The sequence below is a fragment of the Oncorhynchus kisutch genome, linkage group LG28, assembly GCF_002021735.2.
Source record: "Oncorhynchus kisutch isolate 150728-3 linkage group LG28, Okis_V2, whole genome shotgun sequence".
In the NCBI taxonomy this organism is placed as follows: domain Eukaryota; kingdom Metazoa; phylum Chordata; class Actinopteri; order Salmoniformes; family Salmonidae; genus Oncorhynchus; species Oncorhynchus kisutch.
In genome coordinates, this window is record NC_034201.2 from 51,898,884 (window position 1) to 51,970,972 (window position 72,089).

The window sequence follows — 72,089 nt, forward strand, 5'->3', positions numbered from 1 at the left end:
GTCATAATATAATAGAGACAGTAGATCTAGCTGGTCTGTCATAATATAATAGAGACAGTAGATCTAGCTGGTCTGTCATAATATAATAGAGACAGTAGATCTAGCTGGTCTGTCATAATATAATAGAGACAGTAGATCTAGCTGGTCTGTCATAATATAATAGAGACAGTAGATCTAGCTGGTCTGTCATAATATAATAGAGACAGTAGATCTAGCTGGTCTGTCATAATATAATAGAGACAGTAGATCTAGCTGGTCTGTCATAATATAATAGAGACAGTAGATCTAGCTGGTCTGTCATAATATAATAGAGACAGTAGATCTAGCTGGTCTGTCATAATATAATAGAGACAGTAGATCTAGCTGGTCTGTCATAATATAATAGAGACAGTAGATCTAGCTGGTCTGTCATAATATAATAGAGACAGTAGATCTAGCTGGTCTGTCATAATATAATAGAGACAGTAGATCTAGCTGGTCTGTCATAATATAATAGAGACAGTAGATCTAGCTGGTCTGTCATAATATAATAGAGACAGTAGATCTAGCTGGTCTGTCATAATATAATAGAGACAGTAGATCTAGCTGGTCTGTCATAATATAATAGAGACAGTAGATCTAGCTGGTCTGTCATAATATAATAGAGACAGTAGATCTAGCTGGTCTGTCATAATATAATAGAGACAGTAGATCTAGCTGGTCTGTCATAATATAATAGAGACAGTAGATCTAGCTGGTCTGTCATAATATAATAGAGACAGTAGATCTAGCTGGTCTGTCATAATATAATAGAGACAGTAGATCTAGCTGGTCTGTCATAATATAATAGAGACAGTAGATCTAGCTGGTCTGTCATAATATAATAGAGACAGTAGATCTAGCTGGTCTGTCATAATATAATAGAGACAGTAGATCTAGCTGGTCTGTCATAATATAATAGAGACAGTAGATCTAGCTGGTCTGTCATAATATAATAGAGACAGTAGATCTAGCTGGTCTGTCATAATATAATAGAGACAGTAGATCTAGCTGGTCTGTCATAATATAATAGAGACAGTAGATCTAGCTGGTCTGTCATAATATAATAGAGACAGTAGATCTAGCTGGTCTGTCATAATATAATAGAGACAGTAGATCTAGCTGGTCTGTCATAATATAATAGAGACAGTAGATCTAGCTGGTCTGTCATAATATAATAGAGACAGTAGATCTAGCTGGTCTGTCATAATATAATAGAGACAGTAGATCTAGCTGGTCTGTCATAATATAATAGAGACAGTAGATCTAGCTGGTCTGTCATAATATAATAGAGACAGTAGATCTAGCTGGTCTGTCATAATATAATAGAGACAGTAGATCTAGCTGGTCTGTCATAATATAATAGAGACAGTAGATCTAGCTGGTCTGTCATAATATAATAGAGACAGTAGATCTAGCTGGTCTGTCATAATATAATAGAGACAGTAGATCTAGCTGGTCTGTCATAATATAATAGAGACAGTAGATCTAGCTGGTCTGTCATAATATAATAGAGACAGTAGATCTAGCTGGTCTGTCATAATATAATAGAGACAGTAGATCTAGCTGGTCTGTCATAATATAATAGAGACAGTAGATCTAGCTGGTCTGTCATAATATAATAGAGACAGTAGATCTAGCTGGTCTGTCATAATATAATAGAGACAGTAGATCTAGCTGGTCTGTCATAATATAATAGAGACAGTAGATCTAGCTGGTCTGTCATAATATAATAGAGACAGTAGATCTAGCTGGTCTGTCATAATATAATAGAGACAGTAGATCTAGCTGGTCTGTCATAATATAATAGAGACAGTAGATCTAGCTGGTCTGTCATAATATAATAGAGACAGTAGATCTAGCTGGTCTGTCATAATATAATAGAGACAGTAGATCTAGCTGGTCTGTCATAATATAATAGAGACAGTAGATCTAGCTGGTCTGTCATAATATAATAGAGACAGTAGATCTAGCTGGTCTGTCATAATATAATAGAGACAGTAGATCTAGCTGGTCTGTCATAATATAATAGAGACAGTAGATCTAGCTGGTCTGTCATAATATAATAGAGACAGTAGATCTAGCTGGTCTGTCATAATATAATAGAGACAGTAGATCTAGCTGGTCTGTCATAATATAATAGAGACAGTAGATCTAGCTGGTCTGTCATAATATAATAGAGACAGTAGATCTAGCTGGTCTGTCATAATATAATAGAGACAGTAGATCTAGCTGGTCTGTCATAATATAATAGAGACAGTAGATCTAGCTGGTCTGTCATAATATAATAGAGACAGTAGATCTAGCTGGTCTGTCATAATATAATAGAGACAGTAGATCTAGCTGGTCTGTCATAATATAATAGAGACAGTAGATCTAGCTGGTCTGTCATAATATAATAGAGACAGTAGATCTAGCTGGTCTGTCATAATATAATAGAGACAGTAGATCTAGCTGGTCTGTCATAATATAATAGAGACAGTAGATCTAGCTGGTCTGTCATAATATAATAGAGACAGTAGATCTAGCTGGTCTGTCATAATATAATAGAGACAGTAGATCTAGCTGGTCTGTCATAATATAATAGAGACAGTAGATCTAGCTGGTCTGTCATAATATAATAGAGACAGTAGATCTAGCTGGTCTGTCATAATATAATAGAGACAGTAGATCTAGCTGGTCTGTCATATTATAATAGAGACAGTAGATCTAGCTGGTCTGTCATAATATAATAGAGACAGTAGATCTAGCTGGTCTGTCATAATATAATAGAGACAGTAGATCTAGCTGGTCTGTCATAATATAATAGAGACAGTAGATCTAGCTGGTCTGTCATAATATAATAGAGACAGTAGATCTAGCTGGTCTGTCATAATATAATAGAGACAGTAGATCTAGCTGGTCTGTCATAATATAATAGAGACAGTAGATCTAGCTGGTCTGTCATAATATAATAGAGACAGTAGATCTAGCTGGTCTGTCATAATATAATAGAGACAGTAGATCTAGCTGGTCTGTCATAATATAATAGAGACAGTAGATCTAGCTGGTCTGTCATAATATAATAGAGACAGTAGATCTAGCTGGTCTGTCATAATATAATAGAGACAGTAGATCTAGCTGGTCTGTCATAATATAATAGAGACAGTAGATCTAGCTGGTCTGTCACTTTATAATAGAGACAGTAGATCTAGCTGGTCTGTCATAATATAATAGAGACAGTAGATCTAGCTGGTCTGTCATAATATAATAGAGACAGTAGATCTAGCTGGTCTGTCATAATATAATAGAGACAGTAGATCTAGCTGGTCTGTCATAATATAATAGAGACAGTAGATCTAGCTGGTCTGTCATAATATAATAGAGACAGTAGATCTAGCTGGTCTGTCATAATATAATAGAGACAGTAGATCTAGCTGGTCTGTCATAATATAATAGAGATCGAGCTGGTCATCATATTATAATAGAGACAGTAGATGTAGCTGGTCTGTCAAATGATAATAGAGACAGTAGATCTAGCTGGTCTGTGCATAATATAATAGAGACAGCAGATTTAGCTCGTCATCATATTATAATAGAGACAGTAGATTTAGGCTGGTCTGTCATAATATAATAGAGACAGTAGATCTACCTGGCCTGTCATAATACAAGAGAGACAGTAGATCTAGCTGGTCTGTCACTTTATAATAGAGACAGTAGATCTACCTTGTGTGTCATATTATAATAGAGACAGTAGATATAGCTGGTCTTTCATAATATAATAGAGACAGTAGATATAGCTGGTCTGGTCATAATACAAAAAAGTCAGTAGATCTAGCTCGTCTGTCATATTATAATAGAGACAGTAGATCTCGCTGGTCAATCATAATATTCATAATATAATAGAGACTGTAGATCTAGCTGGTCTGTCATAATATAATAGAGAGAGCAGAATCTAGCTGGTCTGTCATAATATAATAGAGACAGTAGATCTTGCTGGTATGTCATAATATAATAGAGACAGCAGATCTAACTGGTCTGCCATAATATTATAGAGACAGCAGATTTAGCTTGTCTGTCATAATATAATAGAGACAGCCGATCAAGCTGGTCTGTCATAATATAATAGAGACAGTAGATCTAGCTGGTCTGTCATAATATAATAGAGACAGTAGATCAAGCTGGTCTTTCATAATACAAAAGAGACAGTAGATTTAGCTGGTCTGTCATCATATATAGAGACAGCAGATCTAGCTGGTCTGTCAAATTATAATAGAGACAGTAGATCTAGCTGGTCTGTCATAATATAATAGAGAGAGCAGATCTAGCTGGTCTATCATCATATAATACAGACAGTAGATCTACCTGGTATGTCATATTGTAATAGAGACAGTAGATCTAGCTGGTCTGTCATAATACAATAGAGACAGAAGATCTACCTGGTATGTCATATTATAATTGAAATAGTAGATCGAGCTGGTCTGTCATGATATCATAGCGACTGTAGATCTAGCTGGTCTGTCATAATATATTAGAGACAGCAGATCTAGCTGGTCTGTCATATTATAATATATACAGTAGATCTAGCTGGTCTGTCATAATATAAAAGCGACAGTAGATCTAGCTTGTTACGAATCCCTTTTGGCCCGACAGTCTAGGGGGGATGGTAATGAGACCCGTAACATAACTCATGCAAATTATAATTGTGACAAAGTAAAAGTGTGAACGAAATAACCAGGACAACTGAAATCTACCGTCAAACTCAAAGTTTATTTATAAACACACGGTAATGGGGGGAGCAGGAAAAGGGGCTGAGCTGGACCCAAGGAAAGAAACAATAAATATACAAAAACACCCCTAAGCTAGACTAGCCTACTTTAACAACAGCTAACTAACTAACCAAAAATACAGTGGGTGGTCCGCCCAGTTCTAACTAGTGTATTTAACAAAGTTCACCTACGGGTAGTGTATGCCCATGGGCGACTTGTCTTTTTTTCCCCCTTTTCCAACCAGCAACAAACAAACACCATAACCAAAACAATACTCACAGGTGATGACAAAGTGCTATGGAGGTGCTCAAACAAAAGAGAGGTTTAAGACAAAGAGAGAGTGAAACACAGAGATCTACATACATGGCATTTACAGAGAGATTGAGCTAGCTCTAGAGCAAACAAATGATGGGGTTTTTAAACCATGGGGAAGGAACTGTGATAGGGTAGGAAATAGGAGGAGGTGTGTCTTCTGATTGATGATTGATTGTTGACTGATTGGGGAGTGATGATTTCACCTGTGAGGGGAGAAGGAGAAAAAAGAAACACACACACACACACAGGATACACACACACACACAGGATAACTGTATCCGTAACATAGCTGGTCTGTCATAATATATTACAGACAGCAGATCTAGCTGGTCTGTCATATTATAATACATACAGTAGATATAGCTGGTCTGTCATAATACAAAAAAGACAGTAGATCTAGCTGGTCTGTCATATTATAATAGAGACAGTAGATGTAGCTGTTCTGTCAAAATACAATAGAGACAGTAGATCTAGCTGGTCTGTCATATTATTATAGAGACAGTAGATCTAGCTGGTCTGTCAAATTATAATAGAGACAGTAGATGTAGCTGGTCTGTCATAATCTATTAGAGAAAGCAGATCTAGCTGGTCTGTCATAATATAATGGAGACAGTAGATCTAGCTGGTCTTTCATAATACAAAAGAGACAGTAGATCTAGCTGGTCTGTCATAATATAATGGAGACAGTAGATCTAGCTGGTCTTTCATAATACAAAAGAGACAGTAGATCTAGCTGGTCTGTCATAATATAATGGAGACAGTAGATCTAGCTGGTCTTTCATAATACAAAAGAGACAGTAGATCTAGCTGGTCTTTCATAATACAAAAGAGACAGTAGATCAAGCTGGTCTGTCATAATATATTAGAGACAGTAGATCTAGCTGGTCTGTCAAATTATAATAGAAACAGTAGATCTAGCTAGTCTGTCAAATTATAATAGAAACAGTAGATTGCGCTGGTCTGTCAAATTATAATAGAGACAGTAGATCTAGCTGGTATGTCATATTATAATTGAGACAGTAGATCTAGCTGGTCTGTCAAATTATAATAGAAACAGTAGATTGAGCTGGTCTCTCATAATATAATAGAGACAGTAGATATACCTGGTATGTCATATTATAATAGAAACAGTAGATTGAGCTGGTCTGTCATAATATAATAAAGACAGTAGATCTACTTAGTATGTCATATTATAATAGAAACAGTAGGTCGAGCTGGTCTGTCATAATATATTAGAGACAGTAGATCTAGCTGGTCTGTCATGATATAATAGAGACAGCAGTTCTAACTGGTATGTCAGAATATAATAGAGAGAGCAGATCTAGCTGGTCTGTCATCATATAATACAGACAGTAGATCTACCTGGTATGTCATATTGTAATAGAGACAGTAGATCTAGCTGGTCTGTCATAATACAATAGAGACAGAAGATCTACCTGGTATGTCATATTATAAATGAAACAGTAGATCGAGCTAGTCTGTCATGATATCATAGCGACAGTAGATCTATCTGGTCTGTCATAATATAATAGAGAGAGCAGATCTAGCTGGTCTGTCATAATATAATAGAGACAGTGGATATAGCTGGTCTTTCATAATATAATAGAGACAGTAGATCAAATCAAATCAAATCAAATGTATTTATATAGCCCTTCGTACATCAGCTGATATCTCAAAGTGCTGTACAGAAACCCAGCCTAAAACCCCAAACAGCAAGCAATGCAGGTGTAGAAGCACGGTGGCTAGGAAAAACTCCCTAGAAAGGCCAAAACCTAGGAAGAAACCTAGAGAGGAACCAGGCTATGTGGGGTGGCCAGTCCTCTTCTGGCTGTGCCGGGTGGAGATTATAACAGAACATGGCCAAGATGTTCAAATGTTCATAAATGACCAGCATGGTCGAATAATAATAAGGCAGAACAGTTGAAACTGGAGCAGCAGCACAGTCAGGTGGAAGTTGAAACTGGAGCAGCAGCATGGCCAGGTGGACTGGGGACAGCAAGGAGTCATCATGTCAGGTAGTCCTGGGGCATGGTCCTAGGGCTCAGGTCAGTTGAAACTGGAACAGCAGCATGGCTAGGTGGACTGGGGACAGCAAGGAGTCATCATGTCAGGTAGTCCTGGGGCATGGTCCTAGGGCTCAGGTCCTCCGAGAGAGAGAAAGAAAGAGAGAAGGAGAGAATTAGAGAACGCACACTTAGATTCACACAGGACACCGAATAGGACAGGAGAAGTACTCCAGATATAACAAACTGACCCCAGCCCCCCGACACATAAACTACTGCAGCATAAATACTGGAGGCTGAGACAGGAGGGGTCAGGAGACACTGTGGCCCCATCTGAGGATTTGATTTGATTTGATTTTATTTGATCTACCTGGTCTGTCATAATATACTAGAGACAGCAGATCTAGCTAGTCTGTCATAATATAATAGAGACAGTAGATCTACCTGGTATGTCATGTTATAATAGAAACAGTAGATCGAGCTGGTCTGTCATAATATAATAGAGACAGTAGATCTAGCTGGTCTGTCATGATATAATAGAGGGAGCAGATCTAACTGGTCTGTCATAATATAATAGAGACAGTAGATCGAGCTGGTCTTCATATTATAATAGAGACAGTAGATGTAGCTGGTCTGTCAAATTATAATAGAGACAGTAGATCTAGCTGGTCTGTCATAATATAATAGAGACAGCAGATTTAGCTGGTCTTTCAAAATATAATAGAGACAGCAGATCTAGCTGGTCTGTCATTATATAATAGAGACAGTAGATCTACCTTGTGTGTCATATTATAATAGAAACAGTAGATTGAGCTGGTCTGTCATAATATAATAGAGACAGTAGATCTAGCTGGTATGTCATAATATAATAGAGATAGCAGATCTAACTAGTCTGTCATAATATAATAGAGTCAGTAGATATAGCTGGTCTGTCATAATACAAAAAAGACAGTAGATCTAGCTGGTCTGTCATATTATAATAGAGACAGTAGATCTAGCTGGTCAATCATAATATTCATAATGTAATAGAGACTGTAGATCTAGCTGGTCTGTCATAATATATTAGAGACAGCAGATGTAGCTGGTCTGTCATAATATAATAGAGACAGTAGATCTAGCTGGTCTGTCATAATATAATAGAGACTGTAGATCTTGCTGGTATGTCATAATATAATAGAGACAGCATATCTAACTGGTCTGCCATAATATAATAGAGACAGCCGATCAAGCTGGTCTGTCATAATATAATAGAGACAGTAAATCTAGCTGGTCTGTCATAATATAATAGAGACAGTAGATCTACCTGGTCTGTCATAATATACTAGAGACAGCAGATCTAGCTAGTCTGTCACAATATAATAGAGACAGTAGATCTACCTGGTATGTCATATTATAATAGAAACTGTAGATCAAGCTGGTCTGTCATAATATAATAGAGACAGCAGATCTAACTGGTCTGTCATAATATAATAGATACAGTAGATCTACCTTATATGTCATATTATAATAGAAACAGTAGATCAAGCTGGTCTATCATAATACATAATATAATAGAGACAGTAGATCTAGCTTGTCTGTCATAATACAATAGAGGCAGTAAATCTAGCTGGTCTGTCATAATATAATAGAGACAGTAGATCTACCTGGTCTGTCATAATATACTAGAGACAGCAGATCTAGCTTGTCTTTCATGATATAATAGAGACAGTATATCTAGCTGGTCTATCATAATATAATAGAGACAGCAGATCTAGCTTGTGTATCATAATAAAATAGAGACTGTAGATCTAGCTGGTCTGGCATAATATAATAGAGACAGTAGATTTAGCTTTGTAACGGCGTTCTTCGTTTGTAGAAAGAGAGTCGGACCGAAATGCAGCGTGGTGGTTAATCATGATCTTTAATGAAGAAAAACGGAACGATACATGAAATAACTGATAAATACAAAACAACAAACGGAACGTGAAACCTAATTACAGCCTATCTGGTGAAACTACACAGAGACAGGAACAATCACCCACGAAATACAAAGTGAAACTCAGGCTACCTAAATACGGTTCCCAATCCGAGACAACAAGAATCACCTGACTCTGATCGAGAACCGCCTCAGGCAGCCAAGCCTAACTAGACACACCCCTAATCATCAGCAATCCCAAATCCTATAAAACCCCAATACGAAACACAACACATAAACCCATGTCACACCCTGGCCTGACCAAAATATATAACGAAAACACAAAACACTATGACCAAGGCGTGACAGAACCCCCCCCCCCCCTAAGGTGCGGACTCCCGGACGCACCTCAAAACCATAGGGAGGGTCCGGGTGGGCGTCTGTCCATGGTGGCGGCTCCGGCTCGGGACGTGGACCCCACTCCATAAATGTCATAGTTCCTCCCCTTCGCGTCCTGGGATAATCCCCCCTCGCCGCCGACCATGGCCTAATAGTCCTCACCCAGAACCCCACAGAACTGAGGAGCAGCTCGTGACTGAGGGGCATCTCGGGACTGAGGGGCAGCTCGGGACTGAGGGGCCGCTCGGGACTGAGGGGCAGCTCGGGACTGAGGGACAGCCCGGAACTGAGGGGCAGCCCGGAACTGAGGGGAAGCCCAGTACTGAGAGGAAGCCCAGTACTGAGAGGAAGCCCAGTACTGAGAGGAAGCCCAGTACTGAGAGGAAGCTCAGGTAGGTAGTAGGCTCCGGTAGATCCTGGCTGGCTGGCGGATCTGGAAGATTCAGGTTGACTAGCAGATCTGGAAGGTTCTGGTTGACTAGCAGATCTGGAAGATTCTGGTTGACTAGCAGATGTGGAAGATTCTGGTTGACAGGCTGATCTGGAAGAATCTGGTTGACTGGCAGATCTAGAAGATCATGGCTGACTGGCGGATCTAGCTGCTCTATGCAGACTGACAGCTCTGACTGCTCCATGCAGGCTGACAGCTCCTTGCAGACTGGCAGTTCTTCGCAGACTGGCAGCTCTGGCTGCTTCATGCAGACTGACACCTCTGACTGCTCCATGCAGGCTGACAGCACCCTGCAGACTGGCAGCTCTTTGCAGACTGACAGCTCCTTGCAGACTGACAGCTCCCTGCAGACTGGCATCTCCGGCTGCTTCATGCAGACTGACAGCTCTGACTGCTCCATGCAGGCTGACAGCACCCTGCAGACTGGCAGCTCCTTGCAGACTGATAGCTCCCTGCAGACTGGCAGCTCCTTGCAGACTGACAGCTCTGACTGCTCCATGCAGGCTGACAGCTCCTTGCAGACTGACAGCTCCTTGCAGACTGGCAGCTCTTTGCAGACTGACAGCTCTGGCTGCTTCATGCAGACTGACAGCTCTGACTGCTCCATGCAGGCTGACAGCACCCTGCAGACTGGCTGCTCAGGCTGCTTCATGCAGGCAGGAGGCTCCGTCAGCGCTGTAGAGGAGGAAGGCTCTGGAAGCGCTGAACAGGCGGGAGACTCCAACAGCGCAGGAGGGAAGGAAGGCTCTGATAGCGCTGAACAGACAGGAGACTCCGGTAGCGCAGGAGAGGAGAAAGGCTCCGACAGCGCTGGAGAGGCGGGAGACTCTGACAGCGCAGGAGAGGCGAGGCGCACTGTAGGCCTGATGCGTGGTGCTGGCACTGGTGATACTGGAGCGAGGACACGCACAGGAAGCCTGGTGCGGGGAGCTGCTACCGGAGGACTGGTGTGTGGAGGTGGCACTGGATAGACCGGACCGTGCAGGCGTACTGGAGCTCTTGAGCACCGAGCCTGCCCAACCTTGCTTGGCTCGATGCCCACTCTAGCCCGGCTAATACGAAAAGCTGGTATGTACCGTACCGGGCTATGCACCCGTACTGGAGACACCGTGCGCTCACTAGCATAACACGGTGCCTGCCCGGTCTCTTTAGCCCCCCGGTAAGCACAGGGGGTTTGCGCAGGTCTCCTACCTGGCATAGCCATACTCCCTGTAAGCCCCCCCCCAATACATTTTTGGGGCCGACTCTCAGGCTTCCATCCGCGTCGCCGTGCTGCCTCTTCATACCAGCGCCTCCCCGCTTTAGCCGCCTCTAGTTCTTCCTTGGGACGGCGATATTCTCCAGGCTGAGCCCAGGGTCCTTTTCCATCCAGTTCCTCTTCCCATGTCCAATTCTCCAAGTGATGCAGCCTCTCCCACTGCAACTGCTCTTCACGATTAACAGGGAGAGTTGGCTCAGGTCTGACACCTGACTCATCCACTCTCCCTCTGAGCCCCCCCCCCCCAATACATTTCTGGGGCTGCTTTTCGGGCTTCCTTGCCAACCGTGTTCCCTCGTATCGTCGGCTCTTATCTCCGGCTGCTTCTGCTCTCCTGAGTGCCTCCACCTGTTCCCATGGGAGGCGATCTCTTCCAGCCAGTATCTCCTCCCAAGTGTAACAACCATTGCCATCCAACACGTCATCCCATGTCCATTCCTCCTTTCGCTTTTCCTGCGTCGCTGCCTGTTACCACGCCGCTCGGTCCGTGTGTTGTGGGTGATTCTGTAACGGCGTTCTTCGTTTGTAGAAAGAGAGTCGGATCGAAATGCAGCGTGGTGGTTAATCATGATCTTTAATGAAGAAAAACGGAACGATACATGAAATAACTGATAAATACAAAACAACAAATGGAACGTGAAACCTAATTACAGCCTATCTGGTGAAACTACACAGAGACAGGAACAATCACCCACGAAATACAAAGTGAAACTCAGGCTACCTAAATACGGTTCCCAATCCGAGACAACAAGAATCACCTGACTCTGATCGAGAACCGCCTCAGGCAGCCAAGCCTAACTAGACACACCCCTAATCATCAGCAATCCCAAATCCTATAAAACCCCAATACGAAACACAACACATAAACCCATGTCACACCCTGGCCTGACCAAAATATATAACGAAAACACAAAACACTATGACCAAGGCATGACAAGCTGGTCTTTCATAATATAATAGAGACAGTAGATCTAGCTTGTCTGTCATAATATAATAGAGACAGCAGAACTAGCTGGTCTGTCAAAATATAATAGAGACAGTAGATCTACCTGGTATATCATATTATAATAGAAACAGTAGATCTATCTCTTCTATCATAATATAATAGAGACAGTAGATCTAGCTGGTCTGTCATCATATAATAGGGACAGTAGTTCTAGCTGGTCTGTCATAATATAATAGAGACAGTAGATCTAGCTGGTCTGTCATGATATAACAGAGACAGTAGATCTAGCTGGTCTGTCATAATACAATAGAGACAGTAGATCTAGCTGGTCTGTCATAATATAATAGAGACAGTAGATCTAGCTGGTCTGTCATAATACAATAGAGACAGTAGATCTAGCTGGTCTATCATATTATAATTGAGACCATAGATCTAGCTGGTCTGTCATAATAAAATATGTTCAGTAGATGTTGCTGTTGTGTCAAAATGTAGTAGAGACATTAAATCTAGCTGGTCAGTCATAGGATAATAGAGAAAGTAGATCTAGCCTGGTCTGTCGTAATATAATAAAGACAGTAGATGTAGCTGGTATGGTATAATATATTAGATTCTGTAGATCTAGAAGGTCTGTCATTACATAAAAAAGAGACTGTAGATGGCTAGGGTCAGTTTGTTATATCTGGAGTACTTCTCCTGTCTTATCCAGTGTCCTGTGTGAATTTAAGTATGCTCTCTCTAATTATTGTGTTTCTCTCTCTCGGAGGACCTGAGCCCTTGGACCATGCCTCAGGACTACCTGGCATGATGACTCCTTGCTGTCCCCAGTCCACCTGGCCGTGCTGCTGCTCCAGATTCAACTGTTCTGCCTGCGGCTATGGAACCCTGACGTGTTCACCGGACGTGCTACCTGTCCCAGACCTGCTGTTTTCAACTCTCTAGAGACAGCAGGAGCGGTAGAGATACTCTGAATGATTGTCTATGAAAAGCCAACTGAGGTGCTGACCTGTTGCACCCTCGACAACCACTGTGATTTTTATTATTTTTTGACCCTGCTAGTCATCTATGAACAATTGAACATCTTGGCCATGTTCTGTTATTATCTCCACCCAGCACAGCCAGAAGAGGACTGGTCACCCTTCATAGCCTGGTTCCTCTCTAGGTTTCTTCCTAGGTTCTGGCCTTTCTATGGAGTTTTGTGTGAATCTGTGTGAATCTAAGTGTGCGTTCTCTAATTCTCTCCTTCTCTCTTTCTTTCTCTCTCTCGGAGGACCTGAGCCCTAGGACCATGCCCCAGGACTACCTGACATGATGACTCCTTGCTGTCCCCAGTCCACCTGGCCATGCTGCTGTTCCAGTTTCAACTGACCTGAGCCCTAGGACCATGCCCCAGGACTACCTGACATGATGACTCCTTGCTGTCCCCAGTCCACCTGGCCATGCTGCTGCTCCAGTTTCAACTTCCACCTGACTGTGCTGCTGCTCCAGTTTCAACTGTTCTGCCTTATTATTATTCGACCATGCTGGTCATTTATGAACATTTGAACATCTTGGCCATGTTCTGTTATAATCTCCACCCAGCACAGCCAGAAGAGGACTGGTCACCCTTCATAGCCTGGTTCCTCTCTAGGTTTCTTCCTAGGTTCTGGCCTTTCTATGGAGTTTTTCCTAGCCACCGTGCTTCTACACCTGCATTGCTTGCTGTTTGGGGTTTTAGGCTGGGTTTCTGTACAGCACTCTGTGACATATGCTGATGTAAGTTTTATAAATAAATTTGATTGATTGATGGTTATTGATTACTGCTTTGTTTGGGGTTAGAGCTTGAAAAAAAAGAATTTTACTGTAACTGTGCATGTGACAAACTACAACTCGAAACGAATTACTTTTATTTAACCAGGTATTTCACCTTTTACATGTTGGTGTCATTGAAATGAGAAATTTTATAAAAACATTCAATAAAAAAAAAATCTCTCTCGATAAAACAGTTCATTTCAAATAAATGACATGACAGGCTAAAAACACAACAGCTCTTGTTTCAGAGCTAATGACAAAGGTACTGTTTAATGAACCTAACACAGTGCATTGCCTATAGCCTTTTATCCATCACCTGTGGCGAAAGAGGATGTTGTTCACAGAGGAGGACTTCAGTGTGTATTTGTATTGGACCATCTCTCCTCCAAAATTAATCCACACCCATTGAATGCCTGCTCGAAGGGAGCACTGGAAGCTAGAATGCTGAGGACGTGGCAGGTAAGGTTCATGAGCACAGGGAACTGACATTGTTGTGCCTGCCACCACAACAGAACACGCCGGGTCTGCTTGTTAGAATTGGGTCGAGTTTGACTGCACCATAATCTTAAATGTCGTTTGCCAGTGGTTTTGACTCAGGAGTAATGATATCTGCTTCATCATCCCAGTCTGAGAACTCAATATGTGACTATTGGTCTCTTTGGCTGTGAGGGTCCTGGCTCTTCCTTATTGGGGGGACCTACGACTCCGGCTCCACCCTAAAAGGCCCAAAATCATAATGAGCTCTTTGGTTACCTGCATAATGTTCTCACGTGCAGTTTCCTCCAGCATCTTCAGCAGACCCAACTTGGGGGTCCAAAACATTGCTTTAATTTCTGTAGGCTAAGGTTGGTTCGATCAAATTAAATGTTTAAATGAGAAGAAAACATTGAATAAGTTATTATTCATTTTTCATCTCAATTAGATCAATCTGGTTGAATAAAGGTGAGATACCTGGTTAAATTACAGAGTAATGAACAATGAACTGGTGAGAGGAGAGGAATGAATGAATGAACTGGGGAGAGGAGAGGAAAGAACAATGAACTGGGGAGAGGAGAGGAATGAATGAACAATGAACTGGGGAGAGGAATGAATGAACAATGAACTGGGGAGAAGAGAGGAATGAATGAACAATGAACTGGGGAGAAGAGAGGAATGAATGAACAATGAACTGGGGAGAAGAGAGGAATGAATTAACAATGAACTTGGGAGAAGAGAGGAATGAATGACCTGGGGAGAAGAGAGGAATGAATGAACATTGAACTGGGGAGAAGAGAGGAATGAATGAACATTGAACTGGGGAGAGGAGAGGAATGAATGAATGAACTGCGGAGAGGAGAGGAGAGGAGAGGAGAGGAGAGGAGAGGAGAGGAGAGGAGAGGAGAGGAGAGGAGAGGAGAGGAGAGGAGAGGAGAGGAGAGGAGAGGAGAGGAGAGGAGAGGAGAGGAGAGGAGAGGAGAAAACAATGAACTGGGGAGAGGAGAGGAATGAATGAACTGGGGAGAGGAGAGGAATGAATGAACTGGGGAGAGGAGAGGAATGAATGAACTGGGGAGAGGAGAGGAGAGGAATGAATGAACTGGGGAGAGGAGAGGAGAGGAATGAATGAACTGGGGAGAGGAGAGGAATGAATGAACTGGGGAGAGGAGAGGAATGAATGAACTGGGGAGAGGAGAGGAGAGTAATGAAGGAACTGGGGAGAGGAGAGGAGAGGAATGAATGAACTGGGGAGAGGAGAGGAGAGGAATGAATGAACTGGGGAGAGGAGAGGAATGAATGAACTGGGGAGAGGAGAGGAGAGTAATGAAGGAACTGGGGAGAGGAGAGGAGAGGAGAGGAGACGAGACGAGACGAGACGAGAGGAGAGGAGAGGAGAGGAGAGGAGAGGAGAGGAGAGGAGAGGAGAGGAGAGGAGAGGAGAGGAGAGGAGAGGAGAGGAGAGGAGAGGAGAGGAGAGGAGAGGAGAGGAGAGGAGAGGAATGAACAAGACGTTGAGATTGCAAAACTTTTGTGTGAACAATGTAACAAAGGTGATATTATACCTAGAATATAATGACAATAACATAATGTGACAAAGGTGATTTTATACCTGAATGACAATACAGTAGAAAGACATTCATTTTAAATTACATTCACTCATTCAACAAGGCGTGTGAATATGTCAACTCATGTGTAAACGTGTGATCACGTGAGTAAAAAAGGTATCTCTATTAACAGTCCTTTGACTTGGTGAGACGTATCAGTAGCTACATTAGTTTACATTTTGTCACCATATCACACCCCCCCCCCCCCCACACACACACACACACAGACAGAGAGATTGTCATAACCAACCCCAACCAAACCCTAATGTCTGCAGACAGTCAATCAACTACAGAGGACAGACGACAAGCTCGATATTATAATAACGAGAACACTAGCTGAATATTTTTTTTTATATATATTTATAAAAAATGATAATATGAAAGCACAAGAAATAGTATAGTAGCGTAGTTTCCGGTAACAGAACTAACTGCATGAACACTAACCCATCCTGACATCCAACAGACAAATGGATTAAAATTAGTTAGGGTTACCCTCCCAACCGTAACCATCCCAATATCACAGACAATAAGACCCTCCCAATATCACAGATAATAAGACCCCCCCCTCAATATCACAGATAATAAGACCCTCCCAATATCACCGATAATAAGACCCTCCCGATATCATATTTAATAAGACCCTCCCAATATCACAGATAATAAGACCTACTCAATATAACATATAATAAGACCCTCCCAATATTACATATAATAAGACCCACCCAACCGTAAACACCCCAATGTCATAGACAATAAGACCCTCCCAATATCATAGATAATAAGATCCTCCCAATATAACAGATAACACCCTCCCAACCGTAACCATCCCAATATCACAGATAATAAGACCCTCCCAATATCACAGATAATAACATCCTCTCAATATCACAGATAATAAGACCCTCCCAATATCACAGATAATAAGACCCTCCCAATATCACAGATAATAAGACCCTCCCAATATCACAGATAATAAGACCCTCCCAATATCACAGATAATAAGACCCTCCCAATATCACAGATAATAACATCCTCTCAATATCACATATAATAAGACCCTTCCAATATCAGAGATAATAAGACCCCCACCAACTGTAAACATCCTAATATCACAGATAATAAGACCCTCCCGACCGTAAACATCCCTATATCACAGATAATAAGACCCTCCCGACCGTAAACATCCCAATATCACAGCTAATAAGACCCTCCCAACCGTAAACATCCCAATATCACAGATAATAAGACACTCCCAATCTAACAAGAACCTCCCAATTTCATAGATAATAAGACCCTCCCAATATAAAATATAATAAGACCCTCCCAATATCACAGATAACAAGACCCTCCCAACCATAAACAATCCATTATCACAGATATCACAGACCCCCCCCAATATCACAGATAATAAGACCCTCCCAATATAAAATATAATAAGACCCTCCCAATATCACAGATAACAAGACCCTCCCAACCATAAACAATCTAATATCACAGATATCACAGACCCCCCCCAATATCACAGATAATAAGACCCTCCCAATATAAAATATAATAAGACCCTCCCAATAACACAGATAATAAGACCCTCCCAATAACACAGATAGTAAAACCCTCCCAATAGCATGGATAATAAGACCCTCCAAATACCACCGATAATAAGACCCCCCCCCCCCAATATCACAGATAATAAGACCCTCCCAATATCATATATAATAAAACTCGTCCAATATCACAGTAAAATAAGACCCTCTCAATATAATTTATAATATGACACCCCAACATCATAGATAATAAGACCCCTCCGATATCACATAATACATTTTTTACAAATAAATAATAAGACCCTCCAAATATGACAGATAATAAGACTATCCCAATATCACAGATAATAAGACCCTGCCAATATCACATATGATAAGACCCTCCCAATATCACATATGATAAGACCCTCCCAATATCACAGATAATAAGACCCTGCCAATATCACATATGATAAGACCCTCCCAATATCACGGATAATAAGACCCTGCCAATATCACATATGATAAGACCCTCTCAATATCACGGATAATAAGACCCTGCCAATATCACGGATAATAAGACCCTCCCAATATCACGGATAATAAGACCCTGCCAATATCACGGATAATAAGACCCTGCCAATATCACAGATAATAAAACACTCCCAAAACTACACATGAAACCAAAACAATAATAAACAAATAAAACAAGTAAGTAAGTAGAAACTTTAAACAGTAAGCATCACAGTATGGTCAGGGAGAGAGAGAGACAGAGAGAGAGAGAGAGAAAGAAAGATAGAAGGACAGAAAGAGAGAGAGAGAGAAAGAGAGAGGACAGAAAGAGAGAGAGAGAGAGAGAGAGAGAGAGAGAGAGAGAGAGAAGGACAGAAAGAGAGAGAGAGAGAGAAAGAGAGAGGGGAAGAAAGATTGAAGGACAGAAAGCGAGAGAGAGAGAAAGAGAGAGGGGAAGAAAGATTCTGGTTAGGGTTTGGGTAATTGTCAGGGATACAATAGCAGCAGTGGATAAAATCAGAAGGTAATCTCATCCTTACAGATTAACATTGTTTCCAATTTAATATAATCTAATACAGACATTTTATCCATAACTCAATCTACAATCTAATACATCCATTCCTGATCCAGAACTCTAAGAAATGTCCATCTAGAGATCTGGGTTTGGGGTAATGTCCCACTAGAGGTCTGGGTTGGGGTAATGTCCTACTAGAGGTCTGGGTTTGGGGTAATGTCCTACTAGAGGGTTGGGTTGGGGGTAATGTCCCAACTAGAGGTCTGAGTTTGAGTTAATGTCCTACTAGAGATCTGGGTTTGGGGTAATGTCCTCCTAGAGCTTTGGGGTAATGTCCTACTAGAGCTTTGGGTTTGGGGGTAATGTCCTACTAGAGTGTTGGGGTAATGTCCTACTAGAGCTCTGGGTTTGGAGTAATGTCCTACTAGAGATCTGGGTTTTGAGTAATGTCCTACTAGAGGTTTGGGGTAATGTCCTACTAGAGATCTGGGTTTGAGTTAATGTCTTGCTAGAGATCTGTGTTTGGTGTAATGTCCTACTAGAGGTCTGGGTTTGAGTTAATGTCCTGCTAGAGATCTGTGTTTGGTGTAATGTCCTACTAGAGATCTGGGTTTGAGTTTACTGTCCTACTAGAGATCTGGGTTTGGAGTAATGTCCTACTAGAGGTCTGGGTTTGGGGTAATGTCCTACTAGAGGTCTGGGTTTGAGTTAATGTCCTACTAGAGGTCTGGGTTAATGTCCTACTAGAGGTCTGGGTTTGGAGTAATGTCCTACTAGAGGTTTGGGGTAATGTCCTACTAGAGATCTGGGTTTAGGGTAATGTCCTACTAGAGGTCTGGGTTTGGGGTAATGTCCTACTAGAGGTCTGGGTTTGAGTTAATGTCCTACTAGAGGTCTGGGTTAATGTCCTACTAGAGGTCTGGGTTTGGAGTAATGTCCTACTAGAGGTTTGGGGTAATGTCCTACTAGAGATCTGGGTTTAGGGTAATGTCCTACTAGAGATCTGGGTTTGAGTTTACTGTCCTACTAGAGATCTGGGTTTGGAGTAATGTCCTACTAGAGATCTGGGTTTGGGGTAATGTCCTACTAGAGGTTTGGGGTAATGTCCAACTAGAGGTCTGGGTTTGGGGTAATATCCTACTAGAGGTTTGGGGTAATGTCCTACTATAAGGTCTGGGTTTGGGGTAATGTCCTACTAGAGGTTTGGGGTAATGTCCAACTAGAGGTCTGGGTTTGGGGTAATATCCTACTAGAGGTTTGGGGTAATATCCTACTAGAGGTTTGGGGTAATATCCTACTAGAGGTCTGGGTTTGGGGTAATGTCCTACTAGAGGTTTGGGGTAATGTCCTACTAGAGGTCTAGGTTTGGGGTAATGTCCTACTAGAGGTCTGGGTTTGGGACAATAACCTACTTGAGGTCTGGGTTTGGGTTAAGGTTAGGGTTAGTTGTGCATCTGAAGGTTTATGTTACTGTGACCTGGGATTTCAAGCATGTCAATTGCTTTTCAACCTGAGGAAATGCAGCATATTTTGAAGCTAGACGTTGTTTACTTACAGAGACACAAACACAAGTTCAACACCATCGTCCAATGCACGCTCCTCACCAACCTTAGGACCCTGGGACTGAACACCTCCCTCTGCAACTGGATCCTGGACTTCCTGACGGGCCGACCCCAGGTGGTGAGGGTAGTTAACATCACCTTTGCAACGCTGATCCTCAACACTGGGGCCCCTCAGTCACCTCCTGGGCTCCTATTGACTGGCTGCATTACTGCTTGGTATGGCAATAGCACCGCCCTTGATCACATGGTGCTATAGAGGGTGGTGAGGACAGACCAGTACATCACTGGGGCCGAGCTCCATGCCATCCAGGACCTCTATATCAGGTGGTGTGAAAGGAAGGCCTGGCAAATAATTAAAGACTCCAACCACCCAAGCCATAGACTGTTCACTCTGCTTCCGCGCAGTACCGGTGCATCAAGTCTGACATCAACAGGCTCCTGAAAGGCTTCTATCCCCATGCCATAAGACTGCTAAATAGCTAACTAAATAGCTAACAAAATGGCTACACGGACTATCGGGGATGACCTTTGTATTGTATTTTTATTTTTGCACAGTCTCTATGCACACTCACAGGGCCCTATACACTGATACTCCAACACACATACAAAACACTCACTCCATCATCTGCATACACACACATAATATGTACATATACATACAGTATACTGACACACCCACTCACATACAATCATCATATACGCTGCTGCTACACCACTTCAACTTAGTGGATTGGGCTATTTCAGCCGTTGCTGACAGGTGTATAAAATTTAGCGCACACCCATGCAATCTCCACATACAAACATTCGCAGTAGAATGGCCTTACTGAAGACCTTAGTGACTTTCAACGTGGCACCGTCAAAGGATGCCACCTTTCCAACAAGTCAGTTAATCAAATTTCTGGCCTGCTAGAGCTGCCCCGTCTACTGTAAGTGCTGTTATTGTGAAGTGGAAATGTCTAGGAGCAGCAGCGGCTCAGCTGTGAAATGATAGGCCACATAAGCTCACAAAACGGGACTGCGTAGTGCTGAAGCGCATATCACCGTAAAAATCGTCTGTCATCGGTTGCAACACTCACTACTGAGTTCCAAACTGCTTCTGGAAGCAACGTCAGCACAAGAACTGTTCGTCGGGAGGTTCATTAAATGGCCGAGCAGCCGCACACAAGCCTAAGATCACCATGCGCAATGCCAAGCATCGGTTGGAGTGGTGTAAATCTTGCCGCCATTGGACTTTGGAGCAGTGGAAACACGTTCTATGGAGTTATGAATCATTATCTGGCAGTCCGAGGAATCTGGGTTTGGTGGATGCCAGGAGAACACTTCCTTCTTGTATGCATAGTGCCAACTGTAAAGTTTGGCGAAGGAGGAATAATGGTCTGGGGCAGTTGTTCATGGTTCGGGCTAGGCATCTTAGTTCCAGTGAAGGGAAATAATTCAATAACATTGAATTCTGTGCTTCCAACTTTGTGGTAACAGTTTGGGGAAGGCCCTTTCCTGTTTCAGCATGACAATGCCCCCTTGCACAAAACACACTTTAAACACACACACACACTCATATCTAGGATTGGAAAACATTCTGAGGTCAGTGGATGAACAGAAGATGAAGGAGAGGGGAACAGAAGACAGAGAAAAGCTGTTGGTCCATGGTCTCTAGAGAGGTGTTACAGGTCAGTGGATACAGGTCAGACATACTGTTCTTTAGGGAAGGTGTAGGGTGCAAGGCCGGGAGGGGGGGATAGGGAGGGGAGGGAAGGATATCTGAAGACAGAGGAGGGATGGGAGGCGGGGGAGAAGGTATTGTTGGAGTGGGTGTAGGCGTGCTGGGAGAGGAAGGAGAGGGGAGGGTTGATAGGTGGAGAGTCGGGGAGGGAGAGGGGAGGGTTGATGGGGGGAGAGTAGGGTTCTGGGTAGTCATCCTTGTTGCAGGCCAGTCGGTAGCTGACATAGTCCGCTGTGTTGGGGAGGTCCTCATACACCCTCCCTGACCGCTGTGAAGAGAAGAGAGACAGGTAGATAGTTAGTCTGTTGTGAAGAGAAGAGAGACAGACAGGTAGATAGTCTGCTGTGTTGGGGAGCACACACAAATACACACACCACAATAACACACAGACACACATAGACACACACACATACACACACACACGCACAAAGACACACAGACACATACTCCTCTACCTGGAACTCATCACCAGGTTTTCTCCTGGCAGGAGGAGGAGCCAGTTTAAGAGAAGGAGCAGAGTCTGTCCTGAGAGATGGGGAGAGCGAGAGTGAGAGAGAGGAAGAGAGAGAGAGGGAGGGAGGGAAATGGAGAGAGAGACAGAGAGAGTAAAGCAGTCAAATAAAAATAAATGATTTAAACTATAAATATGCATAGACCATCAGATCATTTTATTTAACTAAGTCAGTTAAGAACAAATTCTTATTTGCAATGACGGCCAAACCCAGACGACGCTGGGCCAATTGCGCGCCGTCCTACGGGATGCCCAATCACAGCTGGTTGTGATACAGCCTAGCTTTGAACCAGGGCCTGTAGTGATGCGTCTTACACTGAGCTGCAGTGGCTTAGACTACCGCGCCACTCGGGAACCCCAAGAAGGTAGTAGGGAAGGGGTGGGAAAGGAATTGACAATCAGTCAGTGAAAGCATTACCTTATTTATCTCTAAATACCACAAGGAGTATGCAAGTGAAGTTTAGTCTAGTGCTGTAAGTTGTTTGTCTTTGAATACAGGTAATCCTTCTTAAAGTCATTACTTTATGTATTGAGTTTATTATGTTGTCAATTCGACTAATATTTCACATTGTTCATCTGCATAATTTAAATTGAAAGTCCATTTGATAAATAATCCCAACAACATCTATTGTGCCACCAACTGGTCTGGCCAGTTGATACTAGCCATCCCGGATCCGGGATCGTGAATACAGCCTCAAGTCCATTACCCTTACGCAACGTTAACTATTCATGAAAATCGCAAATGAAATGAAATAAATATGCTAGCTCTCAAGCTTAGCCTTTTGTTAACAACACTGTCATCTCAGATTTTCAAAATATGCTTTTCAACCATAGCAAAACAAGCATTTGTGTAACAGTATTGATAGCTAGCGTAGCATTTAGCGTAGCATTGAGCGGGCAACATTTTCACAAAAACAAGAAAAGCATTCAAATAAAATAATTTACCTTTGAAGAACTTTTTGTTTTCAAAGTCTCCTTTCAATGAGGAGACTCTCAGTTAGAGAGTCAGTTATCCCATGGAAAAATGCTTGCAGCTGAAGATTACGCACCAATTTCGACAAAGGACACCGGGCGGACACCTGGTAAATGTAGTCTCTTATGGCCAATCTTCCAATGATATGCCTACAAATACGTCACATTGCTGCAGACACCTTGGGGAAACGGCAGAAAGTGTAGGCTCGTTCCTGGCGCATTCACAGCCATATAAGGAGACAATGGAAAACATTGCCTCAAAAATTTTGCTCACTTCCTGTTTGAAGTTTCATCTTGGTTTCGCCTGTAGCATCAGTTCTGGTGCACTCACAGACAATATCTTTGCAGATTTGGAAACGTCAGAGTGTTTTCTTTCCAAAGCTGTCAATTATATGCATAGTCGAGCATCTTTTCATGACAAAATATTGCGCTTAAAACGGGCACGTTTTTTTATCCAATAATGAAATAGCGCCCCCATAGTTATCACACAGTTTCTAAGGACATATACATAAGGTTTACAGAGCAAATGTCATGGACATTGGTTCAGTTACAGTTTTTAACAATTACTTTGGCACTACTTTCAGAACCTTGTGGTCATTTTTCAAAACTCTAGACACAAAACTCAAAACGGTCATCACTTGTAACACAGGCTGTCCAATGTTCAAAACATTGCATTGTGCATTCATATCTCTAAAGAAACCTTGCACTTGCAGAATCATTGGTTCAAATAACTCATTTATCATGAAATACCATAGGAACATTCATTTAGATCACCCACACACAAGATACCGATAGTTTCACTGTGTAGTTGTTCGTACGATCATTAAATATTGTAGTACAAAATATGTGATACATGTTTCATTATGCTACTACACGTAAATACATCACTGTAAAATAACTAGTAGAGAGAATATTACAGACACAGTGGAATCATTGAACAGAATGACATTTATTGATGAAATACAATAAAATCACAACATAGGTTTCTTTGAATCAAAGCAAAAATAATTAGCTACTAAAAAATAAAAAACAGTTAACGGTCAACTGCAGTGTTCCTCACCTGACTGTAAGAAGCAAAACAAAAGATTGATTACTGTACTTCTATATATTTCCATCAACCCTGTCTTGTGGATTTGGCCACAGGTTCTCATCCACATCACAATGGATGTTTTCATTAGCCAATCATCTTGGGAAGAATCTTCGGGCATGGCGAATCCAGGCCTGACACTGGTCTGATAAAATCATGTAGTAACCAAAAAAGTGTTAATAAACACATCCAAATATATGTTATATTTTAGATTCTTCGAAGTAGCCACCCTTTGCCTTGATGACAGCTTTGCACACACATTCTCTCAACCAGCTTCATGAGGTAGTCACCTGGAATGCTTTTTCAACAGCCTTGAAGGAGTTCCCACATATGCTGAGCACTAGTTGGCTGCTTTTCCTTCACTCCGCAGTCCAACTCATCTCACCCAAACCATCTCAATTGGGTTAGTCGTACTCATCAGGGTCTTGACCAGACTGCAGTTCAGCGTCGTAACCGACTTCAGTGGGCAAATGCTCACCTTCATTGGCCACTGGCATGCTGGAGAAATGTGGTCTGATTTGAAACCGGATGAATCCCGGTTTCAACTGTACCGGACAGATGGCAGACAACATGCGTCATGTGGGCAAGCCGTTTAAAGATGTCAACATTGGGAACAGAGTGCCCCATGGAGGAGGTGTGGTTATGATATGGGCAAGCATAAGCTACTGACAACAAACACATTTGCATTTTATCACTGAGAATTTGAATGTACAGGGATACCGTGACGAGATCCTGAGGCCCATTGTCGTGCCATTCATCCACCGCCATCACCTCATGTTTCAGCATGATGATGCACGGCCCCATGTCACAAGAATCTGTAAACAATTCCAGAAAGCTGAAAATATCCCAGTTCTTCCATGGCCTGCATAATCACTAGACATGTTACCCATTGAGCATGTTTGGGATGCTCTGGATTGACATGTACGACAGCGTGTTCCAGTTCCCGCCAATATCCAGCAACAATCAACAGCCGGATCAACTCTATGCGAAGGACAAATGGTGTGAACACCAGACACTAACTGGTTTTCTGATCCATGACCCTTTTTTAAATTTAAGGTATCTGAGACCAACAGATGCATATCTGTGTCCCAATAATGTGAAATTGATTAGGGCCTAATGAATTTATTTCAATAGACTGATTTCCTTATATGAACTGTAACTCAGTCAAATCTTTGAAATTGTTTCATGTTGCATTTATATTTTAGGTACAACCACAAATTCAGTGTGGTTCATCTTATGGATGTCCATGAAAGCAATTACGAGTTTCAAGTTGGTAGTCCTCTGCGGAGTGAAATCACACCCAATGTTATATTGTGGATGAAGAGTTAACTGTCTAACAGAGCATAATCCAGGTTACTCTATCTAGTAACTCATACAAGCAGTAAATCAGATTTAAAAAACAGACTAAAAATACCTTATAGAACAGCAGGGTCTGTGAAGCAACACAGACATTGGCACAGACAAATGCATACACATACAGTGCCTTGCAAAAGTATTCATCCCCCTTGGCATTTTTCCAATTTTGTTTAATTAAAATTTGTAATTTAAATTGATTTTTATTTGGATTTCATATAATGGATATACAGAAAATAGTCCAAATTGGTGAAGTGAAATTTAAAAAATAACAAATAAAATCCCCAAAATAACATGTGGAAAAGTGGTGCGTGCATATGTATTCACCCCCTTTGCTATGAAGCCCCTAAATAAGATCTGGTGTAACCAATTACATTCAGAAGTCACATAATTAGTTCAATAAAGTACACTTGTGTATAATCTAAGTGTCACATGATCTGTCACATGATCTCAGAATATATACACCTGTTCTGAAAGGCCCCAGAGTCTGCAACACCACTAAGCAAGGGGCACCACCAAGCAAGCGACACCATGAAGACCAGTGACTTGCAAAAGTATTCATCCCCCTTGCCATGTTTCCTATTTTGTTCCAGTGAAATGAAAACATTAACTTGTTTAAAAAAATATATATATATATTTTAATGGACAAATGGTGCGTGTATATGTATTCACCCCCTTTGCTATGAAGCCCCTAAATAAGATCTGGTGTAACCAATTACCTTCAGAAGTCACATTATTAGTTAAATAATGTCCACCTGTGTGCAATCTAAGTGTCACATGATCTGTCACATGATCTCAGAATATATACACCTGTTCTGAATGGCCCCAGAGTCTGCAACACCACTAAGCAAGGGGCACCACCAAGCAAGCGACACCATGAAGACCAAGGAGCTCTCCAAACAGGTCAGGGGCGGCAGCGTAGCCTAGTGGTTAGAGGGTTGGACTAGTAACCGGAAGGTTGCGAGTTCAAACCCCCGAGCTGACAAGGTACAAACCAGGCCGTCATTGAAAATAAGAATGTGTTCTTAACTGACTTGCCTGGTTAAATAAAGGTTGCGAAGTACAGATCGGGGTAGGTTATTAAAAAAATATCTGAAACGTTGAACATCCCACAGAGCACCATTAAATCCATTACAAAAAAATGTAAAGAATATGGCACCACAACAAACCTGCAAAGAAAGGGCTGCCCACCAAAACTCACGGACCAGGCAAGGAGGGCATTAATCAGAGAGGCAACAAAGAGACCAAAGATAACCCTGAAGGAAATGCAAAGCTCCACAACAAAGATTGGAGTACATGTCCATAGGACCATGTTAAGCCGTACACTCCACAGAGCTGGGCTTTACGGAAGAGTGTCCGGAAAAAAGCCATTGCTTAAAAAAAAAATAAGCAAACACGTTTGGTGTTCACCCAAAGGCATGTGGGAGACTCCCCAAACATATGGAAGAAGGTACTCTGGTCAGATGAGACTAAAATTGATCTTTGTTGGCCATCAAGGAAAACACTATCTCTGGCGCAAACCCAAACACCTCTCATCACACCGAGAGCATCATCCCCACTGTGAAGCATGGTTGTGGCAGCATCATGCTGTGGGGATGTTTTTCATTGCAGGGACTGGGAAACTGGTCAGAATTTAAGGAATGATGGATGGGGCTAAATACAGGGAAATTCTTGATGGAAACCTGTTTCAGTCTTCCAGAGATTTGAGACTGGGATGGAGGTTCACCTTCCAGCAGGACAATGACCCTAAGCGTACTGCTAAAGCAACACTCGAGTGGTTTAAGGGGAAACATTTAAATGTCTTGGAATGGCCTAGTCAAAGCCCAGACCTCAATCCAATTGAGAATCTGTGGTATGACTTAAAGATTGCTGTACACCATCTACTTGAACCCATCTACTTGAAATGGCTGGAGCAGTTTCGCCTTGAAGAATTGTCAAAAATCCCAGTTGCTAGATGTGCCAAGCTTATAGAGACATAACCCAAGATACTTGGACTATAAACACTTGTACACATGGATTTTGTGTTGTAGATATGTGGTAGTAGAATAGGGGCCTGAGGGTACACACTTAATTGTGAAATCGGTTGTGAATGTGTTGTAATGTCTAAAAAAAAATGTATAGCTGTCATATTTTTGCTGCACTCCAAGAAGAGTAGCTGGTTCCTTGGCAATTAATAAATACAAATACAGTGGTTTAAATGGACACATGTTTTTTGTACGTTTTTGTTTACTTTTTAGCCTTTTTCATTGTATCCAATTGGTAGTTACAGTCTTGTCTCATTGCTGCAACTCCCGTATGGACTCGGGAGAGGCAAAGGTTGAGAGCCATGCGTCCTCCGAAACACAACCCAACCAAGCCACACTGCTTCTTGACACAATGCCCGCTTAACCCAGAAGCCAGCCGCACCAATGTGTTGGAGGAAACACCGTACACCTGGCGACTGTGTCAGCATGCATGCACCTGGCCCGCCACAAGAGTCATTAGACCGTGATGGGACAAGGACGTCCCTGCCGGCCAAACCCTCCCCTAACCCGGATGACACCTGGCCAAGTGTGGGTCTCTCGGTCGTTGCCAGCTGCGATAGAGCCTGGACTCAAATCAGGATCTCTAGTGGCACAGCAAGCAACTGTGATGCAGTGCCTTAGACCACTGCACCACTTGGGAAGCCCTGAGATGTTTCAATAACTCTGCCAAATTTTAACCAATGGTTCATAATACGTTTTTCAAATGTTTTCCAAAATTTCCAAGATGGAGGAAAATCGATCTCAATGGACCTTATTAGTGAGTGAGGCAAATTTGTTCAGCATGAGGAGTTTCAAGTCTCTAAGTCAAACTGGGTGGTGGATATGACGGTCTATGTGAGACTGCTTATAACAGTACCACCTATAGGTCAACCGGTGCCATTATTTTTGACAAAATGACTCATTGCTTCTAGTTTCTGTGTGTCAAATTAGAAAAAATGTGACCCTCTCTCAGCTTGAGTTATCTGACCATGTCAAGAAGAATTCAGAAAATAACAATAGGTTTGATAACTAAAGATATACATACGAGTCAGCATCCATCTCTCCCCTCTGTTTTCTCCTGTTAAGAAGCAGCACAGTGATCGCCACGCCCAGAATCAGCCCCACAGCCAATAGCATGCCCAGAACACTGAAGACATCACCCGTTCCCACCTGGGGCAGTGGCTCTTCTACACAGAGAGAAAAAACACAGTTACACACACACACGCACACACTCCAGGTAACCATTGTAACCAAATGACCTTACCTGTGATGCTGATCTCCATGAAGGCGGAGCTTGTCCCGATGCTATTGGTTGCATCGCAGACATAAATCCCTCCTACCTCGTATCTGATTGGTCCTTTAAATAACAGGACATTGTCACGGATCTCTACGCTGTTCGGTATGGAACCATTCAACCTGCAGGTACACACACACACACCCATACACAAACACACATGAATGCCATTATTCCAAGTATGACATAACATGAATAGCTTCATAAACATCAAACAGACCATAGAATTATAAACAGGACTCATCTTTTTATTTAATCACATAATGGCTTCTGTGACAGCATTGAGGGTGTTCTCCATTTTAAAGGAGTAAACCAACTGAAAAGGTGCATACTGTCACCTAGAGGGTGATGTCTGAACAGGTATAACGACAAGGTTTGGGCCAGTAACCAAAAAGTTGCTAGATCGAATCTCCGAGCTGACAAGGTAAAAATCAGTCGTTCTGCCCCGGAACAAGGCAGTTAACACACTGTTCCTAGGCCGTCATTGTACATAATAATTTGTTCTTAACTGACTTGCCTGGTTAAATAAAGGTAAACACAATCCAGTCTCAGAGCTCTATATATGTGCCTGTGAAATAAAGGTGAAATAAAGGTAAACACAATCCAGTCTCAGAGCTCTATATATGTGCCTGTGAAATAAAGGTGAAATAAAGGTGAAATAAAGGTGAAATAAAGGTTAAATAAAGGTTAAATAAATCAAATGTACAAATGTAAATAAAGGGTAAATAAATCAACACCCCTGGAGGGACATGTATAAAGACAAGGTTGGTGTTTTACTGCCCCCTGGAGGCTGTTGTCTGAACATGTATAAAGACAAGGTTGGTGTTTTACTGCCCCCTGGAGGATGTTGTCTGAACATGTATAAAGACAAGGTTGGTGTTTTACTGCCCCCTGGAGGCTGTTGTCTGAACATGTATAAAGACAAGGTTGGTGTTTTACTGCCCCCTGGAGGCTGTTGTCTGAACAGGTATAAAGACAAGGTTGGTGTTTTACTGCCCCCTGGAGGCTGTTGTCTGAACATGTATAAAGACAAGGTTGGTGTTTTACTGCCCCCTGGAGGATGTTGTCTGAACATGTATAAAGACAAGGTTGGTGTTTTACTGCCCCCTGGAGGCTGTTGTCTGAACATGTATAAAGACAAGGTTGGTGTTTTACTGCCCCCTGGAGGCTGTTGTCTGAACATGTATAAAGACAAGGTTGGTGTTTTACTGCCCCCTGGAGGCTGTTGTCTGAACATGTATAAAGACAAGGTTGGTGTTTTACTGCCCCCTGGAGGCTGTTGTCTGAACATGTATAAAGACAAGGTTGGTGTTTTACTGCCCCCTGGAGGCTGTTGTCTGAACATGTATAAAGACAAGGTTGGTGTTTTACTGCCCCCTGGAGGCTGTTGTCTGAACATGTATAAAGACAAGGTTGGTGTTTTACTGCCCCCTGGAGGATGTTGTCTGAACATGTATAAAGACAAGGTTGGTGTTTTACTGCCCCCTGGAGGCTGTTGTCTGAACATGTATAAAGACAAGGTTGGTGTTTTACTGCCCCCTGGAGGCTGTTGTCTGAACATGTATAAAGACAAGGTTGGTGTTTTACTGCCCCCTGGAGGCTGTTGTCTGAACATGTATAAAGACAAGGTTGGTGTTTTACTGCCCCCTGGAGGCTGTTGTCTGAACATGTATAAAGACAAGGTTGGTGTTTTACTGCCCCCTGGAGGCTGTTGTCTGAACATGTATAAAGACAAGGTTGGTGTTTTACTGCCCCCTGGAGGCTGTTGTCTGAACATGTATAAAGACAAGGTTGGTGTTTTACTGCCCCCTGGAGGGTGTTGTCTGAACATGTATAAAGACAAGGTTGGTGTTTTACTGCCCCCTGGAGGCTGTTGTCTGAACATGTATAAAGACAAGGTTGGTGTTTTACTGCCCCCTGGAGGCTGTTGTCTGAACATGTATAAAGACAAGGTTGGTGTTTTACTGCCCCCTGGAGGCTGTTGTCTGAACATGTATAAAGACAAGGTTGGTGTTTTACTGCCCCCTGGAGGCTGTTGTCTGAACATGTATAAAGACAAGGTTGGTGTTTTACTGCCCCCTGGAGGGTGTTGTCTGAACATGTATAAAGACAAGGTTGGTGTTTTACTGCCCCCTGGAGGCTGTTGTCTGAACATGTATAAAGACAAGGTTGGTGTTTTACTGCCCCCTGGAGGCTGTTGTCTGAACATGTATAAAGACAAGGTTGGTGTTTTACTGCCCCCTGGAGGCTGTTGTCTGAACATGTATAAAGACAAGGTTGGTGTTTTACTGCCCCCTGGAGGCTGTTGTCTGAACATGTATAAAGACAAGGTTGGTGTTTTACTGCCCCCTGGAGGATGTTGTCTGAACATGTATAAAGACAAGGTTGGTGTTTTACTGCCCCCTGGAGGCTGTTGTCTGAACAGGTATAAAGACAAGGTTGGTGTTTTACTGCCCCCTGGAGGCTGTTGTCTGAACATGTATAAAGACAAGGTTGGTGTTTTACTGCCCCCTGGAGGCTGTTGTCTGAACATGTATAAAGACAAGGTTGGTGTTTTACTGCCCCCTGGAGGCTGTTGTCTGAACATGTATAAAGACAAGGTTGGTGTTTTACTGCCCCCTGGAGGGTGTTGTCTGAACATGTATAAAGACAAGGTTGGTGTTTTACTGCCCCCTGGAGGCTGTTGTCTGAACATGTATAAAGACAAGGTTGGTGTTTTACTGCCCCCTGGAGGCTGTTGTCTGAACATGTATAAAGACAAGGTTGGTGTTTTACTGCCCCCTGGAGGCTGTTGTCTGAACATGTATAAAGACAAGGTTGGTGTTTTACTGCCCCCTGGAGGCTGTTGTCTGAACATGTATAAAGACAAGGTTGGTGTTTTACTGCCCCCTGGAGGCTGTTGTCTGAACATGTATAAAGACAAGGTTGGTGTTTTACTGCCCCCTGGAGGCTGTTGTCTGAACATGTATAAAGACAAGGTTGGTGTTTTACTGCCCCCTGGAGGCTGTTGTCTGAACATGTATAAAGACAAGGTTGGTGTTTTACTGCCCCCTGGAGGCTGTTGTCTGAACATGTATAAAGACAAGGTTGGTGTTTTACTGCCCCCTGGAGGCTGTTGTCTGAACATGTATAAAGACAAGGTTGGTGTTTTACTGCCCCCTGGAGGCTGTTGTCTGAACATGTATAAAGACAAGGTTGGTGTTTTACTGCCCCCTGGAGGCTGTTGTCTGAACATGTATAAAGACAAGGTTGGTGTTTTACTGCCCCCTGGAGGCTGTTGTCTGAACATGTATAAAGACAAGGTTGGTGTTTTACTGCCCCCTGGAGGCTGTTGTCTGAACATGTATAAAGACAAGGTTGGTGTTTTACTGCCCCCTGGAGGGTGTTGTCTGAACATGTATAAAGACAAGGTTGGTGTTTTACTGCCCCCTGGAGGCTGTTGTCTGAACATGTATAAAGACAAGGTTGGTGTTTTACTGCCCCCTGGAGGCTGTTGTCTGAACATGTATAAAGACAAGGTTGGTGTTTTACTGCCCCCTGGAGGCTGTTGTCTGAACATGTATAAAGACAAGGTTGGTGTTTTACTGCCCCCTGGAGGCTGTTGTCTGAACATGTATAAAGACAAGGTTGGTGTTTTACTGCCCCCTGGAGGGTGTTGTCTGAACATGTATAAAGACAAGGTTGGTGTTTTACTGCCCCCTGGAGGCTGTTGTCTGAACATGTATAAAGACAAGGTTGGTGTTTTACTGCCCCCTGGAGGCTGTTGTCTGAACATGTATAAAGACAAGGTTGGTGTTTTACTGCCCCCTGGAGGCTGTTGTCTGAACATGTATAAAGACAAGGTTGGTGTTTTACTGCCCCCTGGAGGCTGTTGTCTGAACATGTATAAAGACAAGGTTGGTGTTTTACTGCCCCCTGGAGGATGTTGTCTGAACATGTATAAAGACAAGGTTGGTGTTTTACTGCCCCCTGGAGGCTGTTGTCTGAACAGGTATAAAGACAAGGTTGGTGTTTTACTGCCCCCTGGAGGCTGTTGTCTGAACATGTATAAAGACAAGGTTGGTGTTTTACTGCCCCCTGGAGGCTGTTGTCTGAACATGTATAAAGACAAGGTTGGTGTTTTACTGCCCCCTGGAGGCTGTTGTCTGAACATGTATAAAGACAAGGTTGGTGTTTTACTGCCCCCTGGAGGGTGTTGTCTGAACATGTATAAAGACAAGGTTGGTGTTTTACTGCCCCCTGGAGGCTGTTGTCTGAACATGTATAAAGACAAGGTTGGTGTTTTACTGCCCCCTGGAGGCTGTTGTCTGAACATGTATAAAGACAAGGTTGGTGTTTTACTGCCCCCTGGAGGCTGTTGTCTGAACATGTATAAAGACAAGGTTGGTGTTTTACTGCCCCCTGGAGGCTGTTGTCTGAACATGTATAAAGACAAGGTTGGTGTTTTACTGCCCCCTGGAGGGTGTTGTCTGAACATGTATAAAGACAAGGTTGGTGTTTTACTGCCCCCTGGAGGCTGTTGTCTGAACATGTATAAAGACAAGGTTGGTGTTTTACTGCCCCCTGGAGGCTGTTGTCTGAACATGTATAAAGACAAGGTTGGTGTTTTACTGCCCCCTGGAGGCTGTTGTCTGAACATGTATAAAGACAAGGTTGGTGTTTTACTGCCCCCTGGAGGCTGTTGTCTGAACATGTATAAAGACAAGGTTGGTGTTTTACTGCCCCCTGGAGGCTGTTGTCTGAACATGTATAAAGACAAGGTTGGTGTTTTACTGCCCCCTGGAGGCTGTTGTCTGAACATGTATAAAGACAAGGTTGGTGTTTTACTGCCCCCTGGAGGCTGTTGTCTGAACATGTATAAAGACAAGGTTGGTGTTTTACTGCCCCCTGGAGGATGTTGTCTGAACATGTATAAAGACAAGGTTGGTGTTTTACTGCCCCCTGGAGGCTGTTGTCTGAACATGTATAAAGACAAGGTTGGTGTTTTACTGCCCCCTGGAGGCTGTTGTCTGAACATGTATAAAGACAAGGTTGGTGTTTTACTGCCCCCTGGAGGCTGTTGTCTGAACAGGTATAAAGACAAGGTTGGTGTTTTACTGCCCCCTGGAGGCTGTTGTCTGAACATGTATAAAGACAAGGTTGGTGTTTTACTGCCCCCTGGAGGTCTGAACATGTATAAAGACAAGGTTGGTGTTTTACTGCCCCCTGGAGGCTGTTGTCTGAACATGTATAAAGACAAGGTTGGTGTTTTACTGCCCCCTGGAGGGTGTTGTCTGAACATGTATAAAGACAAGGTTGGTGTTTTACTGCCCCCTGGAGGCTGTTGTCTGAACATGTATAAAGACAAGGTTGGTGTTTTACTGCCCCCTGGAGGCTGTTGTCTGAACATGTATAAAGACAAGGTTGGTGTTTTACTGCCCCCTGGAGGCTGTTGTCTGAACATGTATAAAGACAAGGTTGGTGTTTTACTGCCCCCTGGAGGATGTTGTCTGAACATGTATAAAGACAAGGTTGGTGTTTTACTGCCCCCTGGAGGTCTGAACATGTATAAAGACAAGGTTGGTGTTTTACTGCCCCCTGGAGGGTGTTGTCTGAACATGTATAAAGACAAGGTTGGTGTTTTACTGCCCCCTGGAGGCTGTTGTCTGAACAGGTATAAAGACAAGGTTGGTGTTTTACTGCCCCCTGGAGGATGTTGTCTGAACATGTATAAAGACAAGGTTGGTGTTTTACTGCCCCCTGGAGGCTGTTGTCTGAACATGTATAAAGACAAGGTTGGTGTTTTACTGCCCCCTGGAGGCTGTTGTCTGAACATGTATAAAGACAAGGTTGGTGTTTTACTGCCCCCTGGAGGCTGTTGTCTGAACATGTATAAAGACAAGGTTGGTGTTTTACTGCCCCCTGGAGGCTGTTGTCTGAACATGTATAAAGACAAGGTTGGTGTTTTACTGCCCCCTGGAGGATGTTGTCTGAACATGTATAAAGACAAGGTTGGTGTTTTACTGCCCCCTGGAGGATGTTGTCTGAACATGTATAAAGACAAGGTTGGTGTTTTACTGCCCCCTGGAGGCTGTTGTCTGAACATGTATAAAGACAAGGTTGGTGTTTTACTGCCCCCTGGAGGCTGTTGTCTGAACATGTATAAAGACAAGGTTGGTGTTTTACTGCCCCCTGGAGGCTGTTGTCTGAACATGTATAAAGACAAGGTTGGTGTTTTACTGCCCCCTGGAGGCTGTTGTCTGAACATGTATAAAGACAAGGTTGGTGTTTTACTGCCCCCTGGAGGCTGTTGTCTGAACATGTATAAAGACAAGGTTGGTGTTTTACTGCCCCCTGGAGGCTGTTGTCTGAACATGTATAAAGACAAGGTTGGTGTTTTACTGCCCCCTGGAGGCTGTTGTCTGAACATGTATAAAGACAAGGTTGGTGTTTTACTGCCCCCTGGAGGCTGTTGTCTGAACATGTATAAAGACAAGGTTGGTGTTTTACTGCCCCCTGGAGGCTGTTGTCTGAACATGTATAAAGACAAGGTTGGTGTTTTACTGCCCCCTGGAGGATGTTGTCTGAACATGTATAAAGACAAGGTTGGTGTTTTACTGCCCCCTGGAGGCTGTTGTCTGAACATGTATAAAGACAAGGTTGGTGTTTACTGCCCCCTGGAGGCTGTTGTCTGAACATGTATAAAGACAAGGTTGGTGTTTTACTGCCCCCTGGAGGCTGTTGTCTGAACATGTATAAAGACAAGGTTGGTGTTTTACTGCCCCCCTGGAGGCTGTTGTCTGAACATGTATAAAGACAAGGTTGGTGTTTTACTGCCCCCTGGAGGCTGTTGTCTGAACATGTATAAAGACAAGGTTGGTGTTTTACTGCCCCCTGGAGGATGTTGTCTGAACATGTATAAAGACAAGGTTGGTGTTTTACTGCCCCCTGGAGGATGTTGTCTGAACATGTATAAAGACAAGGTTGGTGTTTTACTGCCCCCTGGAGGCTGTTGTCTGAACATGTATAAAGACAAGGTTGGTGTTTTACTGCCCCCTGGAGGCTGTTGTCTGAACATGTATAAAGACAAGGTTGGTGTTTTACTGCCCCCTGGAGGCTGTTGTCTGAACAGGTATAAAGACAAGGTTGGTGTTTTACTGCCCCCTGGAGGCTGTTGTCTGAACATGTATAAAGACAAGGTTGGTGTTTTACTGCCCCCTGGAGGATGTTGTCTGAACATGTATAAAGACAAGGTTGGTGTTTTACTGCCCCCTGGAGGCTGTTGTCTGAACATGTATAAAGACAAGGTTGGTGTTTTACTGCCCCCTGGAGGATGTTGTCTGAACATGTATAAAGACAAGGTTGGTGTTTTACTGCCCCCTGGAGGCTGTTGTCTGAACATGTATAAAGACAAGGTTGGTGTTTTACTGCCCCCTGGAGGCTGTTGTCTGAACATGTATAAAGACAAGGTTGGTGTTTTACTGCCCCCTGGAGGCTGTTGTCTGAACATGTATAAAGACAAGGTTGGTGTTTTACTGCCCCCTGGAGGCTGTTGTCTGAACATGTATAAAGACAAGGTTGGTGTTTTACTGCCCCCTGGAGGCTGTTGTCTGAACATGTATAAAGACAAGGTTGGTGTTTTACTGCCCCCTGGAGGCTGTTGTCTGAACATGTATAAAGACAAGGTTGGTGTTTTACTGCCCCCTGGAGGATGTTGTCTGAACATGTATAAAGACAAGGTTGGTGTTTTACTGCCCCCTGGAGGCTGTTGTCTGAACATGTATAAAGACAAGGTTGGTGTTTTACTGCCCCCTGGAGGCTGTTGTCTGAACATGTATAAAGACAAGGTTGGTGTTTTACTGCCCCCTGGAGGCTGTTGTCTGAACATGTATAAAGACAAGGTTGGTGTTTTACTGCCCCCTGGAGGCTGTTGTCTGAACATGTATAAAGACAAGGTTGGTGTTTTACTGCCCCCTGGAGGCTGTTGTCTGAACATGTATAAAGACAAGGTTGGTGTTTTACTGCCCCCTGGAGGATGTTGTCTGAACATGTATAAAGACAAGGTTGGTGTTTTACTGCCCCCTGGAGGATGTTGTCTGAACATGTATAAAGACAAGGTTGGTGTTTTACTGCCCCCTGGAGGCTGTTGTCTGAACATGTATAAAGACAAGGTTGGTGTTTTACTGCCCCCTGGAGGCTGTTGTCTGAACATGTATAAAGACAAGGTTGGTGTTTTACTGCCCCCTGGAGGCTGTTGTCTGAACATGTATAAAGACAAGGTTGGTGTTTTACTGCCCCCTGGAGGCTGTTGTCTGAACATGTATAAAGACAAGGTTGGTGTTTTACTGCCCCCTGGAGGCTGTTGTCTGAACATGTATAAAGACAAGGTTGGTGTTTTACTGCCCCCTGGAGGCTGTTGTCTGAACATGTATAAAGACAAGGTTGGTGTTTTACTGCCCCCTGGAGGCTGTTGTCTGAACATGTATAAAGACAAGGTTGGTGTTTTACTGCCCCCTGGAGGCTGTTGTCTGAACATGTATAAAGACAAGGTTGGTGTTTTACTGCCCCCTGGAGGATGTTGTCTGAACATGTATAAAGACAAGGTTGGTGTTTTACTGCCCCCTGGAGGCTGTTGTCTGAACATGTATAAAGACAAGGTTGGTGTTTTACTGCCCCCTGGAGGCTGTTGTCTGAACATGTATAAAGACAAGGTTGGTGTTTTACTGCCCCCTGGAGGCTGTTGTCTGAACATGTATAAAGACAAGGTTGGTGTTTTACTGCCCCCTGGAGGCTGTTGTCTGAACATGTATAAAGACAAGGTTGGTGTTTTACTGCCCCCTGGAGGCTGTTGTCTGAACATGTATAAAGACAAGGTTGGTGTTTTACTGCCCCCTGGAGGATGTTGTCTGAACATGTATAAAGACAAGGTTGGTGTTTTACTGCCCCCTGGAGGATGTTGTCTGAACATGTATAAAGACAAGGTTGGTGTTTTACTGCCCCCTGGAGGCTGTTGTCTGAACATGTATAAAGACAAGGTTGGTGTTTTACTGCCCCCTGGAGGCTGTTGTCTGAACATGTATAAAGACAAGGTTGGTGTTTTACTGCCCCCTGGAGGCTGTTGTCTGAACAGGTATAAAGACAAGGTTGGTGTTTTACTGCCCCCTGGAGGCTGTTGTCTGAACATGTATAAAGACAAGGTTGGTGTTTTACTGCCCCCTGGAGGATGTTGTCTGAACATGTATAAAGACAAGGTTGGTGTTTTACTGCCCCCTGGAGGCTGTTGTCTGAACATGTATAAAGACAAGGTTGGTGTTTTACTGCCCCCTGGAGGATGTTGTCTGAACATGTATAAAGACAAGGTTGGTGTTTTACTGCCCCCTGGAGGCTGTTGTCTGAACATGTATAAAGACAAGGTTGGTGTTTTACTGCCCCCTGGAGGCTGTTGTCTGAACATGTATAAAGACAAGGTTGGTGTTTTACTGCCCCCTGGAGGCTGTTGTCTGAACATGTATAAAGACAAGGTTGGTGTTTTACTGCCCCCTGGAGGCTGTTGTCTGAACATGTATAAAGACAAGGTTGGTGTTTTACTGCCCCCTGGAGGCTGTTGTCTGAACATGTATAAAGACAAGGTTGGTGTTTTACTGCCCCCTGGAGGCTGTTGTCTGAACATGTATAAAGACAAGGTTGGTGTTTTACTGCCCCCTGGAGGATGTTGTCTGAACATGTATAAAGACAAGGTTGGTGTTTTACTGCCCCCTGGAGGCTGTTGTCTGAACATGTATAAAGACAAGGTTGGTGTTTTACTGCCCCCTGGAGGCTGTTGTCTGAACATGTATAAAGACAAGGTTGGTGTTTTACTGCCCCCTGGAGGCTGTTGTCTGAACATGTATAAAGACAAGGTTGGTGTTTTACTGCCCCCTGGAGGCTGTTGTCTGAACATGTATAAAGACAAGGTTGGTGTTTTACTGCCCCCTGGAGGCTGTTGTCTGAACATGTATAAAGACAAGGTTGGTGTTTTACTGCCCCCTGGAGGATGTTGTCTGAACATGTATAAAGACAAGGTTGGTGTTTTACTGCCCCCTGGAGGATGTTGTCTGAACATGTATAAAGACAAGGTTGGTGTTTTACTGCCCCCTGGAGGCTGTTGTCTGAACATGTATAAAGACAAGGTTGGTGTTTTACTGCCCCCTGGAGGCTGTTGTCTGAACATGTATAAAGACAAGGTTGGTGTTTTACTGCCCCCTGGAGGCTGTTGTCTGAACATGTATAAAGACAAGGTTGGTGTTTTACTGCCCCCTGGAGGCTGTTGTCTGAACATGTATAAAGACAAGGTTGGTGTTTTACTGCCCCCTGGAGGCTGTTGTCTGAACATGTATAAAGACAAGGTTGGTGTTTTACTGCCCCCTGGAGGATGTTGTCTGAACATGTATAAAGACAAGGTTGGTGTTTTACTGCCCCCTGGAGGATGTTGTCTGAACATGTATAAAGACAAGGTTGGTGTTTTACTGCCCCCTGGAGGCTGTTGTCTGAACATGTATAAAGACAAGGTTGGTGTTTTACTGCCCCCTGGAGGCTGTTGTCTGAACATGTATAAAGACAAGGTTGGTGTTTTACTGCCCCCTGGAGGCTGTTGTCTGAACATGTATAAAGACAAGGTTGGTGTTTTACTGCCCCCTGGAGGCTGTTGTCTGAACATGTATAAAGACAAGGTTGGTGTTTTACTGCCCCCTGGAGGCTGTTGTCTGAACATGTATAAAGACAAGGTTGGTGTTTTACTGCCCCCTGGAGGCTGTTGTCTGAACATGTATAAAGACAAGGTTGGTGTTTTACTGCCCCCTGGAGGATGTTGTCTGAACATGTATAAAGACAAGGTTGGTGTTTTACTGCCCCCTGGAGGCTGTTGTCTGAACAGGTATAAAGACAAGGTTGGTGTTTTACTGCCCCCTGGAGGCTGTTGTCTGAACATGTATAAAGACAAGGTTGGTGTTTTACTGCCCCCTGGAGGCTGTTGTCTGAACATGTATAAAGACAAGGGTAGTGTTTTACTGCCCCCTGGAGGCTGTTGTCTGAACATGTATAAAGACAAGGTTGGTGTTTTACTGCCCCCTGGAGGCTGTTGTCTGAACATGTATAAAGACAAGGTTGGTGTTTTACTGCCCCCTGGAGGCTGTTGTCTGAACATGTATAAAGACAAGGTTGGTGTTTTACTGCCCCCTGGAGGCTGTTGTCTGAACATGTATAAAGACAAGGTTGGTGTTTTACTGCCCCCTGGAGGCTGTTGTCTGAACATGTATAAAGACAAGGTTGGTGTTTTACTGCCCCCTGGAGGGTGTTGTCTGAACATGTATAAAGACAAGGTTGGTGTTTTACTGCCCCCTGGAGGCTGTTGTCTGAACATGTATAAAGACAAGGTTGGTGTTTTACTGCCCCCTGGAGGCTGTTGTCTGAACAGGTATAAAGACAAGGTTGGTGTTTTACTGCCCCCTGGAGGGTGTTGTCTGAACATGTATAAAGACAAGGTTGGTGTTTTACTGCCCCCTGGAGGCTGTTGTCTGAACATGTATAAAGACAAGGTTGGTGTTTTACTGCCCCCTGGAGGCTGTTGTCTGAACATGTATAAAGACAAGGTTGGTGTTTTACTGCCCCCTGGAGGCTGTTGTCTGAACATGTATAAAGACAAGGTTGGTGTTTTACTGCCCCCTGGAGGCTGTTGTCTGAACATGTATAAAGACAAGGTTGGTGTTTTACTGCCCCCTGGAGGCTGTTGTCTGAACATGTATAAAGACAAGGTTGGTGTTTTACTGCCCCCTGGAGGGTGTTGTCTGAACATGTATAAAGACAAGGTTGGTGTTTTACTGCCCCCTGGAGGCTGTTGTCTGAACATGTATAAAGACAAGGTTGGTGTTTTACTGCCCCCTGGAGGCTGTTGTCTGAACATGTATAAAGACAAGGTTGGTGTTTTACTGCCCCCTGGAGGATGTTGTCTGAACATGTATAAAGACAAGGTTGGTGTTTTACTGCCCCCTGGAGGCTGTTGTCTGAACATGTATAAAGACAAGGTTGGTGTTTTACTGCCCCCTGGAGGCTGTTGTCTGAACATGTATAAAGACAAGGTTGGTGTTTTACTGCCCCCTGGAGGATGTTGTCTGAACATGTATAAAGACAAGGTTGGTGTTTTACTGCCCCCTGGAGGGTGTTGTCTGAACATGTATAAAGACAAGGTTGGTGTTTTACTGCCCCCTGGAGGCTGTTGTCTGAACATGTATAAAGACAAGGTTGGTGTTTTACTGCCCCCTGGAGGCTGTTGTCTGAACATGTATAAAGACAAGGTTGGTGTTTTACTGCCCCCTGGAGGCTGTTGTCTGAACATGTATAAAGACAAGGTTGGTGTTTTACTGCCCCCTGGAGGCTGTTGTCTGAACATGTATAAAGACAAGGTTGGTGTTTTACTGCCCCCTGGAGGGTGTTGTCTGAACATGTATAAAGACAAGGTTGGTGTTTTACTGCCCCCTGGAGGCTGTTGTCTGAACATGTATAAAGACAAGGTTGGTGTTTTACTGCCCCCTGGAGGATGTTGTCTGAACATGTATAAAGACAAGGTTGGTGTTTTACTGCCCCCTGGTGGGTGTTGTCTGAACATGTATAAAGACAAGGTTGGTGTTTTACTGCCCCCTGGAGGCTGTTGTCTGAACAGGTATAAAGACAAGGTTGGTGTTTTACTGCCCCCTGGAGGGTGTTGTCTGAACATGTATAAAGACAAGGTTGGTGTTTTACTGCCCCCTGGAGGCTGTTGTCTGAACATGTATAAAGACAAGGTTGGTGTTTTACTGCCCCCTGGAGGCTGTTGTCTGAACATGTATAAAGACAAGGTTGGTGTTTTACTGCCCCCTGGAGGCTGTTGTCTGAACATGTATAAAGACAAGGTTGGTGTTTTACTGCCCCCTGGAGGATGTTGTCTGAACATGTATAAAGACAAGGTTGGTGTTTTACTGCCCCCTGGAGGCTGTTGTCTGAACATGTATAAAGACAAGGTTGGTGTTTTACTGCCCCCTGGAGGCTGTTGTCTGAACATGTATAAAGACAAGGTTGGTGTTTTACTGCCCCCTGGAGGCTGTTGTCTGAACATGTATAAAGACAAGGTTGGTGTTTTACTGCCCCCTGGAGGGTGTTGTCTGAACAGGTATAAAGACAAGGTTGGTGTTTTACTGCCCCCTGGAGGCTGTTGTCTGAACAGGTATAAAGACAAGGTTGGTGTTTTACTGCCCCCTGGAGGGTGTTGTCTGAACATGTATAAAGACAAGGTTGGTGTTTTACTGCCCCCTGGAGGCTGTTGTCTGAACATGTATAAAGACAAGGTTGGTGTTTTACTGCCCCCTGGAGGGTGTTGTCTGAACATGTATAAAGACAAGGTTGGTGTTTTACTGCCCCCTGGAGGCTGTTGTCTGAACATGTATAAAGACAAGGTTGGTGTTTTACTGCCCCCTGGAGGGTGTTGTCTGAACATGTATAAAGACAAGGTTGGTGTTTTACTGCCCCCTGGAGGCTGTTGTCTGAACATGTATAAAGACAAGGTTGGTGTTTTACTGCCCCCTGGAGGCTGTTGTCTGAACATGTATAAAGACAAGGTTGGTGTTTTACTGCCCCCTGGAGGCTGTTGTCTGAACATGTATAAAGACAAGGTTGGTGTTTTACTGCCCCCTGGAGGCTGTTGTCTGAACATGTATAAAGACAAGGTTGGTGTTTTACTGCCCCCTGGAGGCTGTTGTCTGAACATGTATAAAGACAAGGTTGGTGTTTTACTGCCCCCTGGAGGCTGTTGTCTGAACATGTATAAAGACAAGGTTGGTGTTTTACTGCCCCCTGGAGGCTGTTGTCTGAACATGTATAAAGACAAGGTTGGTGTTTTACTGCCCCCTGGAGGCTGTTGTCTGAACATGTATAAAGACAAGGTTGGTGTTTTACTGCCCCCTGGAGGCTGTTGTCTGAACATGTATAAAGACAAGGTTGGTGTTTTACTGCCCCCTGGAGGCTGTTGTCTGAACATGTATAAAGACAAGGTTGGTGTTTTACTGCCCCCTGGAGGATGTTGTCTGAACAGGTATAAAGACAAGGTTGGTGTTTTACTGCCCCCTGGAGGCTGTTGTCTGAACATGTATAAAGACAAGGTTGGTGTTTTACTGCCCCCTGGAGGCTGTTGTCTGAACAGGTATAAAGACAAGGTTGGTGTTTTACTGCCCCCTGGAGGCTGTTGTCTGAACATGTATAAAGACAAGGTTGGTGTTTTACTGCCCCCTGGAGGCTGTTGTCTGAACATGTATAAAGACAAGGTTGGTGTTTTACTGCCCCCTGGAGGCTGTTGTCTGAACATGTATAAAGACAAGGTTGGTGTTTTACTGCCCCCTGGAGGGTGTTGTCTGAACATGTATAAAGACAAGGTTGGTGTTTTACTGCCCCCTGGAGGCTGTTGTCTGAACATGTATAAAGACAAGGTTGGTGTTTTACTGCCCCCTGGAGGCTGTTGTCTGAACATGTATAAAGACAAGGTTGGTGTTTTACTGCCCCCTGGAGGCTGTTGTCTGAACATGTATAAAGACAAGGTTGGTGTTTTACTGCCCCCTGGAGGGTGTTGTCTGAACATGTATAAAGACAAGGTTGGTGTTTTACTGCCCCCTGGAGGGTGTTGTCTGAACAGGTATAAAGACAAGGTTGGTGTTTTACTGCCCCCTGGAGGCTGTTGTCTGAACATGTATAAAGACAAGGTTGGTGTTTTACTGCCCCCTGGAGGCTGTTGTCTGAACATGTATAAAGACAAGGTTGGTGTTTTACTGCCCCCTGGAGGGTGTTGTCTGAACATGTATAAAGACAAGGTTGGTGTTTTACTGCCCCCTGGAGGCTGTTGTCTGAACATGTATAAAGACAAGGTTGGTGTTTTACTGCCCCCTGGAGGCTGTTGTCTGAACATGTATAAAGACAAGGTTGGTGTTTTACTGCCCCCTGGAGGCTGTTGTCTGAACATGTATAAAGACAAGGTTGGTGTTTTACTGCCCCCTGGATGCTGTTGTCTGAACATGTATAAAGACAAGGTTGGTGTTTTACTGCCCCCTGGAGGGTGTTGTCTGAACATGTATAAAGACAAGGTTGGTGTTTTACTGCCCCCTGGAGGCTGTTGTCTGAACATGTATAAAGACAAGGTTGGTGTTTTACTGCCCCCTGGAGGATGTTGTCTGAACATGTATAAAGACAAGGTTGGTGTTTTACTGCCCCCTGGAGGATGTTGTCTGAACATGTATAAAGACAAGGTTGGTGTTTTACTGCCCCCTGGAGGATGTTGTCTGAACAGGTATAAAGATTTTCTCAGCACTATAATTCATTGGCTGATCACTCCTGATGACCTGAATGGAATTTAGTGATCCTTCCTTAACCTATAGGAAGCCCCATCTTTTGACTATTAAAACCTGTTGCGACTCTAGGGGGAGTATTTTCCTTTTTGGGAAAAAAAACGTTCCCGTTTTAAACGGGATATTTTGTCAGGACAAGATGCTAGAATATGCATATATTTGACAGCTTAGGATAGAAAACACTCTAATGTTTCCAAAACTGTAAAGATATTGTCTGTGAGTATAACAGAACTGATGTTGCAGGCGAAAGCCTGAGAAAAATCTAATCCGGAGGTGCCCCATATTTTGAAAGCGTTGCATTCCAATGAGTCCCTATTGAGCTGTGCATGTGCTATCAACCAGATTACGTATTTCCCAAGGTGTCTACAGCATTGTGACGTAGTTTTAGCATTTATGTTGAAGAATAGCCGTAAGCAGCTACATTGCTCAAGTGGTCACCTGATGCCCCCAGAGAGATTCTCGCGTAAAATACAGAGGTAGCCATTACTCCAATCGGTCCTAATGAAAAACAAATTTTCCCGATGGATATATTATCAACTAGATATTTGAAAAACACCTTGAGGATTGATTATAAACAACGTTTGCCATGTTTCTGTCGATATTATGGAGATAATTTGGAATACGTTTCGCCGTTTTCGTGACTGCAATTTCCTGCAAAAACGTGAAGAACATACGGAGCTATTTCGCCTACAAAAATAATATTTTTGGAAAAAAGGAACATTTGCTATCTAACTGGGAGTCTCGTGAGTGAAAACATCCGAAGCTCATCAAAGGTAAACTATTTAATTTGATTGCTTTTCTGATTTCCGTGATCAAGTTACCTGCTGCTAGCTGGACAAAATGCTATGCTATGCTAGGCTATCGATAAACTTTCACAAATGCTTGTCTAGCTTTGGCTGTAAAGCATATTTTGAAAATCTGAGATGACAGGGTGATTAACAAAAGGCTAAGCTGTGTCTCAATATATTTCATTTGTGATTTTCATGAATAGGAATATTGTCTAGGGATATTTATGTCCATTGCGTTATGCTAATTAGTGTCAGGCGATGATTACGCTCCCGCATGCGGGATGGGGAGTCAGTAGAGGTTAAAACATTCCTCAATGGTGCTGTCCATGCTAAAACAAGCTACATCCATCTAGCGCCCTCTTTATATCGCTATGCCACTGGTATACTCACAATTACGCATAGGGTTAGAGGTTAGGGGTTAGAGGTCAGCGGTTACTCACATTCTCCACTGGAACAGAGAGACAGGTGGGTTGGCATCGGTCAGACATGTGAGCTCAACGTTCTGACGGTCCAGGTACCAGTTCCCATCGAACCCCTCCACTGACACCTCGGGTTCATCTGATGTAAAATAATAATATAGAATACTTTCATATATGCCATTTAGAAGACACTTTTATCCAGAGCCACTTACAAGAATTTGCACAAGTGAGTAAGTCAGTGGGACGGTGAAAGTGTGTGTGCATGTGCACTGGCGTGTGTGTATGTGCGCTGGAGTGTGTGTGAATGTGTGTATCAGGGTTGGGCTTAATTCTAATTGAAGGAAGTGAACTACAACTACAATTACAATTCAATCATTGAAAAAAGGGCATTTATTTTCAATGACTTCTTACAGTTTTCTTACTGCATATTGTTTGTGTGTACTCAAACAAGAAAGGAACACAAATGCAAAAATGTAAGTTTGATATTTCAACATGACTCAATACATGTCAAACAGCATATTGTAAGCACACATACAGTACAAATACAAACATAAAGTAAATATATTTTGCATATGGAAAGGAAGACAAATAGGCCTATTGGTACTACTGTACTGTATGTTAGATCAATTGCATTAAATATATAAAGAAACTGTGAAAATACAATGAAATCAGAAACAAATAATCCATTGGGAAAACAAAATCAGTCATGTCTGCTGTTCTGGTCCGGCCACAGATTTTCATAAACATCACAGGCGATATTCTCCTTGGCATGATGCATCCACCCCTGACAGGAATGTCACCACATGCCTCCTCCATTGCCTGGAGAAGGGGCATACGTTCATGGGGTTTGACATCATACATCTTCCACCACCATGCTGAAATTCCTCAATTGGGTTGAAAAATTGGGAATATGGTGGGAGAAAGAAAATTGTAAACCTGGGATGGTCATGGAACCAGTTGTAGACCAATGTAAGAATGCTGTTCATTGACTATAGCTCAGCATTCAACACCAGAGTACCCTCCAAGCTCATCATTAAGCTTGAGGCCCTGGGTCTGAACGCCACCCAGTGCAACTGGGTCATGGACTTCCAGACGGGCCGCCCCCAGGTGGTGAAGGTAGGAAACAACACCTCCGCTTCGCTGATGCTCAACACTGGGGCCCTACAAGGCTGCGTTCTTTGCCCCTTCCTGTACTCCCTGTTCACCCATGACTGCATGTCCATGCATGCCTCCAACTCAATCATCAAGTTTGCAGACGACAGTAGTAGGTTTGATTACCAACAATGACGAGACAGCTTACAGGGAGGAGGTAAGGGCTCTGGGAGTGTGGTGTCAGGAAAACAACTTCTCACTCAACGTCAACAAAACAAAGGAGATGATCGTGGACTTCAGGAAACAGCAGAGGGAGCACCCCCCTATCCACATTGATGGGACCGCAGTGGAGAAGGTGGAAAGATGAAAGTTACTCGGCGTACACATCACTGACAAACTGAAATGGTACACCCACACAGGCAGTGTGGTGGAGAAGGCACAACAGTGCCTCTTTAACCTCAGGAGGCTGAAGAAATTTGGCTTGTCATCTAATAGGAAATGTTAAAAAGTACACAGACCTTTCAGGCCGATCATGTCACTGTTCAGAAAGCCTATACTGGACATGTAGAAAGAGTTGAAATTAGGTTTAAATTATTTCAAATAAATCCTGCAGTCAATGTTTGATACTATGTGCATTAACTCCATGAACTGAGAAATGTAAAAATACTGAATTCCAAATCAATTCATTTTCAAAGATTACATGTTTTTCGTAACTTAATTATTGTTGGAATTCGAACTGAATTCAACATATATTCTCAATTTCATGAGTGAATTCAAGAATTGAATTAGAATTTCAAATTCAATTGACCCCAACCCTGGTGTGTGTCTGTATGTGTGTGTGTGTGTGTGTGTGTGTGTGTGTGTGTGTGTGTGTGTGTGTGTGTGTGTGTGTGTGTGTGTGTGTGTGTTGTATGTGTGTGTGTGACCTACACTGTATGTCCAGCGTGACAGAGTCGGTATATGTCTCCTGGTTATAGGAGGTGATACAGGTGAGTTTCTCTAGATGTGTATTCTTGCTGGGTACCAGGATGAAGTCGCTTCGTACCGTGATCGTCCCATCAGAGTTACGGATCTCCTGGGTGGTCGCCTCACCTCGCACACGCGTGTCCCACCTGCTCCCACACACACTCATGAATACACGCACACGTGTGCACACACACACGCATGTCAGGAAATAAACTTCCATATAACATTTGAAGCTAGCAACAGTTACTGATATGTTCACTGTTTGAGATCAAACCTTCGAGAATCATTCATGTTTGAATTCTTACTTTGGAGAGATTATGTTGCATAGAGCTTTAGCGTGTCAAACTGTTTCATGAAGCCTTGTAGTTACAAACTGTGACATAGAGCTTTAGAGTGTCAAACTGTTTCATGAAGCCTTGTAGTTACAAACTGTGACATAGAGCTTTAGAGTGTCAAACTGTTTCATGAAGCCTTGTAGTTACAAACTGTGACATAGAGCTTTAGAGTGTCAAACTGTTTCATGAAGCCTTGTAGTTACAAACTGTGACATAGAGCTTTAGAGTGTCAAACTGTTTCATGAAGCCTTGAAGTTACAAACTGTGACATAGAGCTTTAGCGTGTCAAACTGTTTCATGAAGCCTTGTAGTTACAAACTGTGACATAGAGCTTTAGAGTGTCAAACTGTTTCATGAAGCCTTGTAGTTACAAACTGTGACATAGAGCTTTAGAGTGTCAAACTGTTTCATGAAGCCTTGTAGTTACAAACTGTGACATAGAGCTTTAGAGTGTCAAACTGTTTCATGAAGCCTTGTAGTTACAAACTGTGACATAGAGCTTTAGAGTGTCAAACTGTTTCATGAAGCCTTGAAGTTACAAACTGTGACATAGAGCTTTAGCGTGTCAAACTGTTTCATGAAGCCTTGTAGTTACAAACTGTGACATAGAGCTTTAGAGTGTCAAACTGTTTCATGAAGCCTTGTAGTTACAAACTGTGACATAGAGCTTTAGAGTGTCAAACTGTTTCATGAAGCCTTGTAGTTACAAACTGTGACATAGAGCTTTAGAGTGTCAAACTGTTTCATGAAGCCTTGTAGTTACAAACTGTGACATAGAGCTTTAGCGTGTCAAACTGTTTCATGAAGCCTTGTAGTTACAAACTGTGACATAGAGCTTTAGAGTGTCAAACTGTTTCATGAAGCCTTGTAGTTACAAACTGTGACATAGAGCTTTAGAGTGTCAAACTGTTTCATGAAGCCTTGAAGTTACAAACTGTGACATAGAGCTTTAGCGTGTCAAACTGTTTCATGAAGCCTTGTAGTTACAAACTGTGACATAGAGCTTTAGAGTGTCAAACTGTTTCATGAAGCCTTGTAGTTACAAACTGTGACATAGAGCTTTAGAGTGTCAAACTGTTTCATGAAGCCTTGTAGTTACAAACTGTGACATAGAGCTTTAGAGTGTCAAACTGTTTCATGAAGCCTTGTAGTTACAAACTGTGACATAGAGCTTTAGAGCTCCAATTTTGGCTGGCCTTATGCCAGAGCAATTGTCTAAGGCATTGTCAAAACCGGGTCTCTTATATTTCCAAACCCTAGTGCCGAGATTGATGTTTTATCTGTCTTATCTGTCTTATCTGCTGCTGAGGTGGGAGGGGTGGCAATATCTGAGGTGTCTTTAAAACGTGCGCCAAAGTATTAGTTTCAGTATGTGCAGGTTGGGCTATTAGATGTGTGTAAAAAGCCCTTTATGTCAGCTAATACATTATTTTAGATGTGTGTATAAACCCCTCTATGTAGGCTGATACATTATTTTAGATGTGTGTATAAACCCCTCTATGTAGGCTGATACATTATTTTAGATGTGTGTATAAACCCCTCTATGTAGGCTGATACATTATTTTAGATGTGTGTATAAACCCCTCTATGTAGGCTGATACATTATTTTAGATGTGTGTATAAACCCCTCTATGTAGGCTGATACATTATTTTAGATGTGTGTATAAACCCCTCTATGTAGGCTGATACATTATTTTAGATGTGTGTATAAACCCCTCTATGTAGGCTGATACATTATTTTAGATGTGTGTATAAACCCCTCTATGTAGGCTGATACATTATTTTAGATGTGTGTATAAACCCCTCTATGTAGGCTGATACATTATTTTAGATGTGTGTATAAACCCCTCTATGTAGGCTGATACATTATTTTAGATGTGTGTATAAACCCCTCTAACTAAAGGTTAGAGCTGCCGCTTTCAAGGAGCAGGACTCTAACTATTATACATGTCAACATTCACAAGGCCGCGTGGTCAGACGAATTACCAGGACGTGTACTCCGAGCATAAGCTGACCAACTGGCAAGTGACATTTTCAATCTGTCCCTGACAGAGTCTGTAATACCAACATGTTTCAAGCAGACCACCATAGTCCCTGTACCCAAGAACACCAAGGTAACCTGCCTAAATTACTACTGACCAGTAGCACTCAAGTCTGTAGACATGAAGTGCTTTGAAAGGCTGTTCATGGCTCACATCAAAACCATTATCCCAGAAACACTAGACCCACTCCAATTTGCATACCGCCCCAACAGATCCACAGATGATGCAATCTCTATTGCACTTCACACTACCCTTTCCCACCTGGACAAAAGGAACACCTATGTGAGAATGCTATTCATTGACTACAGCTCAGCGTCCAAAACCATAGTGCCCTCAAAGCTCATCACTAAGCTAAGGACCCTGGGACGAAAAACCTCCCTCTGAAACTGCGATCATGGACTTCCTGATGGGCCGCTCCCAGGTGGTAAGAGTAGGTAACAACACATCTGCCCCGCTGATCCTCAACACAGGGGCACCTCAGGGGTGCGTGCTCAGTCCCCTACTGTACTCCCTGTTCACCCATGACTGCATGGCCAAGCACAACTCCAACACCATCATTAAATTTGCAGACGACACAACAGTTGTAGGTCTGACCACCGACAATGATGAGACAGCCTATAGGGACGAGGTCAGAGACCTGGCATTGTGGTGCCAGGATAACAACCTCCCCATTAACATGATCAAGGCAAAGGAAATGGGGGACTGAGCACGCCCCCATTCTCATCAATGGGGCTGTAGTGGGGCAGGTTGAGAGCTTCAAGTTCATCCTTGGGAGCAATTTCCAAATGCCTGAAGGTACCACGTTCATCTGTACAAACAATAGTACGTAAGTATAAACACCATGGGACCATGCAGCCATCATACTGCTCAGGAAGGATACGCATTCTGTCTCCTAGAGATGAACGTACTTTGGTGTGAAAAGTGCGAAACAATCCCAGAACAACAGTAACAACAGCAACAAATGCTGAAGGAAACAGGTACAAAATTATCTATATCCACAGTAAAACGAGTCCTAAATCGATATAACCTGAAAGGCCGCTCAGCAAGGAAGAAGCCACTACTCCAAAACCTCCATAAAAAAGCCAGACTACGGTTTAAAACTGCACATGGGGACAAAGATCATACTTTTTGGAGAAATGTCCTCTGGTCTGATGAAACAAAAATATAACTTTTTGGCCATAATCACCATCCTTATGTTAGGGAGGAAAAAGGGGGAGGCTTGTAAGCTGAAGAACACTTCAGCAAATCTGTTTTTAATAGAGCCCTTAAATTCTTCTGACTGGCATGGAAGTGGTTAATCTTCCAGAGGTGTTAGGATAATTAGTAGTGTGAAACTAAGCTAGTTGGTGCAGTGGGAGTGTCAAACTGTTTCATGAAGCTTTAGTGTCCAAGTGTGCAGGTCAATCACATCTCCTGTCTTAGGCCTCCTGAACACTACACGGTTTTACAATCATAACATCGGAGTACCTCTGGGTACTGGGTATCGGTGTAAGTTGTACACCTAGCGACACTACCTTAGAGTGATTCAATCGTTAACCCTAACCCATCCTTACTTATCCCACAGATTTTTCCATCTATTTGAAATATTACTCTGTGAGAGCTGCTTTCACACAAACAAACACACACGGTGGCGTCCCACCTGATGGTTCCTGGAGGCTTCCCATTGGCCGAGAGGCAGGTGGCGACCGGCGTCTTCAGATTGGATGACCGAGCTACCAGTGTGGGTGTCGACAAACTCATCTGGGTCGAAGGTCGGGCTGGACCAACAACAAAATCACAACTTGGCCAAACACAGCACAGCAACAGTTGGTCAAATCACAGCACAGCAACATAGCTGCTAGACATCATTTGAGTTACAGGAAATGTGGTGTACAAGGCCTCAAGGATATCATATGACATATTACACAGGCCGGGATTCAATCATTATACAATCCTCAGGCCTGGATTCAATCATTATACAATCCTCAGGCCAGGATTCAATCATTATACAATCCTCAGGCCTGGGTTCAATCATTATACAATCCTCAGGCCAGGATTCAATCATTATACAATCCTCAGGCCTGGGTTCAATCATTATACAATCCTCAGGCCTGGGTTCAATCATTATACAATCCTCAGGCCAGGATTCAATCATTATACAATCCTCAGGCCTGGGTTCAATCATTATACAATCCTCAGGCCAGGATTCAATCATTATACAATCCTCAGGCCTGGGTTCAATCATTATACAATCCTCAGGCCTGGATTCAATCATTATACAATCCTCAGGCCAGGATTCATTCATTATACAATCCTCAGGCCTGGATTCAATCATTATACAATCCTCAGGCCAGGATTCAATCATTATACAATCCTCAGGCCAGGATTCAATCATTATACAATCCTCAGGCCAGGATTCATTCATTATACAATCCTCAGGCCAGGATTCAATCCCATCGTTGGTTGTAGACAATGTGGCGTTTAAAGTCAATTTTTAATAGCGGAGGTGCATTAAGATGATGATCCCCATGCACTTAACACAATTTCTCATTTTCGTAAATTCACCATATTGTACATTGCTCTCCATTACTCTTTTTTATGTATTTTCATTAGCACAGTATATATGATCCCAATTTCATCTTCAAGTGGATAGTGCTAAAACAAGGACGTCATATATGAATTCTGCCCTCTTTATGCACATTCACCATTGAGCCGACATACTGAAAGCAGCATTGACCCATGAATGCAATCTCTGTGAACGCAGAAACATTGGCCTATATTCAATCAGATTGAGAGTTAACCCGTGTTGGCCAACATCCGCATAGTGGCTGTGTTGTGGTCTTACCGTAGACTGTGAGGTTGACCGTGTTTTCGCGGTTGCCAGCAGGGAAGGTAGTGTATTCACAGATGTATCTGGCCTCGTCAGACAGTCGCAGAGACGAGAAGGTCAGAGTGGTGTCCTCCAGGGACGGAGTTCTCCTCCGCACCTTAACATCAGAGCGATATATTTAGAGACCAATTACAACCACAACACAACACAACCACAACCACAACACAACAACAAGCACAACACAACCTCAACACAACCATAATGACAATCACAAGACTGCATGGCAAGGTTAGAACACAACCGCAACACAACCACAACACAACCACAACACAACCGCAACACAACCACAACCACAACACAACCGCAACTCCACATCATCCTCACCACAGGGTTTTTGAAGCTGACTCTGTCTTTGAAGGGCGGAGCCACAGACACGCCTAGAGACGGGTTAGCTATCGCCACGTTCTGTTTCTTTCCATTAATCACCTTCTGCCATGTCACCTGGAGGGAGGGAAGAATTCAAGGCAAAGTTCGTGCAGATGTATTGATTGCATGTGTGTGTGTGTGTGTGATGGTTACCTGTGAGATCTTGACAGGTGGGATGCTGTTGATAAAAATACATGGCAGATCCACCTTAGAGCCCACGAACCCTGACTGTCCGGCTTCCATCTGGACTGACTGACTACACACACCTAGGACACACAATACACACAGAAGTTAGATACACTGCTGCTCAGTTAAATGGGGTTACGGTTAGGGTCACACACACGTACACATACGCCGTCACCCAGTGGGATCAGGCCAGCTCTGTAGCTGAGCTCATTAGGGTTAGGGTTAGACCTAAGCTTTAGGTGAGGAACAGAGAGGAGAACAGCCTACCTGTCTGACACACACACACACGTACACGTACACACACACACTCATTGGGAAAATATAGCATGTAGGGAAGGAAAGAGAGAAAGAAGACAGAGTCAGAGAGAGATAGAGAGAGGGGGGGAGAGAGAAAGAGAGAGAGAGAGAGAGGGAGAGAGAGAGAGAGAGAAGGGGAGAGAGAGATAGAAGGGGAGAGCGATAGAGAGGGATTAACTGTTTAATCTCTAGTCTGTGATTGACCTGGAATGAGAGGCTGTTTGTCTTACTGACCATGTGACCTACTACACACACGCACGCAGACACACACTTTAAGAGGTACTAATGGTAGCACTTTGATGAATAACTACTAGATATTGATAACTCTGCTGTTACTTAAAAATGTTTAAAAAATATTCTCTGTGCCTAAATTTTCCTTTATGATCCAACTTCCAGCGAGCTAACACATAGTTAACAGTTAGCTACCAGCTAACCAACAGCAAGATAAGAGCTAACTAACAGCTAAGTAAATGCTAACTAACACCTAACTAAATGCTAACTAATAGTTAGTTACCAGCTAACAGACAGCTAACTAACAGCTAAATAACAGCTAACAAACAGTTATGTAACAGCTAACCAACAGCTACCACCTAGCTACCAGCTAACTAACAGCTAACAGCTAACTAACAGCTAACAGCTAACTAACAGCTAGCCAACAGCTAATTACCATCTCGTTAACAGCTGAGTAAAAGCTCTCTAACAGTTAACCAACAGATAGCTTCCAGCTTGCTAACACAGCAGCAGAGTAGCAACATGTACCCAACATTTCTTAATTCTGACAAAGGCAGAAAAATGACTTTAGGCTGAAATGTTGATTTTTCAAAGTAATGTTTGTGTGTGTGTGTGTTTGGCCCAGATACAGTCTGCTTCCACTTCTACTCTGCCAAATTGATTGTAATCTGTTGGACTATTTGGATATGTAGTGTGTGTGTGATCTCTGGCACTGCCAGCATGAGTAGTGTGTGTTGGAGAGCGTTCAAGAGGAGCTCAGGGATTACATGTTTCATCTGTGTTCTGGAACCAGAGCGATATCAACAGACAGGCAGGCAAGCAAACAGACAGAATACAGACATACGAGTGTGTGTGTGTGTGTGTGTGTGTGTGTGTGTGTGTGTGTGTGTGTGTGTGTGTGTGTGTGTGTGTGTGTGTGTGTGTGTGTGTGTGTGTGTGTGTGTGTGTGTGTGTGTGTGTGTTAGTGTGCATGTGTCTGTCTGTCTGTCTGTGTGTGTGTGGAATATATTGTTTATGTATAGAAGTGTTAATGTGGTGTGGCAGCTGTTCTCAGAGTTAAACCCGGTGGAACACCAGAGGATAAGGTGTGATCTTAATTTACAGATTGAAGATGTATGCTGTAGGATGAACCAACTCTCTGATGGTAGGGTTATGGTTAGAGGGTAGACTAGAGGTTATCTCACCTTTAATAACACATGTTGCTGTCAGGAATATCCACAACACAGAATTCTCCATGACAACTCCACTGGCGCCACCTTCCTTGTAGGTCCAACAGAATAGTTCCAACAGAATAGTTCCGACAGAATAGTTCCGACAGAATAGTTCCGACAGAATAGTTCCAACGGAATAGTTCCAACGGAATAGTTCCGATAGAATAGTTCCGATAGAATGGTTCCAACAGAATATTTCTAATAGAATAATTCCAACAGAATAGTTCCAACTGAATAATTCTAACAGAATAGTTCCAACAGAATAGTTCCACAGAATAGTTCTAATAGAATAGTTCCGATAGAATAGTTCCAACAGAATTGTTCCAACAGAATAGTTCTAACAGCTGTCACACTGTAGTTTCAGCTAGTGACTGCTTGTTGTGTTCTTAGCTGGTAGTCGGTAGTGAAATGAACTCCTGTCGTAGCTTGTTGTCAGTTGTTAGTTGCCACTAATTGTCTTCAGAGTTCCAGCTTGCTGTGTAGCGTTGGATAATAGTTTCAGCTTGCTGTGTAGCGTTAGATAATAGTTACAGCTTGTTGTGTAGTGTTGGATAATAGTTGCAGCTTGTTGTGTAGCGTTAGTCAATAGTTTCAGTTTGCTGTGTAGCGTTAGTCGGTAGTGAAATGAACTCCCTGCAGCGAAGCGGCCAGGCAGACGGGACTAAAGCAGCTTAGTGGTGGACAGATTACTGAGTTACACTCACACACAACCTCCCCGACACACACACACACACACACACACACAAACATAAACAGACCATGTAGTTATTATCATTGGTCAGACATGTCAGCTCATGCAGCACTATTAGCATTAGATGTACAGTTGACTTCGTAGTTGTGTGGTTCATTTGCATTAACATCATGATGTTTGTTTTAATTGTGTTATTAGAACATTGTGTGTATCTGTGTTTAGTTTGTTATTGAAATACAAACGTTTTGTGTATCTATCTGGCAACTTCAGTAATCAAATCAAATCACAACTCTGTTGGTTAATACTACACTGCCATTTTATGTGTTGTGTTGATTTTGCAGGTTTTCCTACTTACAGCTGCCAAACTAACCCTGATTCGGATAGCCATCCTACCCATGCTAGATTACTGATATGTAATTTGTAGATCGGCAGGTAAAGATGCTCTGCAGTTACTCAACTATCTATTATTATAGTGTAACTACTGACTCAACCATTTATTGTTATGGTGTAAGTAGTTACACTATAATAATAGATGGTTGAGTCAGTAGTGTCATTATAATAATAGATGGTTGAGTCAGTAGTGTCATTATAATAATAGATGGTTGAGTCAGTAGTGTCATTATAATAATAGATGGTTGAGTCAGTAGTGTCATTATAATAATAGATGGTTGAGTCAGTAGTGTCATTATAATAATATATAGTTGAGTCAGTAGTTACACTATAATAATATATAATTTAGTCAGCAGGTACACTATAATAATAGATAGTTGAGTCAGCAATTACACCATAATACAGAGAGTTGAGTCAGTAGTTTCATTATAATAGATTGCTGAGTCAATAGTAACACCATAATAAAATACAGTTGAGTCAATAGTAAACACCATAATAATAGATTGAGTCAGTAGTTACACCATAATAATAGATTGAGTCAGTAGGTACACCATAATAATAGATTGAGGTAACCATATACTAGTGAGTCTTACACCATAATAATAGATTGAGTCAGTAGTTACACCATAATAATAGATTGAGTCAGTAGTTACACCATAATAATAGATTGAGTCAGTAGTTACACCATAATAATAGATTGAGTCAGTAGTTACACCATAATAATAGATTGAGTCAGTAGTTACACCATAATAATAGATTGAGTCAGTAGTTACACCATAATAATAGATTGAGTCAGTAGTTACACCATAATAATAGATTGAGTCAGTAGTTACACCATAATAATAGATTGAGTCAGTAGTTACACCATAATAATAGATTGAGTCAGTAGTTACACCATAATAATAGATTGAGTCAGTAGTTACACCATAATAATAGATTGAGTCAGTAGTTACACCATAATAATAGATTGAGTCAGTAGTTACACCATAATAATAGATTGAGTCAGTAGTTACACCATAATAATAGATTGAGTCAGTAGTTACACCATAATAATAGATTGAGTCAGTAGTTACACCATAATAATAGATTGAGTCAGTAGTTACACCATAATAATAGATTGAGTCAGTAGTTACACCATAATAATAGATTGAGTCAGTAGTTACACCATAATAATAGATTGAGTCAGTAGTTACACCATAATAATAGATTGAGTCAGTAGTTACACCATAATAATAGATTGAGTCAGTAGTTACACCATAATAATAGATTGAGTCAGTAGTTACACCATAATAATAGATTGAGTCAGTAGTTACACCATAATAATAGATTGAGTCAGTAGTTACACCATAATAATAGATTGAGTCAGTAGTTACACCATAATAATAGATTGAGTCAGTAGTTACACCATAATAATAGATTGAGTCAGTAGTTACACCATAATAATAGATTGAGTCAGTAGTTACACCATAATAATAGATTGAGTCAGTAGTTACACCATAATAATAGATTGAGTCAGTAGTTACACCATAATAATAGATTGAGTCAGTAGTTACACCATAATAATATATAGTTGAGTCAGTAGTTACACCATATTAATATATAGTTGAGTCAGTAGTTAAACCATATTAATATATAGTTGAGTCAGTAGTTAAACCATATTAATATATAGTTGAGTCAGTAGTTAAACCAGATTAATATATAGTTGAGTCAGTAGTTACACCATAATAATATATAGTTGAGTCAGTAGTTACACCATGTTAATATATAGTTGAGTCAGTAGTTACACCATGTTAATATATAGTTGAGTCAGTAGTTACACCATAATAATATCTGTTTTAGATAGTAGTTACACCATAATAATATCTGTTTTAGATAGTAGTTACACCATGTTAATATATAGTTGAGTCAGTAGTTACACCATGTTAATATATAGTTGAGTCAGTAGTTACACTATTATAATAGATAGTTGAGTCAGTAGTTACAATATTATAATAGATAGTTGAGTCAGTAGTTACACTATTATAATAATATATAGTTGAGTCAGTAGTTACACTATTATAATAATAGATAGTTGAGTCAGTAGTTACACTATTATAATAATATATAGTTGAGTCAGTAGTTACACTATTATAATAATAGATAGTTGAGTCAGTAGTTACACCATATTAATATATAGTTGAGTCAGTAGTTAAACCATATTAATATATAGTTGAGTCAGTAGTTAAACCATATTAATATATATTTGAGTCAGTAGTTAAACCATATTAATATATAGTTGAGTCAGTAGTTACACCATATTAATATATAGTTGAGTCAGTAGTTAAACCATATTAATATATAGTTGAGTCAGTAGTTACAATATTAATATATAGTTGAGTCAGTAGTTAAACCATATTAATATATAGTTGAGTCAGTAGTTAAACCATATTAATATATAGTTGAGTCAGTAGTTACACCATATTAATATATAGTTGAGTCAGTAGTTAAACCATATTAATATATAGTTGAGTCAGTAGTTAAACCATATTAATATATAGTTGAGTCAGTAGTTAAACCATATTAATATATAGTTGAGTCAGTAGTTAAACCATATTAATATATAGTTGAGTCAGTAGTTAAACCATATTAATATATAGTTGAGTCAGTAGTTAAACCATATTAATATATAGTTGAGTCAGTAGTTACACCATATTAATATATAGTTGAGTCAGTAGTTAAACCATATTAATATATAGTTGAGTCAGTAGTTAAACCATATTAATATATAGTTGAGTCAGTAGTTACAATATTAATATATAGTTGAGTCAGTAGTTAAACCATATTAATATATAGTTGAGTCAGTAGTTAAACCATATTAATATATATTTGAGTCAGTAGTTAAACCATATTAATATATAGTTGAGTCAGTAGTTAAACCATATTAATATATAGTTGAGTCAGTAGTTAAACCATATTAATATATAGTTGAGTCAGTAGTTAAACCATATTAATATATAGTTGAGTCAGTAGTTACAATATTAATATATAGTTGAGTCAGTAGTTAAACCATATTAATATATAGTTGAGTCAGTAGTTACAATATTAATATATAGTTGAGTCAGTAGTTAAACCATATTAATATATAGTTGAGTCAGTAGTTAAACCATATTAATATATAGTTGAGTCAGTAGTTAAACCATATTAATATATAGTTGAGTCAGTAGTTACACCATATTAATATATAGTTGAGTCAGTAGTTAAACCATATTAATATATAGTTGAGTCAGTAGTTACAATATTAATATATAGTTGAGTCAGTAGTTAAACCATATTAATATATAGTTGAGTCAGTAGTTAAACCATATTAATATATATTTGAGTCAGTAGTTAAACCATATTAATATATAGTTGAGTCAGTAGTTAAACCATATTAATATATAGTTGAGTCAGTAGTTAAACCATATTAATATATAGTTGAGTCAGTAGTTAAACCATATTAATATATAGTTGAGTCAGTAGTTAAACCATATTAATATATAGTTGAGTCAGTAGTTACACCATATTAATATATAGTTGAGTCAGTAGTTAAACCATATTAATATATAGTTGAGTCAGTAGTTAAACCATGTTAATATATAGTTGAGTCAGTAGTTAAACCATATTAATATATAGTTGCGTCAGTAGTTAAACCATATTAATATATAGTTGAGTCAGTAGTTACACCATATTAATATATAGTTGAGTCAGTAGTTAAACCATATTAATATATAGTTGAGTCAGTAGTTACAATATTAATATATAGTTGAGTCAGTAGTTAAACCATATTAATATATAGTTGAGTCAGTAGTTAAACCATATTAATATATAGTTGAGTCAGTAGTTAAACCATATTAATATATAGTTGAGTCAGTAGTTAAACCATATTAATATATAGTTGAGTCAGTAGTTAAACCATGTTAATATATAGTTGAGTCAGTAGTTAAACCATATTAATATATAGTTGCGTCAGTAGTTAAACCATATTAATATATAGTTGAGTCAGTAGTTACACCATATTAATATATAGTTGAGTCAGTAGTTAAACCATATTAATATATAGTTGAGTCAGTAGTTACAATATTAATATATAGTTGAGTCAGTAGTTAAACCATATTAATATATAGTTGAGTCAGTAGTTAAACCATATTAATATATAGTTGAGTCAGTAGTTAAACCATATTAATATATAGTTGAGTCAGTAGTTAAACCATATTAATATATAGTTGAGTCAGTAGTTAAACCAGATTCCCTAGATCCAACATATTCAATGTTTTAAGAATCCATACCAAGGACCATTTAGTATTTGATTCTACATTTTAGGACCCCTGTATTATTTATATATTTGTATAAAACATTGAATTTGGCCTTACTGCTATTAGACCATAGAAACACATAGAACAACATATTCATACATGGCAAACACATAATGAAACAACGTATCAAAACTAATACGGGTTTGAAGTATCTGAAGTATCTGTCCGACATCTGAGAGATATATATATATATATGTATTACCCATAGTTAACCATTTTTTTGTTGTTGAGACTAAAGTACTTATATACTTCCATTTACATTTTATTCTGGTACCGGGTTACCTTCAGACAAGTATTGTTCAGTTGGTTAATTCAACTATCAATTGGTCAACTTTCCAGTTCTAGGTTCAGTTACGAAGATGAACAGGCCTACAGAATAAATACAAGTTATCATGAGGCCCATGGACCCCAGCAAAAATGTACTTTCATTTATCTCCAGCCGTCATATTTAGCCTCACACTGAGGTGTTTTACCATGTTCTTTTCAGGACAACAGTGCTACAGACAGAGCACAAAGCATTTGACAGAAACAGTTGCATTCATGAGTTTTATGTTCATCTCAAATGCCAATCAAGACAACAGGGTCCTCCAAGCAAAACCTCACAACAATTCATTTATAAGAATTATGTAAGCACTGAATGCTCAGTGGGAAATTAATATCCATCTAGTCAGTGACAACTGTGTGGAGTTTGTGGTTTGTGACAGCAAATATGTGAGCTTATTACATTATCATAGACACTATGTTCTGGGTTTTCCTATGATCTTCTCTGTAGAAGAACCCCTTACAGTATTATAGACACTATGTTCCGGGATTTCCTGTGATCTTGTCTGTAGAAGAACCCCTTACCTTCTAACGACTCTTGTACTTCTTGTGAGTAAAACAGGTTGAATGTGCATGTTCGTTGGAGTCTCAGCTTTTCATAGATGGGTCAAATTTGTTCGGACTCAACAGATGTTTTTGTGAGAAGTGTGTTTGTATGTATGTCTGTCATTGGGGGGGCAGGCCCCAGAGAGACAGCAGTACACCCAGCAGCCAGCAACAGCTCTGGACCAGCACCCTGTCAGCTGAACACGGCAACAAGTCATCTGGAGACACATAACAACAACAGCAGCAGGGTTAGACACACACACACTTGCTACACCCTCTATATATCACAAGCTTTTCATTAATGTGAGATCAATTCTCTGTCTCACACTCTGTCTCACACTCTGTCTCACACTCTCTCTCTCTCTCTCTCAGCCTCACTTTTTTCTATGATGATGGAGGCGATGTTCTTGGAAATCTTGCAAATGAAGGTTGTGTGTGTGTGTGTGTTGGTGAGTGTGTGTGTATGGGTGTCTGCATTCAGCGTCAGCCGGTATCCGTAGGGCTCCAGTTGTTCCACGTAGCTATGGTCACGGTAACGCACATCAGGGGAGGAGCCAGACACGTTGGTGTTGACGACAGTCTCCACGGTTCCCGTTGACACGGAGAACTCATAACTGTTGATCTGATTGGCTCTGGCAGACAGTATTATTGATAGAATAATATAAACAAGATAATTTATGTAAAAAGATAGACATATACTACTGTAGATACTTTAGATAGATATATAGATAGATATATAGATACATATACAGTGACTTGCAAAAGTATTCATCCCCCTTGCCATGTTTCCTATTTTGTTCCAGTGAAATGAAAACATTAACTTGTTTTAAAAAATTTAATAATAAAAAGAATGGACAAATGGTGCGTGTATATGTATTCACCCCCTTTGCTATGAAGCCCCTAAATAAGATATGGTGTAACCAATTACCTTCAGAAGTCACATTATTAGTTAAATAATGTGCACATGTGTGCAATCTAATTGTAACATGATCTGTCACATGATCTTAGTATATATCCACCTGTTCTGAAAGGCCCCAGAGTCTGCAGCACCACTAAGCAAGGGGCACCACCAGGCAAGCGGCACCATGAAGACCAAGGAGCTCTCCAAACAGGTCAGGAACAAAGTTGTGGAGAAGTACAGGTCAGGGTTGGCTTATAAAAAAATATCAGAAATGTTGAGCATCCCACAGAGCACCATTAAATCCATTTTTTTTTTAAGAAATATTATGGCACCACAACAAACCTGCCAAGAGATGGCCGCCCACCAAAACTCACAGACCAGACAAGGAAGGCATTAATCAGAGAGGCAACAAAGAGACAAAAGATAACCCTGAAGGAGCTGCAAAGCTCCACAGCAGAGATTGGAGTATCTATCCATAGGACCACTTTAAGCCGTACACTCCACAGAGCTGGGCTTTACGAAAGAGTGGCCAGAAAAAATCCATTGCTTAAAGAAAAAATAAGCCAACAAGTTTAGTGTTTGCCAAAAGGCATGTGGGAGACTCCCCAAACATATGGAAGAAGGTACTGTGGGAGACTCCCCAAACATATGGAAAAAGGTACTCTGGTCAGATTAAATAAAAATGTCTATTTTTGGCCATCAAGGAAAACACGATGTCTGGCGCAAACCCAACACCTCTCATCACCCCGAGGACATCATACCCACTGTGAAGCATGGTTGCGGCAGCATAATGCTGTGGGGATGTTTTTCATCGCAGGGACTGGGAAACTGGTCAGAATTGAAGGAATGATAGATGGCGCTAAATACAGGGAAATTCTTGAGGGAATCCTGTTTCAGTCTTCCAGAGATTTGAGACAGGGACGGAGGTTCACCTTCCAGCTGGACAATGACCCTAAGCATACTGCTAAAGCAACACTCAAGTGGTTTAAGGGGAAACATTTAAATGTCTTGGAATGGCATAGTCAAAGCCCAGACCTCAATCCAACTGAGAATCTGTGGTATGACTTAAAGATTGCTGTACACCAGCAGAACCCATCCAACTTGAAGGAGCTGGAGCAGTTTTGCCTTGAAGAATGGGCAACAATCCCAGTGGCTAGATGTGCCAAGCTTATAGAGACATACCCCAAGAGACTTGCAGCTGTAATTTCTGCAAAAGGTGGCTCTACAATGTATTGACTTTGGGGGGGTGAATAGTTAGCACGCTCAAGTTTTCCGTTTTTTTGTCTTATTTCTTGTTTGTTTCACAATAATACATATTTTGTATCTTCAAAGTGGTAGGCATGTTGTGTAAATCAAATGATACAACACCCCCAAAATATTTTTTAATTTCAGGTTGTAAGACAACAAAATAGGAAAAATGCCAAGGGGGGTGAATAATTCTGCAAGCCACTGTATAAGATTAGATAGATAGATAGATAGATACCTGGGTTCCACATGACAGTCTACTCTCAGATCTCCATCCTCTTCCTCACACACTGAGACCAGCTCACAATGGACCACATTCCACAGCACTGTGTGTGAGAGACAGAGAGAAAATTATAGATTAAATATACATATTTACATATAGTGCCAGAAAGTACTCCTACCCCTTGACTTATTCCACATTTTGTTGTGTTACAGCCTGAATTTGGAATGGATTCAATAGATGTTTTTCTCACCCAACCACACACAATACCCAATAATGACAAAGTGAAAATATGTTTTTTGACATTTTTGCAAATGTATTGAAAATCAAATACAGAAATATCTCATTTACATAAGTATTCACACCCCTGATTCAAAACGTGTTAGGATCACCTTTGTCTGCAATTAGAGTCTTTCTGGGTAAGTCTCTAAGAGCTTTGCACACCTGGATTGCAAAATATTAGCATATTAAACAAATATTCAAACTGGTTGATCTAGTCTGATCTATCTGCTAGACAGCTATTTTCAAGTCTTGCCATAGATTTTCAAGCCAATTTGCTCTATTATTCAAAAGTTTGGGGTCACTTAGAAATGTCCTTGTTTTTGAAAGAAAATCACATTTTTCGGCCATTAAAATAACATCAAATTGATCAGAAATACAGTGTAGAGATTGTTAATGTTGTAAATTGCTATTGTAGCTGGAAACGGCAGATTTTTTGGGGAATATCTACATAGGCTTTTAGAGGCCCATTATCAGCAACCATCACTCCTGTGTTCCAATGGCACATTGTGTTAGCTAATCCAAGTTTATCATTTTAAAAGACTAATTGATCAATAGAAAACCTTTTGCAATTATGTTAGCATAGCTGAAAACTGAGACTGGTGTTTTGCGGATACTATTTAATGAAGCTGCCAGTGGAGAACTTGTGAGGCGTCTGTTTCTCAAACTAGACACTCTAATGTACGTGTCCTCTTGCTCAGTTGTGCACCGGGGCCTCCCACTCCTCTTTGTTTTCTAGTTAGGGCCAGTTTGCACTGTTCTGTGAAGAGAGTAGTACACAGCGTTGTTCGAGATCTTCAGTTTCTTGGCAATTTCTTGCATGGAATAGCCTTCATTTCACAGAACAAGAATAGACTGACGAGTTTCAGAAGAAAGTCCTTTATTTTTTTATTTATCTGTTATTTTACCAGGTAAGTTGACTGACAAGACATTCTCATTAGCAGCAACGACCTGGGGAAATAGTTACAGAAGAGAGGAGGGGGATGAATGAGCCAATTGTAAACTGGGGATTATTAGGTGACCGTGATGGTTTGAGGGCCAGATTGGGTATTTAGCCAGGACACCAGGGTTAACACCCCTACTCTTACGATAAGTGCCATGGGATCTTTAATGACCTCAGAGAGTCAGGACACCCGTTTAACGTCCCATCCAAAAGACGGCACCCTATACAGGGCAGTGTTCCCAATCCCTACCCTGGGGTATTGGGATATTGTTTTAGACCAGAGGAAAGAGTGCCTCTTTACTGACCAGGACTAACCCTGCTTAGCTTCAGAAGCAAGCCAGCAGTGGTATGCAGGGTGGTATGCTGCTGGCCATTGAGCCTATAATCAAAATCAAATCAAATGTATTTATATAGCCCTTCTACATCAGCTGATATCTCAAAGTGCTGTACAGGAATAAAACCCACAAATGTTGATAATCCAAATACTCAACTAGTCTAAGGAAGGCCAGTTGTATTGCTTCTTTAATCAGGTTTTCAGCTGTGCTAACATAATTGCAAAAGGGTTCTCTAATGATCAATTAGCCTTTTAAAATGATAAACTTGGATTAGCTAACACAACGTGCCATTGGAACACGGGAGTGATTGTTGCTGATAATGGGCCTCTGTACATCTATGTAGATATTCCATAAAAAATCTGCCGTTTCCAGCTATAATAGTCATTTACAACATTAACAATGTCTACACTGTATTTCTGATCAACTTGATGTTGTTTTAATGCACAAAAACATTGCTTTTCTTTCAAAAACAAGGACATTTCTAAGTGACCATAATCTTTTGAATGGTAGTGTAAGTCAAAACTGTAACTAGGCCACTCAGGAACATTCAATGGCATCTTGGTAAGCAACTCCAGTGCATATTTGGCCTTGTGTTTTAGGTTATTGTCCTGCTAAAAGGTGAATTTGGATCATCCAGATGGTCATTGTCAAACTTCAGACAGGCCTGGACATGCGCTGGCTTGAGCAGGGGGACCTTGCGTGCACTGCAGGATTTTAATCCATGACGGCGTAGTGTGTTACTAATGGTTTTCTTTGAGACTGTGGTCCCAGCTCTCTACATTGACCAGGTCCTGCCGAGTAGTTCTGGGCTGATCCCTCACCTTCCTCATGATCATTGATACCCCACGAGGTGAGACCTTGCATGGAGCCCCAGACCGAGGGTGACTGACCGTCATCTTGAACTTCTTCCATTTTTTTATAATTGCGCCAACAGTTGTTGCCTTCGCACCAATCTGCTTGCCTATTGTCCTGTAGCCCATCCCAGCCTTGTGCAGGTCTACAATTTTATCCCTGATGTCCTTACACAGCTTTCTGGTCTTGGCCATTGTGGAGAGGTTGGCGTCTGTTTCATTGAGTGTGTGGACAGGTGTCTTTTATACAGATAACAAGTTCAAACAGGTGCAGTTAATACAGGTAATGAGTGGAGAACAGGAGGGCTTCTTAAAGAAAAACAAACAGGTCTGTGAGAGCCAGAATTCTTACTGGTTGGTAGGTGATCAAATACTTATGTCATACAATAAAATGCTAATTAATTACTTTAAAATCATACAATGTGATTCTCTTGATTTTTGTTTTAGATTCTGTCTCTCACAGTTGAAGTGTACCTATGATAAAAATTACAGACCTCTACATGCTTTGTAAGTAGGAAAACCTGCAAAATCGTCAGTGTGTTAAATACTTGTTATCCCCACTGTATATAGTAGTGTTTTTAATGTTACCTCATCATCAGAGCAGGTATTTATATAGTAATAATTTACGAAGCACGCCTACACTGATACCCGTTATAATATCAGGAGATTCAAATGAGGATGCACATGTCTCACCTCCTAGAACTACTCCACAGACCAACAGAGACCTCATGATGGAACTGGTACACCTAGAGAGACAAAGACCCACAGAGAGAGAGAGAGAGAGAGAGAGACAGAGACACAGAGAAGGATGTTATTTCTTCTTAGCCCATCAGGGTCATTCCCTCTGGTGTTGCTATAGTAACAGCTACAGGGTCACTTTGAAAATGAACCACACTCACCAGTCTGGTACAAATGTAAAGGACATCATGAAGATAATGGCGCAGGAGGAGATGGCTGCCGTTTTACGAACCAATTGTGCTATTGTGTGTACATTTTTTACCGAAAATAACTTCTGGATATCAGGACAGCGATTACTCACCCCGTACTGGGGGAATATTTTTCTTCAACGAGTCGGATGGGAAGGATTTACTTCAGGCGCCCGACAAGGCCCTCATCCCTGTCATTCGTAAGAGAAAGTGATGAAGATCGAGGTGCCTTGTAAGGCTCCAACGCCGAGTGGGTAATCTCCCTTTACCATCGGTCCTATTAGCCAATGTACAATCAATGGAAAATAAAATAAACAATCTACAATCACCTATATTCTACCAATGAGACATTAAAAACGGTAATATCTTATGTTTCACTGAGTCGTGGCTGAACGGCGACATGAATAACATACAGCTGGCGGGTTTTTGCGCTTTTTAGAACAGCGGCCTCTGGTAAGACAAGGGGTGTTTTTAGAACAGCGGCCTCTGGTAAGACAAGGGGTGTTTTTAGAACAGCGCCCTCTGGTAAGACAAGGGGTGTTTTTAGAACAGCGCCCTCTGGTAAGACAAGGGGTGTTTTTAGAACAGCGGCCTCTGGTAAGACAAGGGGTGTTTTTAGAACAGCGCCCTCTGGTAAGACAAGGGGTGTTTTTAGAACAGCGCCCTCTGGTAAGACAAGGGGTGTTTTTAGAACAGCGCCCTCTGGTAAGACAAGGGGTGTTTTTAGAACAGCTGTTGGCCACACTATTTACCAAGAGAATTTTAATCTATATTTCTTCGTAGCTGTCTATTAACCACCACAATCCGATGTTGGCACTAAGACCGAAATTAATGAGCTGTATACGGCCATAAGCAAACAAGAAAACGCTCATCCAGAGTCGGCGCTCCTAGTGGCCGGAGGCTTTAATGCAGGGAAACTTGAATCTGTTTTACCTCATTTTTACCAACATGTTAAATGTGCGACCAGAGGGAAAGAAATCTGTAGACCACCTTTACTCCACACACAGAGACGCATACAGAGCTCACCCTCGCCTTCCATTTGGCAAATCTGACCATAATTCTATCCTCCTGATTCCTGATTTCAAGCAAAGACTAAAGCAGGAAGCACCAGAGACTCAGTCAATAAGAAAGTGGTCAGATGAAGCAGATGTTAAGCTACAGGACTGTTTCAATAGCACAGACTGGAATATGTTACAGGATTCCTCCGATGGCATTGAGGAGTACACCAGATCAGACACTGGTTTCATCAATAAGTGCATCGATGATGTCATCCCCACGGTGAACGTACTTACATACCCCAACCCGAAACCATGGATTACAGGTAATATCCGCACTGAGCTAAAGGCTAGAGCTGCCGCTTTCAGGGAGTGGGACTCTAACCCAGAAGCTTATAAGAAATCCCTCTATGCCCTCCGATGAATCATCAAGCAAGTAAAGCATCAATACAGGACTAAGATTGAATCAAACTACACCGGCTCTGGTGCTTGTCGGATGAGGAAGGGCTTGCTAACTGTTACAGACTACAAAGGGAAGCACAGCCGCGAGCTGCCAAGTGACACGAGCCTACCAGATGAGCAAATTACTTCTATGCTTGCTTCAAGGCAAGTAACACTGGCAAGTAACACTGAAACATGCATGAGAGCATCAGCTGTTCCGGACGACTGTGTGATCACGCTCTCCGTAGCCGATGTGAGTATGACTTTTAAAAAGGTCAACATCCACAAGGCCGCAGGGCAGATGGATTACCAGGACGTATACTCCGAGCATAAAATGTGTCTTCACTGACATTTTCAACCTGTGCCTGACTTAGTCTGTAAGACCACCACAGTCCCAGTGGCCAAGAACACCAAGGTAACGTGCCTAAATGACCACCGACCTGTGGCACTCACATCTGTAGCCATAAAGTGCTTTGAAAAGCTGGTCATGGCTCACATCAACAGCATCCTCCTAGATACCCTAGACCCACTCCAATTTGCATACCACCCCAACAGATCCACAGATGATGCAATCTCTATTGCACTCAACGCTGCCCTTTCCCACCTGGACAAAAGGAACACCTATGTGAGAATGCTATTCATTGACTACAGCTCAGCGTTCAACACCATAGTGCCCTCAAAGCTCATCACTAAGCTAAGGACCCTGGGACTAAACACCTCCATCTGCAACAGGATCCTGGAATTCCTGACGAACCTTCCTTAAGTGGTAAGTGTAGGTAACAAAGCATCTGTCACGCTGATCCTCAACACGGTGGCCCCTTAGGGGTGCGTGCTCAGGCCCCTCCTGTACTCCCTGTTCACTCATGACTGCACGGCCAGGCACGACTCCAGCACCATCAAGTTTGCCGATGACACCACTGTGCCTCATCACCGACAACGAGGAGACAGCCTGTAGGGAGGAGGTCAGAGAACTTGCCGTGTGGTGCTAGGACAACAACCTCTCCCTCAAAGTGATCAAGACAAAGGAGATGATTGCGGACTACAGGACAAGAAGGACTGAGCATGCCAGCATTCTCATCGACGGGGCTGTAGTGGAGCAGGTTGAGAACTTCAAGTGCCTTGGTGTCCGCATCACCAACAAATGATCATGGTCCAAAGTCACCAAGACAGTCATGAAAAGGGCACGACAAAACCTATTTCCCCTCAGGAGACTGAAAAGATTTGGCATGGGACCTCAGACCCTCAAAAGGTTATACAGCTGCACAATCGAGAGCATCCTGACTGGTTGGATCACTGCCTGGTATGGCAACTGCTCGGCCCACGACCGCAAGGCAATACAGCGAGTAGTGCATACAGCCCAGTACTTCACTTGGGCCAAGATCCTGCAATCCAGGATCTCTATGCCAGGCAGTGTCAGAGGAAGGCCCTAAAACTATCAAAGACTCCAGCCACCCTAATCATAGACTGTTCTCTCTGCTACTGCACAGCAAGTGGTACCAGAGCATGTGACACATACAATTTGCTTTGATTCAGCCAGTCTGGTACACATGGTAAAGGTTGTCACCAGTCTGGTACACATGTAAAGGACATCACCAGTCTGGTGGAAATGTAAAGGATATTACCAGTCTGGTGCACATGTCAATGCCACACAGTCAAGGTTAGGCTTGCACAGATCGGGAGGACCTCAGGAACGTTCCTGGAGTTGAATTGTGCTTCTAACCCTAAGGGTTCTCCCGTTGTCACCCAAAGCACCTGAAATTTAGGGTCAGGCTTCATTTTGGGCCTACTTTTTTTCACAGTCGCTGCGCTCAGACTGAGCGAGCTACGGTCAAGCGGGGCATCTCGTTGAACTCGGCACAGCTTAGAGATTATGGTAATGCCATTCCAAGCTCTATGTGTCTTTAAGCTCCGCACTTTGTCACTCCATCCTTGCTGTGTGTGTGTGTGTGTGTGTGAGCTTTTCTTTGACAGTTGTTGGAAGAAATGACTGATTTACAGTTCATGAGGGTTGCCTATCACACATATGAAGTTTTGAAACAGCCCCTATGACCCCAATTTAAGGCACTTCCGGTTGACACAGGAAGCTGAAAGTGAACACATCCTCCTTGGGGTAGGCTCTTACAGAATTTTTACTTTTAAGTCTTTATGTTAAGAACTGACTGATTTACAGAGGGTTGAATGAGTGTGTGTGATTTCAGAAAATCTCACAGAGCCCCGAAACGCCGCAAATGGATCTAACTTTTTTGAAAAGTCTTTGACCATCACGAATTGTACATTGTACGATTTCTCTTAAATTACAGTAGAGAAATGGTTGGTTCTTTTTTTCCTGACACCTTAGGTTCATGTACGTTGACGTGAAGTGGTCAAATTATTATTATTATTTTTTTACCTTTAATCCCAGAAAGATGGCCTTAACTCAAAAAGCGTTGAGGCCTCGACACCATCTTTTTTCTGGGCTAACAGCCCATTAGTCCAAACCTATGCTCACCAAGTTTTGTCTTCAAAGTCTTTTCCGTTTTGGAGAAATGGCCATGTCGTGATTGGTGATGTTTTGTACATTTGCAATAAGATTCCATTCGCCATCTGGTGGAATTTACCGGGAGAGCAAGGACATCACCAGTCTTGTACACATGTAAAGGATGTCACACTGCTTGCTTAGCGATAAACGTTTTCTCCTGATTCAGCTCATACCGAGACTCTAAACACATGTGACCGACCTCCTGAAGAATCTTACCCATTTGCACCACGGAAAAGCTAGCTATTCAGCAACAGAAGTTGAGACACTTCAGGCTGAGGAGTGAGTTTCACACAACCCCATGCAGCGCTCTCAAAAATGTTCATTGGTAGCACTGGTGCTCCAAAACAAACAGGAGCATAGCATAACATTTAGGAGTACCAGAAATTAAGATTGTTAAATTGATTGAGATGTAGCCTATTGGGCCTATGTGAATTGTAGCTACTTCTGAAGCACATGTGTGCTCAAAAAACTAACATGTAACCGTGTAAATACGTGTTTATTATAAAAGGTAAAATATATACATTTTCATGCAGTTCCACATATGTACTTAGAGGAATAAAAGTGAATATATGCAAATTGGCCAATAAGTCCACAACATGGGCCTAGGACTATACATCATTTAAGCAGGGTTCATACCAACATTTGCATGTCAAATTTAAGGACTTTCAGGAACTTTTTCAAGCACATCATTTTAATTTTCAAGGACCTCAATGTTATACAATGGTTGTCACCAGTCTGGTACACATGTAAAGGATGTCTCCAGTCTGGTACACATGTATAAGTTATAGTTGTACATATAGGGCAGTGGTCACCAACCGGTAGATTGCGATCGACTGGTCAATCTTCTAGGCATTCATAGGCGATCACCAAACATTTCTGTAGAAAAGCCAACAATAAAGACTTGAACTCCTTTATTTTAATTTTTTATCTGACTTTGTGACCAAATTGGTGTACCAGAAGAACTGTGGCTAAATCAAGTGAGCCTACTGCGCTGGTTAATCAGATAGCTCAAATCACCGTGCTT

At 42.0% G+C, this 72,089-nt stretch overlaps 1 protein-coding gene across 2 annotated transcripts; it reads right to left on the bottom strand.

Annotated features, from left to right (window-relative positions):
- Positions 1-15,752: 15,752 nt before the first annotated feature.
- On the bottom strand, positions 15,753-56,492 carry LOC109873350 (nectin-1). Of its 2 annotated transcripts, none has more exons than XM_031807975.1 (11): positions 55,106-56,492; positions 53,361-53,473; positions 53,166-53,282; positions 52,797-52,938; positions 51,612-51,729; positions 47,560-47,741; positions 45,559-45,676; positions 28,924-29,075; positions 28,705-28,846; positions 22,189-22,258; positions 15,753-22,001 (listed from the first exon to the last, which is right to left on the bottom strand). In XM_031807975.1, the coding sequence occupies exons 1-11, from the start codon at positions 55,155-55,157 to the stop codon at positions 21,696-21,698; spliced, it is 1,512 nt and encodes a 503-aa protein (XP_031663835.1). In that variant the 5' UTR covers positions 55,158-56,492; the 3' UTR covers positions 15,753-21,695. The 2 variants fall into 2 exon arrangements, with proteins under 2 accessions (XP_031663835.1, XP_031663834.1); XM_031807974.1 differs by having other exon boundaries at positions 22,181-22,258.
- Between the last annotated feature and the right edge of the window lie 15,597 nt (positions 56,493-72,089).

Excerpts from the sequence above, each read along its gene's own strand:
- LOC109873350 (XM_031807974.1), bottom strand. The coding sequence starts at position 55,157 with ATGGAGAATTCTGTGTTGTGGATATTCCTGACAGCAACATGTGTTATT. Across the intron at positions 22,259-28,704 it reads GGAGAGATGGATGCTGACTC|GACAGACTCTGCTCCTTCTC; the intron begins GTATGTATATCT and ends CCCATCTCTCAG. Across the intron at positions 22,002-22,180 it reads GATGAGTTCCAGGTAGAGGA|CGGTCAGGGAGGGTGTATGA; the intron begins GTATGTGTCTGT and ends TTCTCTTCACAG.